Source organism: Rhipicephalus sanguineus, chromosome 3 (assembly GCF_013339695.2).
Source record: "Rhipicephalus sanguineus isolate Rsan-2018 chromosome 3, BIME_Rsan_1.4, whole genome shotgun sequence".
In the NCBI taxonomy this organism is placed as follows: domain Eukaryota; kingdom Metazoa; phylum Arthropoda; class Arachnida; order Ixodida; family Ixodidae; genus Rhipicephalus; species Rhipicephalus sanguineus.
Window position 1 is genome coordinate 89,361,409 of NC_051178.1, and position 72,089 is coordinate 89,433,497.

Here is a 72,089-nt window from a genome sequence, read left to right on the forward strand (position 1 = left end):
GGTCGGCAATGGGAATCGAACCCGGTACCTCCCGCGTTTGGAAGCGGACGCTCACCATGTACCACCGCTGCGGTTTGCGGCCTTGATATATATCCTCTATATATATCTTATATATATCTTATATATATATATAATATATATATATATAATATATATATATATATATATATATATATCTATATATATATATATATATCAAGGAAAGCAGATGATTTTTTCAGGCTAGTTTATCTTGTTAGACACAATATTAATGAGAACTAACATGACAATAACGCCTGTTCTCACCATATATATATATATATATATATATATATATATATATATATATCTATAGATATAAAGGTAGATATAGTTCAATGGGCCGTTCTTCTTGGGTAATAGGTATAATACAACGGAGGCGTTGTCAACAGTGATATAAATATTTAATTTCCAACGTTTCGGGAGGGGTCCCCCTTCTTCGGGGGATGGTATATATATATATATACGATATATAATATATTATATATATATATATTATATATATATATATATATATATATAATATATATAGTTTATTGGGTGTATGTTTTGCAACAGCTTCCATCTATGCAGAGGAGCCCACGAGTATCTCGGTGAACGAGGGCCAGCAGACAGAGCTTCCGTGCATCACCCGGCAGCCGGCTTTCAACGGGACGCACAACGTGCAGCGGGTACGCTGGTTCCACGAGCCCCACTTTCGGCTGGGCCGCGACATCATCTACACCGTGGACGTCGGCGGCCAGAACTCGGCCTACCCAAGTGAGCGAGGCTCCAACCCTAACCAGGTGCGATAACCGTCGCTGCTTTATGTCGCCTCATTCCTGATAAAGGGTGCACGTATATGACTCGCTTAAAAGAGGCGCGTTAACTCTCTTTGGGGACCCAAAAGAGAGTCACCGAGTCTCCTTAAAGACATTCATATACGGGGAAAGTCAGGACTGACCAAACGAGTAACAGATACAAATTATATTCTTAGAGCGTTCATGGTGGTGGGAACACGAAGACACAGTACTTGTTTCCCAAATGTGTCAAAACAGTTCTGAAATATTGCTGCACCAGAGGGTTACAAAGCAGGAATGCTGGCCACCGATCCCCTGATTCAGCGAGTGTTCGCATGCGATTACCTTGGATGCACCGGCTCGAGAGGTGCCAGTCAGAAAGCGATGTAATCGGCGATGGCTAATGCGCAGGCGGTCGCACGCAGGCGGTCGCACACCAACATCATGTAGAGCGTGTCGCCTAGCGCCTTCTCATGTGCACTTCAAGTGGCACGAATCGGTCGAGGTGACACCATAGTACATTGCTGATCCTCGAGTTAGTGGCAGGATGTTCAGAGAGTAAGTGCCTTATTGTCGGAAACTCTGTGGCAGCCATCCGCGGAGCGTCTTCAATCTTGTGTCTAGCCAATGGTCTAGCGTTCGTCAGCGTCCGTAACGGCCCGAATGCATGCATCCCGCGACAAGCAAAACGCGTGTCTGGCATTACATAATTTTCGCCACCGGAATTTTGCTGTAGAGTAAGATGCCCCTATACGGCTTTATATGTTGCCTTAGAGAGGGCTTTTATTTCAAATTATACAGACATTTCAACAACAGCAAAAATCTCACAGGTTTCCCATGCATTCGCCTAAGACAATTCGAAAGCGAATGCCATCTTATTTTTGTTCAGTCATGTACTGATTCTCCCCCGCCACCCTCCGATAGCTTTCTGCAGCTAACTTGGTTTTGCACTGCCATCCAGAATCGGAGCATTGCAAGTTTTCTGCCCACCGATCACGGAGGCAGTGCAAAGCAGCAATGTCATGTGATGATGTCGTCGCTTAAAGATCGTTTAATGATTACGTGCTACGTGTAGCCAGCTGGCAAAAAAAAAACAGTTTTCCACACTCGCCATCAGGGCTGCGAGCGGCGCTGACTAACACTCCTAGGCTTGCATTCAATAAATACCTGATAACGTGGAGGGTAACATGACGGCCTCAGTAGCTCAAATGGTAGAGCATGGAGCGCGTTATCTGAAGATCGCGGGCTCGGTCCCGGCTGGCGGCAAGTGGTCTTTTCGTCCACGCTACTTTCTTCACATTTATATTGTAATTACTACAATACAAGTAAAACAGTCCAGTTAACCTCCATAGTACCTCCCTTGGCTTATTGTTGGTTTTAGTTAACTTTCTTTAGGTGTCACATGCTTGCTTTCTGTGTCATCTGTTGATAGGGTACACCCGATTATTCTCAGGCCATCAGAAGGGAGGAAGCAACACATGCGCTCAGAACTGGAGGCGCTCAATGCAAACTACCTGCACGGTTCTCGTTGCATGATAGCGGGCCTTGTTGGCAATTAACAGCTTTCACTTTTCGCAGTGATACATTCTTCATCGCACTCGCCCTGTGAACTTCGTTTAATCGTGCAAGCGGAATTCGCGCCCAATCGAAGCGGCGCTGATGTAACGGGGGAACGCCCGCAGCCTCGAGCGGCCGCCCCTACGGGTCGTCTACTCAAGTCTGCCAAGCGGATGATCACAAGAGAAAGCCTGCCGAGCTGTGAAACCTGCCTACGCATTTATTGTTATGGAATGGCTGTTTCGTGACTATGTCGCGTACAGTCATATTGAACAAGTTGTATCCGATTTGCGGCACATGTTTAATGGCGCGTCCGCTAGGCTAGGTTGGTCAAATTTAACACATGACTGGTTAGCAACTCGAATGATGAAGCAGCGTGGAGAGTTGGGCGAATTGGTACGTGTTGAAAGAGTTGGTACCAATGATGAAACGTGTTTTTACGCAAAATGGCACACAACGTCATTAGTTTCAATCCGGTACATTTATATAAAAAATACAAATGGCCCATTTGAGAAGGCTATTTGCAAACTTCGGCGTTATTGGTAATTCATTTGGGCGAAGCGCAAGAAACGTAGACGGAAAAGAGAACGACACAAGACAGGCGCTACCGTCTACGTTTCTTGCGCTTCGCCAACAATGAATCCTCACCAACTTGCCCAATTTGCAGTTCTGATATTTGTAAACCACACACGTGTGAGTAGAATTTGGATGTATAACAGTGAGCGCGAGAACAAGAAAAATATATTTTAAAAGAAAGCGCGGATATCAATGTCAATATGTACACAGTTTTACTATCCTCAGTCTGCAGGAAAAAAAAAATGAATTACATGTAAATTTGTGCCATTCACCATGTTTGCGATTTTTTTCCACGTTAGTCTTTGGACAGGAAAGGGAAATAAAATGCTCATAAGATTGAATTTCACTTCTTCTTTAATGGGAATAAATATTGTGATCAAGAAGTGCCCAGTTTTTTCGCTAAGTGGCCTCAACTTTTACAAATTGCGAAATTAGCGCAAAAAGTGTTACGTGCAGCCAAAATTTGTGTTTTTTAAACAACATTTTTTTTCGTAAAACGATCTCCTAAGTCATTCTTCTGGGTGTAAAGCCTGCGCCTAGACTAAATTTCATCAAAACCGGCAATGGTAACCGGAATGTCGTGTTCGTTCGTATATGAAAACACGGGCGCTAAGGCTCAATACATATGAGCTGGTTTTCTACGCAACACTTTTATAAGAAACTTCTGCGCGACTTATCACATAAGGAGGTCCAATATCTAAGGGACCTTCTTCGGCGGGGAGGACTGCACTGCGCTTTTGGTTGTCGACGTGGGAGGCTGCGCCGCGCGAGGCGACTGGCTTCCCTTCGGTGTGGCGGCTCCCGGCGATTTGCCGCCGGCGGGTGTGCCACGGGAGCCGGAGCGACCGCTCTTCGGCGGCGATTGAGCCCCGTTGGCGGTTGGTTTGCCGTGCCACTTCAGTGTCGGTGAGCCACTGGCGTGACCCGTAGCTCCCACTTCCACACCCGACACCTCGGGAGCTTCGACACCCGACACCTTGGGAGCTTCGACAGCCGGCACCTTGAGAGCTTCGACAGCCGGCACCTTGGGAGCATCAAGATCCATCGGCTTCATTGGCACCGCCTGTTCCTCATACACTTTCTCCGTGACCTTTACCACAAACTGTTGGAAGTGTAATGGCGTAAAGCGTGAACACGGAGTACAGGTTGCAGTATGTTGTGGCGTAATGGTATACATGCCTAAACAATTTTCCTAGAATGTTAAGGTCTGTTAGATACAGTAACTTTCTTCCATCTACCTCATTTTTTTGGGAGGAGCTAGAAAAACATAAGATTTCTTAGCATCTGTGAGGTGCATTCAAAGATATGCTTCCAAGAGACATGCCATGTGTCAGCATGCCAAACACATGCCAATACATAGTACGATTATTTGACTGTTTGCACAGTCGTATAAGCTTAATGGGTACCAGAATTCTCCAGTGCCTGCCATGAGAGCTCCATACTTTTCATTTTACTCTGTCAGGCTCGTAGGAGCCACCTGTGGCACCGTTCAGCGCATTCCTCAGACACTGTTGATTCAATTCCATGCTGAGTGGTCCCTAACTTCTATTAGGAGCTTTGTTAATCTTTAGATTTGCGCCCCACTTATTAGTGACAGGAGAACGTAACGACTTGGCAAGTTCATCTTTCAAGTAAAGCGCTCAAATGCCCGTTAGGATATGGAAAATTCCAGTCGCATGGACTCATACACAGTTTTATTCCGTAAACCTCCCTCTTGTTAAAAGGTTCCACTCAAGTTTCGGGCCTCGAAGAAAGTACTTTTGCGAATATTGTCGAGGCTGACGGATAATCAGGAATCCTGGTTCTCTCAATAAACTGATAAAAACTACATTTATTGCTTGCACGTTATCGTTAATCACCAAGCTCGCAGAAATCACGATTAAGATCTTCAATCATATTTTTTTCTTGCAGTTCATTCTCAGCGTTGCTATAGAGGTCATTGTCAACTACAAGCCGCAGGAAGCAGAGATATTGGGCCTTGAATTTCATGTCAGATTTTCTTTTTTCACTCTTGAACGCTTCTTTTGGGGATGCAATAAATAGTATTTGAGAAATGGTGTCTCCTTGCCCAACTCATATTTCCGTAGGCATGTTACCGCGATTGTAACGGAAGATTAATGTAGTTTTGAAGGTTTCAAAGGTATTTGCTAATATATTCGGGTACGCTTTGGTCACATCTTGATCTCGCAATGCGCTCATGAGCGCTGTTGTGTCTACTAGAACGAATACCCGTTTTTCACATATGCGAATTGAGTACAGTAACAATGGTCTCGCACTGCAAGTTTCTCGATGACATGAATGACGACATGGACGAGATGCATTGCGCTATACTTCTTCCAATAATCAGTTTGTTCTCTTGGTTAAATATGTGTTCATTGAAGATTCGCAGGCATTGATCTGTAGATACGCTGTCAACAGACATTGTACCGTAAAAACCCGCGTATAGCCCGGGGTTTTTTTCTAGATTTTAGGGTGCGAAATTTCGGCCCCGTACTATATGCGGGTCCCAAGAATTTTCGGCCCAAATTCAGTTTCGGTTTCGGCATAGCGCGGTGCTATCATCATCATCAGCTGTCTGCGCGCTTCTGCGCTAGGTAGTGTTAGCGGCGTTAGTCTTAACTGGTCAGTTGGTCAGTGGCCTTTGCTTCAACTTGGTGCCCATAACGACGGCCTCGATTTTGCTCCTGTGATTTTACGCCATGTCAGGACCGCGCAGGCAGTACTCTGCTGCTTTTAAAAGAAAAGTTATCGCTGCTGCCGAAACCATCGGCAACTGTGCCGCGGAGCGGCAGTTCGGAGTCAACGAGCGGAGCATTCGCGGTTGGCGGAGCAGAAGGAAGCCCTCTTTGCATGCAGCGGCCAGCGAAAAAGTTTCCGCGGACCAAAAAATGGAGCATTTCCTGACGTGGAACGAGAACTCACAGACTTTGTGCGGGAGCAGCGAGCTGCACATCTCGCTGTCAACATCGAGCTGCTACAAGCGAAGGCAAGGGAGATCGCTCGAGACAAAGGCATTCAGCCGGAGGATTTCAAAGCGAGCAAGCATTGGGTGTCTCGCTTCATGCGCCGCGCTGGGTTCTCCCTACGTCGGCGTACGTCGATCTCCCAGAAGCTACCAGAGAGCTACGAAGAGCACCTCGTCGGCTTTTCAAAGGTACATAATTGCGTTGCGAAAGGCAGTCCCCTTTCAGCTGGGCCAGATCGGCAACGCGGATCAGACGCCGGTCTACCTGGATATGCCCTCGGCGCTGACGGTGCATCAAAAGGCTCCAGGCAAGTTATCGTGCGGTCGACTGGAAACGAAAAACGCGGGTGACTGTAATGTTATCCTGCACGGCTGACGGTCGCAAGCTGCCACCCTACGTGGTGTTCAAACGAAAGACGCTGCCGAAGGGGGAGAAGTTCCCGAAAAATGTCGTCGTCCGCTGCCAGGACAAGGGGTGGATGGACGAATCGTTAGTCCTTGACTGGATAAAGTCCGTGTGGTTGTCGGACGGCCCGGAGCACTGCTGGGGCTCCCTTCGATGCTTGTGCTCGACGCGTTTCGGTGTCACCTGGCCGACTCCGTAAAGCGACTGCTGCGCGACTCCCGCACCGAGCTCGTCGTATCCCGGGAGGATGACATCACAGCTGCAGCCGCTTGATGTGTGCCTTAATGAGCCATTTAAGGACCATGTCAAGCGCCTGTACGTGGAGTGGATGAGGTCCGGAGAACCAGAAGTGACCCCTGCCGGACGGCTGAAACGGGCCTCGCCAGCGATGCTCTGCTCGTGGATAGTCGAGGCTTGGGCCTGCATTCCAGAGGCGCTCGTTTGCCGCGCCTTCAAAAAGTGCTCCATCTCCAACGCGCTTGATGGCACTGAGGATGATGTGCTGTGGGAGAACATTTCCGACAAGGGAGCTTCGGAAGAGAGTGCGTCCGACGACGACGATGAATGAAATGTCAATAAATGCATTTTTTCCATTTTCCTCGGACTATATTCGGGTGAAAACTTTTTTTCTCACGTTTGCTATCCCCGAATTACACCCCGGACTATATGCGGGTCCGAGCTATATGCGGGTTTTTACGGTACTTTGTATTGTTGCAGCCGGCGTCACCTGTGCCACGAATGTATTGAATGCATTCAATAAATTACTGCTTGACGGTTATGCAAAGTTGGGTTTCTTGTATGCGTTCATAGATTGTGCTGGTGTTGCGCGGCTAGGTTATGATCATCGCCAGTTGCATTATGTGATTCAGAGAAAACTGGTCGCAGCCCACCCCCTTTTTCGTATACAATTTTACCCTTAATAGCCGGCCGAAATAATAAAAATGCAATTTTGTTGAATTGTTGGCAAAAATTGCGATCATTCGTAAGTCTGGACGTATAATTAGGCACACAATAATAAAGCCGTAAAGATTGCCACGCATGCGCATTGCCGTATGCGCGATGTATATGTCCTGTGCGCATGCTTTTCAGTTTTGCAGCCTTTTTGATATTCGCTTTTCCGACGGCATTTAACATTCATGATCCAACGGAATTTTTTCTCCAATTTTTGTCTTTATATTTGTTACTGCGTTGGACATAGACTGACAAATCGCAGACATATGGAGGCCGCCTCTTTCGTGGCGGCATTTGCTAAATTGTAAGCACGAATCCGTATCAGCTGCTACTCGTTCAATTGGTCAAAGCAATTTAGCGCTAGTTTCAAGAGAAGTGCGCTAGCGTTACTTTAATTCATCTCTAACGATCTTCAACGCTGGCCAATACCAGATACCAGCAGCCTGTATTAGTCAACACTGATAGTAATAAGGCCACATTAGCCAAAATTAAGCCATCATTTGCCCGTTCTTGTAATTTGCGAGCCAATACAACAGCCGTCACACGGCAAGCTTCAAGCAAACGCCTACAAATTCTTCCGTCTGGTGCCTCCAAAGGCATTTCCAAACCTGTTTCCATTGCACCGGTGATGTCTTGAGTGTCATTAGAGATACAGTTTGCGGGGCAGCTCACCGCTCTGCCATAGCAGAGTGCATAGTATTCTAAATCATGAAAGATTTTTCTGAACACATTTGACAGTGCACATGTCAGGCAAGAAAACTGCGTGGGTCACTTTCACAGTAGAGAACTTAGTACGCTGAATCATCCTTTTTTTTCCTAAGCACTACATCAATGGATACCTTATTTACTTTCGTGTTATGAACGATTTTTGTGAAATGGGGATAAACAATGATTTTTCGGATATTTTCCAAGGAAAGGAATACTATGCTCACGATCCACTGCCGATGGGGACTGAGGACACATTGCACTGAAATGTCCCCCGCCCCCTATTTTTGTGTAAATACGCAATAAAAACTGCACTTTTCTTCACAGCCTACGTAATTTAAAGCACTAATGGCCACCGTCTTTACCAATGTTATCATACTGTTATGTCTGTCGCAGGACAAATGTGCATAGCAGCGCCGTAAATTTTCTCTAGGGTTCCCCGAGATTAAGGCATGAAGCCGCACTCTAGTTTAGAAATACCGGCCGCAAAATTTCCGTTTTATTGCGCCTGCCGTAAACAGGAGAACATATTTCTCAACTGCTTTCTCCAAAACAGCCTAGCCATTGATTTTATCGGCGGAGATGTTTGAGCTTGGGAAATCCCCGTCCGGCGTTAGCAGAAAACTGCCGAGCCATGGCATCTCACGTCGCCTAGCAACACGTTGGAGGAAGGAAAGTAAGAAGAGAAAACAAGAGAAGTGGAGAATAAATAAATAAAAGAAAACAAAAATTCTTGGCCATGTGGAATTCGAACCCGCGTACCCACGGTCCGAATGCGAGCGTCGTAATCACTCGGCAACCGGGCTTTTTTTTTTTTTCTGCTCATTTTGTGACCGGTGCACTGGCTATCTAGGCGCGCTAGCCGAAAAAGCATTTATGGGAACCATATGATTGCGTTGCTATGCCACAGAGAACGAAAAATAAATAGAAACAGAAAGAAAAAGAGAAAAGAGAAAGGGAGAGGAAGAATGAAAGGATGAATATCATAGCCGTGTATAGTATAGTATAGTATAGTATAGTATAGTATAGTACAGTATAGTATAGCATAGCAAGGTGGTGGGAACGGGAAGTGAGGGTGAAGAGGAGGGAAAGGAAGAGGGGAAGGCCACCAGCTCCTCTGTCTCCTGAGTCTTCGCACCGCTCGTACCTGCGTGCCCCAATTATTCTAATAGTATCTTCAAACTGGTGTATTCCTCCTCTACGTGGCAGTAACTCTAGCGTGAAGGAGTACTGCCTCGACAAATATTATTTGGCTGTCCAAATGATTGCATCATAGACCTTCATAATTTCCATACGCGTTCTTTTGTACCCAGGTTGACAGCGAAATTAATCACGTCTCTTTTAGTGCCGCCTCATTTTCCTAATAAAATGAAGTACTATTCGCTAAATAGATGTCTCGCGTAACCTATACATGTCATAGCATCGCAACTAGCGTTTTCCTGTCGTTAATTTGTATTTTTGATCGGCTAACTGAATCGTCACTTCCGTTTTCTTTATCATTTGGTCCATTCTGGACCAGGCGCTTATTGTCGGCAGGGTGAACTCTAGGGCCGTTAACCTGTAATCTTTAACAAACAACGCAGGAGTGGCCAACGGACAATAATAATAATAATAATAATAATAATAATAATAATAATAATAATAATAATAATAATAATAATAATAATAATATCATCTAGGGTTTAGCGTCTCAATACCGGATATGATTATGAGAGAAGCCGTAGTGAAGGGCTCCGGACATTTCGACCACCTGGGATTCTTTAACGTGTAGCTAAATCTAAGTACACGGGCCTCAATCATTTTCGCCTCCATCGAAAATGCGGCCGCCGCGGCCGAGATAAGATACCGCAACCTTCGGACAACGGACATACGAGGGAGCAAAGACAAGCGCCTGTCCCTTCTTGACCCGTTCTCCACTCCGCGCTGTTAGTTGAAGATGGACTACAAACCAGCCTAATCTCATACCTTGTCATCTTGTAACTTTTCCAAAAAGGAAACATTAAAATTGGAATTTTGTTCAGGTTAACAATGGCTCGCAGGGCAGCACTCACGTCAAATAGCTTCTCCCACGCGCGCACGGCAGTCGGCGTCATACGCTCGTCCCTGGCTTGCAGCACCTCGACGATCGTCTTGCCGAGCACGCGGAAGTGCTCGGGCATCACGCCACGGCGATCGGCGTGCGCCACGGCGTTCTTGCGGATCAGTGCCTCGAGGAGCACGGTGTCGTTGGCGTAATCAACCATAGCGGTCAGCTGGAAGCTCACAGATATAGCGTGCGCGCGAAACTGTGGGTCGTCGGGCAACTTGCCGAGAGGCTTCTCGCGGAACCGCGGGAACAGCCTGCAGTAACTCGGGCGACTTGATGAAGAGCGCGACAAAGATGGTGACCGGGTAGTCGCGATTCCCCATGCAATAGTAGTGCCACATCTGACGCAGCAGCCGGGCGTCGCCGCGCTTCAGGCCCGTCCCGGCGTCCTCTTCGTCGGGCTTCGGACTGTAGAGGCCCATGGATTTAGCGCTTTTCTGTCTTCGAGTGTGGACGGCGCCTGCAGGAGACGCGGTCGTGCGAATTGCACGTCGGAAACGAAGGGTTCTGCTTGCTTTCTTCCTCAAGAATATGGCACTTACCCACTCTGGGGGATTGGCCAAGACTGCTGGTTGGTTGGTTAGTTCCTTAGGGGAATAGCTCAACCCAGTAGGGGGATCGGCCACGAAGCCTGTGGCAGTAGACTTCGTGAAAAAATAAAATAAAAGGAATATGCGAAAAAGATAACTTATAGTAAAGAAAAAATGTTGCGGCAATTTTGATTTTTTTTTTTTTTAATGAAATGTTAATTAAACGATTGTTAAATAATATAATTACATTAAATAGGCAATTACAGAAATTTAAGTAAGGGAATGAAATGATATATTTCTACTTATAATACGTGTCGTAACCTCGTTCTTGTTCTTGTTCACCTTCAACTTTGGCTCACACCCACTTTGGGGGATTGGCCAAGAATTGAGTGGTTTTATCAAATGTTAATACATTAGAAAGGCGGTTACGGAATAGAAACATTATAAATTTGATAGGAAATATTGACGCATGATCAAATATAAAACAATAATGTTAACAATAATAACATAAAGCAATGCCCGAATTTTTAAAATATATACATGCTGTTGACACAGAAGGATATTAATGTAGATTATCTAGTCAACCGATTGGTTGACTCCGGGGTTTCACAGGCCTTGCGCTTAAGGCCGGTCTTGTCGCCCTCTTCTTCTAGTTGGCGGTTATGGCAGCGACCCGAAAGGGCAGTGCCACTTGCCCGCTAAGTAAGCAGCATGGCAGGAGTCGGATAATGTTTTAGCATTGAAAGCTCAATACCAAGATATAATTGCAACGCGAATAACAAATATAAAAAACCTAGAGCAAATTTTCCGCGTTTTTAATTGCTTTACGAACTTTTATGCTGCCATCTTCGTCTTCTTCCCTACCTGATTGATGCATACCCGCGTGGTACTGAATCTTCTCACCACGGCGGGTAGGGCTGCGCTACCTTCCGAAGTATTCGAGTGAATGAAGTTCAAACTATGAATACGGAAGAAAAAGCTTTTGTTTTTAAATGCGCTTGTATTTCTATGTTGACTGAACGATAAACCTGTTCGCCTGTCCGTCCCTCCTTGTGTCACGTACGACGAATCGCTATAAACGAGTATGTAGAGTTCTACAATAAATAGTTGCTTAGGTAACTCCGCGAGGAGATTCCGCGCGGAGCTTGTTCTTTTTCCTGATTGGGCATAAACTTCGGGAAGTTGGCTAAGGTAAAGGTGAAACTTCAAATAAAAGGTAATTTTCAAGCGTACTCAATTTTCAGAACAAAAAATCACATCATCTTCCGCTAAAATGAACCATGAGGCGATGCGAAGCAGCGTTTCGGCATGTCGAGCCCGCGTTTCAGACGGGGAGTGGAGAGGGGGAGGGGAGAGGGGCAGTGGAGAAGAGAAAAGGGGAGAGGGAAGTGAGGTGGAGAGGGGATGGGAGAGGGGGATCGGAAAGGGGAGTGGGAAGCGGCGAGGGAGAGGGGAGTGGAGAGGAAGTGTGTGGAGAGGGTTTGCGCATTGCGCACGTAAGGGTGGTCACGCCGCACACCACCGGTTTGAACTCCGCCATAAGATGCTTGGCATCTAAAAGAAACCATCACTGCTGACGATACCAGATCACAGGAAGCATCGAGCCTTACTCCTTCCTGCCTGCCACCGTCCCGGCTGCGGGGGCTGCGAGGACCTTCTCTGTCAACGTCGCCGCCGCTTTGAGGTGGCCCTCAAAAGCTTGGAGCTGAACGACCAGCTGAGCGGTCGGACCGGCCGAGGATGCCGCCCGAGCCCAGGGACTTCGAGCTGTCACCTGACACCACCAAAACAAACCTCCGGCCCATTCTGCTCAATAAAGTCTACTTCATCATCGCTTCGCTTACTTTTCGACAAGCTAACTGAGAGAGAAGAGAGAGAGAAAGAACGAATATAGGAAAGATAGGGAGGTTAACGAGACTATGTCCAGTTTGCTACCCTACACATTGGGAGGGAAACAATGGAGTAAAATAGCCATTTGAACAAGATGGCCGGACTCTCCAGTCTGCCTTGAGGAGACTCGATGATCGGCCCTTTACTGAAGGAAAGATCTTGGAGCCTGGTCTCACAGCACATCAGCCCGGAAAGCCACACGAGCCCTCCTGTAGTACTTGAAGGCAACAGCATTTAGCGACCGCCAGCGAAACCATGCGCTGTGTGCGTGTTGTGAAATGTGTCACTCCTTCTCTCCACAAACAAGTTCGCGGTCTTCTTCCGAGCTGCAGTCTAAGTACTGGTAAAGTAACGAGACATCGTCTTAATTTGCGCATAACCAAGCTGGTTTTCATTTGTCTCCTCGATTTGCAGGTGTCGCGCTGGGTACGCAAGGAGTGGCAGGGTCGCGCCTACTTCTCCTTTATGGGCCACCCGCACTCTCTGAAGATCATCAAGCTTCGCCACGAGGACAAGGGCACCTACGTTTGCTCGGTGACCTTCCGTGACGGGACCACCAGAAACGCCACTGTCTACCTGCAGGTCATTGGTGAGCCGGAAACCGCAAGCAATTAAGACATTTCTTATTTTTGTAGTACCTACGTGATGCTGCCACCGAGACATTCATCATTGCAGTTGGTCGCGTCAGCGAAAAAAATATTTATATGATTTTTTATAGTGGATTCACTTTGGTTTGACTGAGCCATGAAGTTCATAATTGGGCAGGTCTCTGGTTATTGAGTAGGTGATCATTAGTGATTGAGGTAACTAAGAAGGACATGCAGTCGTTGTGTAGGCGGGGATGATATTAGCCCGAGTCCGCTGTGTCGGTATATTGTCACGCGGTCGTGACGTCGACGAAGACAGCAGTCGGCGTGTTCAAGATGAAACTGTGTATTTGGCCGAACATGTGGCCGGGAAATGAATACTCAACTACAGCAATACCCGCTGTACACTGATAGCGGTGAACAGGGCATCGGTCGTCGATAGAACTGTTAATGGCTGGGACGCGCCATCTTTTATATGTCACACATTGAACTTTCCAGTCTTATAACTGGTGGTCGCGCAAGCTCTGGAATAATCTAGACTATGCTCGTCCTTCGCGCTACCTTAACATAGTGATCTACTACAATTGCGAAGCTTCTCGAACACTGCAGCGTGGTCAGCGTCGAGCATTGCTAAGCATCCTTGCTGGTCAAACCCGAATACATCAAAATAAAACAAGGAGCCGGCGTGGCAAATGAATATAAAAGAACCATGTGTCAACACCAAAGTAGGGGGCCTAGAATAGTACTAGTGGATGTTAGAATTGCGCAAATGTGCACGGTTGCACCGTTGTGTAAGGAGCAGTCAAGTCGTTGTACAAAGCCGACGTATCAAGAAAACGCTAGTGTTCTTGGGAAAGGGGCGAGAATGCCATACAGCGAGAAAATACAACCACCATTCTTTATTGTAGTAAAGAAGGTCATGCATGTCTGTTTCACGAGTTAGACTTTACGCGGCTTGGACAATTTATTATTCATCCCTGCTTGTCCCTCGGTCCACAAAACGAGTGAAGTTCATGAGGCTCTAATGTTGCCGGCATAGAGGTCACAAATGTGTAGCCAAAATTAGAACACGTTCGAGGCCTTGCTGCCACCAAGTGCTCATCAATATTGCAGGCGACATTGCTTACACACCATACTGCACAACCTGTTTCAATATTTTAGGAGAATCGCACACACCTGAGAGCGTCCGCACAACATGGCCCAAATATATGCAAGCGAGGAGCACCTTAAAATTCGCGAGTGCTCGTGTGAATCTCCATCTGATGACCATGCACCAAAACACATAATGCGGTACAGCAATCAAAGGCAAAACAGGCCGCGAGGTATGGCACCACGAAGGCATTTTACAAAGATAAGCAAGTTCAAAATGCACGGTGGACAAGCAGGTGGGCCGTACAAAAAATAAAACCTCATATTTCTCAGCAGGCGTAAAATCCTAATACGTTTGAATCTCGTGGTAAATTGAACAAAGACACATATGTTTTACGACATTGTGATTGAGAAAAAGTCTAAGAATTTATTATAGCAATGCTAACTAAAGACGTATCTTCCTATTATTAGAGGTAAAATACCGCATGACCCTCAACCTGTATGGCCAGAGACGCAGTTGTTTTCTACCGGCTTAAAAATTCTAGCTCTTTTACTAGAAAAAATAGACAACACCAAGCTGTACCGTGAAACAAACGCGATTCTAGGCAGAGAACTACTTTCACTTCGAAACAAAAGTACTTCGAACATCGTCCGGAGGAGCTCTAAAGCCCGCAAGAGAGAACAAAATAAAGCGAAACCGACCGGATGTAATATAAAACAAGCCTCACAGGGTTACGAGCGGGGAATCCAATTAACGGCAGAGCAGCTCTTAACACCCTCTTTCCGACCGCCGATTCACTTCACGCATCACCGGGAGAGTGCGCCGGCATCAAGTGGTAATCGTGTCGGCTTGTTTTCCACCTCATTCCTGCGTCGCGCACTGTCGACTCGGGAGACGGCTCCGGAGTCATTTTCTCGTCTGCTTCTTTCTGTTTCGCTCTTTCTGTTGCTTATTTCGTGGGCTCTTTATCGCTTGTGCTACTGCGTAAGGCCTTTGGTCTTCGTAGTTTGTGTTAGCCGCTCTCTGCTTGCACGCAGTGCCTCCGGAGCCACCTGTGATCATGGACACGCAAGGAAGCGTTCTCACCGGAAAAATCGGTCCTTTCAACGAGAGCAGTCGACTGAGCCTCATCTGCGAAGTCAGAGGCGGTAAGTGGTTCGTTTCTGCTTTATCAGTGGAATAGAGATAAGAATATGGAGGAGTGGGAGGGAAACGATGAGGCAGACGGCAGGGAGGTTAACCAGAAAAGCTTACGGTTGGCTACCCTACACTGAGGATTGGGCAAAAAAAAAGATGAGAGAGAGAAGGGAAGGGAATGCCCTGAGTTAATTGAGGGCCCCTAGATGTTACACGATGGCGGGCACCTGAGGCAGACCGAGCAAGAATAACCATTATCAAATAAGGCAAGCCACGGAGGGCTCCGCTAACGCTCAGTTGTACGTGGGCGCTAGCTAGCAGGTATGTCGCCGGTCGACAAACCGGCGGTATCGGCGAGAATAGGGCGCTGGTGTGCTCTGCTAAGATTTGATACCATCAGGTCTTCCCCATCCCGACTGATTTTTACAGCGAATGTGTATATGGCTAGGTGCTGGAGGACCGCGTCCGCGGAAAAAAAGCGACACGTAGAACAGCAACTGCCGCCGCCGAGTGTCGCGACACTCGGCGGCGGCACTTCCGGCCAATAGTTGTGCGCCTTTGTCTCGTGACGTAGAGTTCAGCGGTTGGCCTTTGGACTCCCTACGGGACGGACACGTGTCGTTCGCTCGGAGGAAGAAGCGCGGGAATTAAAGGAGCGCCAACGTGAAGAGAAGCGCGAATGGGTGCGAAAACGACGGGAAGCCGCTGCTGCAAGTTCTGCTGCATGTCGCTCGCGCTGGCCTTGCTGGCTTGCATCTTGGCAGTATTTGAAGGGCTCTGAATTTTTCCAATTTTCTTCTGTGTTTTAAATATCCACCCCTTTTTCTTTTCTAGATCATCGATTATGCGTTTTCGAAAAAGGCTCGGATACTAAAACGCATTGCCCAGTCAAAATTAGCATTAACTCTTCCAAACCCTTTCACGGGTGAGTAGCTATAGTAACTGATACTATGAGACCGTTGATACGTGTACAAATGCAATAAAAAAGAAGCTAAGAAGAGAAAGCGCATGTAAGTTGCCCTGTTCTGAATCGAAGAAACCTAGTCAATTCAGTACAGACGTTCAGGCGGTTTGAAGCAAAGCAGAGAGAAAAAAAGCTGGCAGATCCCACGCATTGTGGGGATCGATGTAATGCGAAGCAGCCAGCAAAGAGCTGCATACATCGCTTTGTTTATTTTTAAGCCATATGAAATCATTCATGCCATGGCATCTAGTTCACCATATATCGCATGTTTGCCATGCACGCGTGCATGTACAATGTGGTATGTACCATGGCAATGAAACGTAGATTCTGGTATATACACTGCATAACGGGTCATTTATGTTCATCACGCACTCCTGTCATGCCATACCAATTTTGGTATATATCGAGTTATCTAAACGGCCGGAAGTGCACCATAACAGTGTCATGTAAATCATACCGTACATGACATGCATAACATAATTCGCATGTTAGGACCTGTCATTTATGTGCGTCATACAGTCACATCGCACAATACCAACTTTGGTGTATATCAAACGAGCCAAATCGCCGCTAGTCCACCATGAGCGTGGCATGTAAATCATGCCATACATGACATGCATGTCATGGTTTTCATGTTACAACCTGTCATTTATGTTCGTCATACACTCGCGTCACGCAATGCCAATTTTGGTGTATATGAAGCTAGAGAAACGGCCGCGATCGGACAATGAGCGTGGCATGTAAATCATGCCGTAAATGATATGCATATCATAATTTTGAAGTTACCACCTGTCATATATGTTTGTCATACAGTCACGTTGCGCAATACCAATTTTGGTGTATATCAAGCGAGCGAAACGGTCGCAAATGCACCATGAGCTTGGCATGTAAATCATGACATGCATGTCATGGTTTTCATGTTACCGCCTGCTATTTATGTTCTTGATACAGTCACATCGCGTAATACCAATTTTGGTGCATATCAATCTAGCGAAACGGCCGCGAGCGCACCATCAGCGTGCCATGTAAATCATGTCGTACATGACACGCATGTCATGATTTTCATGTTATCACCTCTAATTTACGTTCATCATACAGTCGCGTCGCGCAATAGCAATTTTGGTGTATATCAACCCGCGAAACGGCCGCGAATGTGCCATGAGCGTGGTATGTAAATCATGACATACATGACATGCATATCATGGTTTTCGTGTTACCACTTGTTATTCATGTTCTTCATACAGTCACATCGCGCAATACCAATTTTGGTGTATATCAACCTAGCGAAACGGCCGCGAGTGCGTCATGAGCGTGGCATGTAAATCATGACGTGCATGACACGCGTGTCATGATTTTCATGTTACCACGTGTCAGTTATGTTCGTCATGTCGAAATGTCTCCTCATACCAGTTTTGGTATATATGAAATTAACAGAATGGCCGCAAGAGCCCCAAGGCCGTGGAATGTAAATCATGCTGTTCATGACATGGATGTCATGATTTTCATGTTATGACCTGTCATTTAGGTTCGTAATACGGTCATGTTATTCCATACCAATTTTGGTATACATCCGTTTAACGAAACGGCCAGGAGAGCACAAAGTCGTAGGCGGCTAGATAGATAGATAGATAGATAGATAGATAGATAGATAGATAGATAGATAGATAGATAGATAGATAGATAGATAGATAGATAGATAGATAGATAGATAGATAGATAGATAGATAGATACGCTCAAACTCGCAGAAGTTCGCTAAGAAATGCTTCGCATTTAAAAGAAAGCATGTCTCACAGCCAGAACAACGTCAGCTACCATTTTATCGAACAGCATAGAGAACAGAGAGAAGAGCACTGCATTTAAAGGAGACACTAGGCATTACAGCGACTAATTCTTGCTGGGACATGTTCATTTTCGAAAGCAGCAGGAGTGCCAGTAATCTTTTCAGCTGTATCGTTCGAGGTAGTGGGAGGGCTGGTAAGGGTCACTCAAAGGAGAATCTACGTCGCGGCTGGGTAATGCTGTTCGGATAAAAAGGAGATACTAAAGAACATTCTGGATTCAGTGATTCATCGTTACAATGAACAGCCACCAGGCCACAATGTCACCGAAATTATTCGTTCCTCAGGGAACTGGCGCCGGACGTTTCAAATACTGGCCGAACCACCACCACTGTATGCTGTGGCATGACCTTTGGATTATATGTCGAAGTGCTGTGAGCAATTCTAGTTGCTTTGGCTGAAATCAGATAACGGCATAATGAATAAAGAACTACTCCATCGCACATTGAGTGAGTGAATAAAAGTAAAACCTAGCAGAAATTTCAGTGTCATTTATCACAGCGCGTTTCATATCCAACCACTACGCAGTTTTCGGCTTCAAACCACATGGTATTATGTGTTTATCATGTGGGAACTCACAATAGGGCCGTGTGTTCATGTGACGCAGGGTTACATACACTATACCTTAGGAATGTGCTAGAGTCTATCGGTAGATTGGTAAATACCGCACGACAGAATACTGATAAAGAAACGTAAAAGGAGTGCACACTAGTCAACTCGTGGTGCCATATAATAAGAATGAAATGTGTTCGCGCTTCTATAGAGCATGCAGTTAAGCATTATGCTCGTTGTCTCGAGTTAATAAATAAGCCCACTGGCAAAAGAAATGAGTCTTGTATCACGACTGGACGTAGAAATACGACCGTCATGTTTGCGAAATTTTGAGCACCACAAGAGCTACAAAGCTTGCTTGAAGCAGCGATGAAATCCAGTTCCGTGATGAAGTGTGATTCAATGTAGGTATCAGGATCGGACAATGAAAGCGAGATCTCACTTTCTTCTCAGCGTCTTTCGTGATTCCGGGAGATAGGAAAAGGATATTCGCGAAAGCCGCTTTAGTTGAGCAATTCTCTCGGTAAAAATACCGGAAAATAATACTTTTGCAGGAGCAGGTGTCCGTATAGAGGCGCAAACATTTTCTACCAAGTCTCTTGCATCAATCGTCACTTTTTTTCTCACCAAGGCCGAGTGTTATGATCGTGTTTTAATATCGACGTTTGTCAGCGTGTCCGACCTAAAAATGAACACCCATAAATTCCCAGCGTCGTTAGCGAACACTTTTACAGGGATTTCAGTTATTGCTTTCGTCACCTGATTACTTCGATGTCCTTTGGCGCCGTCGAATAAATTATGAAATAATTTGTTTGAGAGCGAAAGAGAGAGAGAACAACTTTATGAAAATACCTGCAGAGACGATGAGGCTCCGTCCACGCAGGAAGGATGAGCTTTCATCGGAATTATTATTTTTGTTTAAAAATAATAATTCCGACTGTCCCACGAACATTACCAGTTATACGTGACGTTGTTGCATTAAACTTCTGCCCAACATATTCGATGCACAGAATTGTATCACACCACCTGCCTGCTTTTGTTTTTCATTGTTGGCCGCTGTAATGTACACGAGCCCAAAATATAGTAAGCTAGTAGAAATTTTCAGCAACCGTGACGTCGTTGCCATACAGTAAACACTGTAAAGAGCTGCCGCTCATATTTCAGTAACGAGCACGCAATATTTATTTGCTGGATAGAGCTGGCGCATGAATTTCATTGTTCTTACAGTTTACCTCCATAGCTGCTCCAATTATTGTAAAAAAGTTATCAAATGTGCAAGGATTCCTATGCCAACTCAACGAGAAAACCGTCCGTCCCTCCATCCCCTTGCCAAGTAACACGATCATCACCACGAGGAAATAAATATATCGATGAAACAGCAGCAATTGTCTTGGTAGGGCTGGGTTTGCACCTAGGCTCCCCAATGATTGGGCTCCCACGCTCCTAAGAGGACTAAACGACTGGATTTACGGATCCATGCATGTGAACGTGAATAGAACGGAATTTGTTGCCCGGAAGTGTGCGTTGATTATCACTCAAAGAATTTATGGAAGCCTGTTCATGAATGTTGATTTGCTGTTATTGTTTTGTTTTCTTTTCCCACTCCTGCAATAGCCTCATTGAGGCTGCAGTATGTAAAAATAAGTAAAAATAAAATATAGCCAAACCATATGAATGCGTTGCGACCGCGGTGCAGAAGAAAACGTGAACATATATTTTTGTACGAATGCGAAGCCGTTATATAGGGTTGTACCGACGAGCAAAAATTAGACTTTGCAAGAATTTAATTCCAAACATGGGTTTTGGCGGTCGCGGTATGCGGGTTTTGAGGGGGACGTTCCAGACGCTGACAAACGCTGGAAAAATGCCGCCCGTAAACAGCGTTACATAGAGTGGCGCAACCTTCTATAAAACACTATGATTCCGCAACGCTACAACGCCCAAAGTAGATCCTCGGTGGATTTCTTTCTTCCAATATGCAAGAAGTGACAATCAATAATGTTGATGATAAGGATGATTGCGGACAGTCAATATAAGGGACGCACTTTAAGCGGGTGGTTAAAGAAATCGGGTTTTGAACGTACTAATAATTGAATTCGTCCCTACTGAATTCGTCAGTTCGGTCTCCATTGGCCTTCTTACTTAAGCGCTCAATTTATTGTCATATTCGTGGCTAGCACGGACACTGCGTAGGGTTCGATGATAGTTCGAGGCCTGTGAGTAATTATATTAAGAAAAAATTCAATAAAAAGGCCGGGTGATTGTAGGAGTACAAAGATAAAGCATTGGTTTACTATAAATACCAATGGATAAGTGCACTTGGGGTAGAGTAACATGATATGCTGTCTGTTCACTTCACCAAGCAGCGCGAATTTTACAAATAGGTGAGAATCAATCAATCAATCAATCAATCAATCAATCAATCAATCAATCAATCAATCAATCAATCAATCAATCAATCAATCAATCAATCAATCAATCAATCAATCAATCAAATGAGCTCTTACTTCCGAAAATGAGCAGTTGTAACCCACTCCTCTGGTTGCTGAATGAGCAAAAACCACAGAAAACAGTTTCTAGTTTACTGGAAATTATGAAATTATACAACTATCACCCCACCGCACCTCGTTAAAGGGCAACTCCGGTGCATTTTCGACCATATTTATAATCGGCGTCTCTCATAATGATATCGTGGTTTTGAGGCGAAAACCCCAGGAATTATTAATTTCAACCTGCTGGCGCGTGAAGCAGCTAACGTGTCCCGCATCGATGGCATCGAACCGCGGCAAAACGAAGAAGAAAGCGCGCGCTGCGTCCGTCTGCTGTGCGAGTCGGGGTAGGAAAGGGGTAGAAACGGTGTGTCACGTACACATGGTGGCTCGCATTTAAAGGCGTGGTTCCGGATTTGGCTACCAATATATAAATTCGTTATTCTAAAAAAAAAACACTATATGACTTACAGTTGTATTATTCGGCAAATATCATCTGGCCGCCGACGAAAACATATGCTGAAAATTGTATAGAAATAGGTGAATATCAAAAAGTTCCCGGAGTTCCTCTTTAAAGGCGAAACACATTCTTCTCGTGCGTGTCTTGTACCATAGGAAATTTAAGTGTTTTTCTCAAAATATCATATACCACTAAGGATAATCAGCATGCTTCCCGTCTGTCCGCCGCTAATAAATAACGAAACATTATTATGAAATAATGGAGTTCTGTCTAGATGCTCGGTACTTGCTTGTACATACTGTGACTGGAGAAGGCGCGTCCGCGCGTCAATAGTTATGTGCGCGCACTAGGCCTCGTGACTGGTTCCCTCCTTGCATTGTTTTTATACTTCGCCGCATAGTAAAGTCGATTGTGGCGAAACTGACCCCAGTAAAGTCTCACGTTCAAAGTCGCGTAGTGTAAGTGGGCTGCTTCTTCGCTCCTTACCGCAATATATAGTGCGTAGCAAGCTCGTACTGCGACACGTGACATTAGGAAACTTGGGACTTAGCTAGGCATAAGGCCTTTGCCTGTTTCAAGAAGGTGGAGAAAGGAAAGAAAGAGGCAGAAAGCTCGGAGGTTAAGTAGGAAAGCATGTGGCTAGCTACCCTACACTAGAGGAATGAAAAGCAGGATTAAAATCGTGAGAGAAAGCGAGAAACAGAGGTAAAGAATGTTTCGTTGAATTTGCGGTTGCATGTGGCACCGTGCTATTCAGACAGGGGCTCCATCCAAAAGTGCACACGGCAGTTATTCCCACGAAACAAAAATACGAGCGTTGGGGCCCGGATAGTGTCCGATGAAAGCGGCCGGTCTTCTAGCCGTCCTAACGCCTGAGAAAGGGTTCGCCTTCTTGAATGAAATCGAAGACAATGCTTTCTTCGATGTCACAGACCTCATAAGCAGCACTGTCGGCCATTTCAATAATCCTAGTATACGCCTTTCTTAAAACAACGCCCACCAAAGACCGACAGAGAACCACTGTTTTCGCGTTGTTTCTATTCCTGACAAGGAAGGAAGGAAGGAAAAAACAAGCGGAATTACAGGAAGGTTAGCCAGTTATTAGACTGGCTGGCTATCGTGTGCTGAGGGAAGGGGTAAGGGGGACAAAAGATCAAAAGGAAGAGCAAGAAAACGAAAAAAAAAACGAAAGGAGAATACGACACAGCTTAAAGTCTGTCTCTAAGACCAGTTGTCCCCAAGAAAGGCAATGGCGTTTTCAATGCTTTCCGCACCGATGACGGACTCGCCAGTGTCCCAGAACCCTTCGTTCTGACAAAGGGCAGTTATCAAGCCGTAGCGAAGAATGTCATTCGGGGCATATGGTGTACCCGGGAGAAGCTTGCCCGAATGCCCACGTTTAACTAGCTAATGAGTATCTTCAAAGTCACACAGCGACCATTAGCGCCTAACGATCGATATATGCATATACACTGGGGGCACTGTGAAGAATTCCCAAAACTTCAGCTTTCGTGCATACACGCAAAGTACAAATAGTATGTCAGCAATCGCAGTCCAAAACAAACCTTACGTGCTCACGTCTGGGGACCAGTCTTTCACTACGTTGCCCGACAGCGGCAGCAAAGCAAACTTTCGTTCGATGCTACAGTATTGTGGTAATAAAGAGGAATGTTTCGCCCCAGCCATTCGCAAGAGTTAAACACATACGGCATGTCGTTCGCACCGAAGCAATGCGAACAGTGGCAGCAATACAGAAAGCGGCACAGACCGTTATGTCCACCCTGTTCTGACCTTCCCCGTCCACTGCCGAAGCGACTGTAAAGCTCTCGATACATTACGCACGTGCGCATAGAACACGCACATACAAACGCTAGAGCGCAACGGATGGACTGGAGCCGCCAATTTACATGCATAGTTCAGCAGAGAGAGCCCCGCTCTCGTAGGTGACAGATTGCACCGTCTCGCAGAAACACGGCCGCGCATAATCAGGCACCGTGTAATCAATGGCCGGCCGATTATGCCGCGGTGGACACCGCCAGCGCTGTCCTCGCCCACGTCGGTCGTGCGTGAAGCGAGCAGCCGATGCCCCAGTTGCCGTCGACGGGGAGCGCGGGATAGCAGGTGTTTCGAAGCCGGCTGCAACCGTAGAGAGTTTCGTACGCAAATTAGAAGGGGGTAAATCTGGCTCTACAATCACAAACCCGCCGGCGCAATCATGAGTCGTGCGCGTATTTTTCTGCGATTTAACGCGGGATTCCATGATTAAGCAGACTGTGGCTTTTTTTGTTCCCAGGTAGCTCAAGTATGCATGCATACAGTCTGACTTGCGTGTAATACACCGTTAATATTAGGCACATGTATCGAAACATAAATAGACATCATCCTGATTACATTCCCGAATTAAAAGCAACGGCCGACATGGGGTATTGTTGTTTCCACTCATGGTTTCATTTAGGTTTCTTCGCGTGAGTGAATGTTCAACCAAGAGCGCAAACGTTATCAAGTTAAGGTCCTGATTGTATTGCGACGTCGCTGACGTTCTAATCTTTGGCAAGGGCTAGCGTTTGGATACCGTATTTCCGGATGTAAGCCGATTACGATGCGCTTAAATATACTCGAGCAGCGTAAAATAGAGTCCATATGCCAAAAACTGATATGTTGGTGCTCCTAATGAACATTCCAAGAAAAAAAAAGTTATTTGAGTCTTTTTTGTGAGTCCTGACTGGCCACGCATATGACTATCTTTAAGGTGACACGTGAACTCTCTTTGGAGATCATTATACTCTCGTCGGAGAGTCGTGGGAAGCAAAAGAGAGTTAGTGTGACGCTTCCTGATATCGACCTGATATCGACCTTGCGCGTTGTCCCGCAGATCGCTTTTATTGCGCCAACACGAAATATTGCAATGAAGCGCCCACAGTAAGTGTACTGCTTCTCAATTTCAACAGCGAAGTTCTTTAAGCTGTCGGTAACATGCGCTCTGTCGTAAAAGAAAAGACCTATCCTCATCATGAACCGGCACGTGCTGCCGATTCATGATGCAGCTGTCGGTAACTTGTGTTCCGTCGTGCAAAACTGCTCAGGTGGGTATATGCCACAAGAATTGGGCAGGCCCCACTGCCGTGTACAACAGGTGCGAGAGTCAAACGTAAACGAACACGTGAGAAAGCGAGAGCGAAAGAAAGAAAGCGACAGAAAGAAAGAGGAAGAGAAAAATAGAGAGAAATAGAGGAAATAAAGGCATAAAAACATAAAAAGGCACATAAACATACAGAGAAAGAGAAAGAAAGAAAGTGATAAAAAGAAAGAGGAAGCGATAAACAGAGGGAGAGGGAGAAAGAAAGGGAAGAAAGAGAAGAAAACCAAGAAAGAGCGATATAGAGAAAGAAATAGAGCGAGAAAGAAAGAAATAGAAACAGATACAAATAAGAGATCCAAGAAAAAGAGCGAAAGAATAAAAAAGAGCAGAAAGAAAGGGAAAAATAAAGAGAAACAAGGAAGGCCGCCTAGCTCCGCCCTTCCTTCGGGCTTGGCAGCGCTAGTGTGAAGCCGCCATATTTTTTTTGTAGAGTTGTTGTTGTTGCATCATTGGTAGAACGCATTCATATCGTTCAGTTTAGTTCACATTGGACAAGCGTGGGCGCGTGGCGTAGTGTTCAAGGCAGTCGCTTTCGCACCGAAAGGACTCAGGTTCAAGAGCCAGCCCCCGGAAAGAAAATTTATTTTGTTTTATTTAGTATTGCCCTGGGGCGCGCGCGCGCCAGCTGTGGGTGAGGAAGGTTTCTTGGAACACCACCAGCTACAGAGAGAGAGAGAGAGAACACAACTTTATTGTCACCAGCATTAGTCAATACAAGCTTTGCTTGAAAATGAAGCGCTGCTGACCAAAACGCGTCGTAGGTGGGTTGTGTTCTGTCTTCATTTTGTAGAAAACTGCCGAAGAAGGTGTAGTGTTACGAGTTCCATGTCGGTGTGTTGATGCGCTCCGTCCAATTAAGAGGTTTTTCTGGGTCCTACATAGCTGCGTAGTAACGTTATAACTAGAAGCTTTGTTGCTTAACTTATTTGTTTATTATTAAAAAAATAAGAGACAGACTTAGAACTTCTTGGTAGGTCCAAATACAAGAACCTAAGTGGGATCCTTCAGTTTACGAGAGTGCAATACGCTTAATATTGTCAAAGAAGATTTGAAACTCGCGAGATGGGGGGGGGGGGCATAATGGATTACTTTATATCGTTTCGTATTCGTTCTTTTAGGGACAGCTGCAGACAGCTCTTCCATGGTAAAGCGCAAAAAAACTATAGTCCATTTCACAAGTTCGTTGCAGCACTGTAGAAGTTACGGGGCTGCTTGGCCAATAGGAAGGGCGAGCGCCCTCACGATGTATTCATCCGCGGAGTGGCGTCTGCTCGGCGTCCCCATAGCGTCTGCGCTCACGCGTTGGGCGAGTAGAGCGAGCACACGGCAGCGACCAACGCTCTTAGCGCTGGGCGGCATGGCGACAACATGGCGGCACCTATCGAAGCTGGTTCCTTGTGCCTCTAAATTATGAAGCCGCCGTTGTCGGCTGTGTGGCCGTAAGTTGTTAAACGACGCTTGTGTTTGCGTTTTACTTGCGTCCTGACGATTCAACAGCGATGTACTCCTGTCTATTTTACACCGTTAACAAGATTAATTCTCCGGTCATAGGGGACAAGGCTTAGCAGGCGCGGCAGAACAAGGAGCTGATCTCGATAATAAGGACAACACTAACCTCATACTTCGTGATCAACGTGAGATGACACATAGCGATAGCCGATTCCACCGTTTATTTATTGCTGTCACGACAGCGGGCAAGTAGGGAAAGCAAGTTCGGATCAAAGCGTGTGACCGTCTGCATGAGCGCTGTCATGTTGGCTCGCCATCACAATTATGGGCAGTTACCGAGACGGTAATTAAATGCTAATGACGTACTTGCGAATCGTAATTAGCGTATCCCGTGTTGCTCGGATGTAGCACGCGCAAACCGACGCAGTTGTCCTAACCTTCTACAATTATAACGCAATTACGAACAGAACTATGCTTTACTGCGTAAGCATGTGTTTTGTTTACACCTCGTAGCTTACACACTGCTGCAACCAGCTTGTGAGATAGAATGTAGGAGAGTGTCGTGTATGGGCACTGGCGTAGCAAAGTGGGGGGGGGGGGGAGGAGTCAAATCCTTCGAAATTTTGCAATTCTGCATGTGTATATATACAGGAACAAATACAAACACACGAACGCACGAATATACATAAAGTATGTTCGAACACGCGTCGAAAAAAATTCAGGCTAACCTACTGTCTGTGGTATTACTAATAACATATCAGCAGGCTGCTTTAGCTTTGATTAACCCGGAACGGTTGTCTAGCGGTTATTGTGCTCGACCGCTGACCCGAAGGTCGCGGGATCGAATCCCGGCCATGGTGGCCGCATTTCGATTGAGGCGAAACCCCTGCGGCCCGTGTACTTAAATTTAGGTGCATGTTAAAGGACACCAGATGGCCGTAATTCCCGGAGCTCTCCACTGCGGCATCCCTTATAATCATATCACAACTTTGGCACGCAAAAGTCCAACAAATATTATTATTAGCTTGGATAAACACACTGAATTGCGTTGTATTGGCGTGATACAGAATCGACAGCGTCAAAAAGAACAACTTGGATATCGTCTTCGTAGCGTTGGAGAGGAACTACCGACACCTGCGTATTAGAATGCAGCTCTTAGGTACCTATCTGTGCTGAGTGTTGGTGTGTCTCGACGTAACCAAGCGCAAGAATACAGGGAAAGATGAGAGCGTACGTGAAAGGGGTGAGTACTTGGAACTTGGAACGTACGTTCGCTCATCGTGTGCACCTTTCGCTACTCACTGTTTTAAAATAGATAAAGCAACATAGAACAATTGCCGGACAATCATTCTTATTGTAGCATTGTGTTTAGTTTTAGAGTACATGTCTTGTGCGGAAAAGCATGAAATGTATGCCGTTGTGATTAATGTCGCGTGATAACCCGAATAACACGCGTAGACCTTGCCTAGAATTTCACAGTCGGGAGTATTGCAGTCCTTACTCATTTCTATTGTCTGATCCACCCATATCTGCGGCCTCTTCACGCTGTTCCTCTGGATCAGAAGTGATTCTGATTCGCGACGTCAATTTTGCTAGTAGACCACGTGTCACAGCCTGTCAAGATCAATCAATCAATCAATCAATCAATCAATCAATCAATCAATCAATCAATCAATCAATCAATCAATCAATCAATCAATCAATCAATCAATCAATCAATCAATCAATCAATCAATCAATCAATCAATCAATCAATGTTGGATCGATTGATGCACTGAATGTTCTCAATTTCTCATTTTCTTAAGGGACGAATCGCTCACATTAACCTGCAAACGCAATGCGCGAGCGAGTTGCGCAATGATAGCCCCCATTTGTACAGCTTTAAGTCATTCAATCCTTTTCGTACTACCAAATTACAAGGTGACCGTGGTCAATCATCATCATGAGTGACTACGCTCACTGCAGGGCAAAGGCTCCTCGCATGTCTCGCGAATTAATCCGGTCTTGGGCTTGCTCCGACCACGATATCCCCGCAAACTTCTCAATCTCATTTACTCGCGTAACTTCCTTTGTGAACCTATCGCGAGCTTGCGCTCTCTTGGAGTCCAGTCTGGTACTCTAAATGACCAGCGCCTATGGCCGGCTTTTCCCAGCCTGTGCTGCTCCACAGTAGCCATTCGAACAATGACCATGAAAGAAGAAACCATATTTACCTTGCTGGTCTTGTCGACAGTCAAAACTTGGTGGCTGTTGTCGCCTTTTCGAAATGTGTAGAAGTGAAGCACTGAAGCACATGTCTAAACAGTCTAGGTCATGTGTATTTGACGTGGTACGGATGTTCATTGCAACGTTAGGAATACCACGGATGATATTGTCGGGCTATGAAGCAGCGTTTGTGTCTTCCGCAATGAATCAATTCTCAACCTTCGATAAAATTAAGCAATATCACCTGCTCTGTATCAGCCACCAACAAAGGGGCAAACAGAATGGACGGTAGCAGAGAGAAAAGAGAAAGAATAGTCTTTGAGGAAACTAAGTGCGTGTTGTGTTTCAGGTGGGCTGTCAAAATTACTCATTTGACAGCATCAACTGCTCAGGCAACCACAAAAAAGAAAAAAAATCATCCGAGAAGCTTTTGTGAAGAGTATTACACAAATACCTCGATGGTGTTTGTCCGCAAGAGCTTGTCAGTAGCGAAGCCAAACACAAGGTGTGTAGGTAAAGGAAGGCTGCACCCCACCAGGTTTAGTATGAATGTCACATGTTGTACAAGTGAAATTTCGTAAGAGATTCTATGGTGCTATGACAGGTCCTGACGGGTGCTCGAACGTCAAGTCAAACATATAAAGGACAAAGACTCAAGCACCAGACATGATAGGAAGGGGTCGTTGAACCCGGCTACAGAATAACAGAGCCCACTTCATACTCTACAAGTCTTGCAGGAACGGAATCTCAGAACAACCGGCCAGTCAGAATGGGACGAGGCGTCAATAGCCGCAGCGTGTAAATTAGGGTCACACTTGCGGCTGACAAGAATATTGCATAAATGTCATCGCAGAGCACTGATCCATAGAAGAACCCTGATAAAAGCATTGTGTCCCGCGTAGTCGTTTCGGTCTTAGACTGAGAGTGCCAAAGAGATTAGAAGTGGCAAGGAAACGACTGTATGTATCGTTGACACTAGACAAGTAGCATGTTTGTGCCAGCACCGCCGCGCCAGATGAACCGGATTTTGAGCAACATCAATGTAGTCTACCCTATCCTACTCTACGTACTGTCCACCGTCGGTCTGGTTATGGAATAAATCAACTTTAACCTAGCTGAATAAACTATACAGGATTGCCAATACACGTACCAGGCCTGATGTGGATTTTAGGTGATCGATAGGGCTACGTTTAGAGTTGTGCATCGGGTGGGCAAACAATATTGTGTACGGTAATGTTTCGATGAAGCTTGATCGGAACTTACTTTCTGATTTTTTTTTTTCGCGGTTGCAGTTGCGGTTGTGACGCCATTTTGTACGGAGTTTCGCCTCCATTGCAAATTCTATAGAAAAGGGGTTCCTGTCCCTGGTATTTTATTCTTTGTCTTTGCGCCTTCTGACGCGCTCCACTAAGTTGTAACTCGCTCGTTTCGCCATTGTTATGCAGCTGATTAAATCACTAATACTTTGGACTGCATTTGTAGCAAAAAAAAAACTAAGTTACGTACGCCCCTCGGGCATAACCACTCGCTTTATGCAGACGCACACAAATGAAGAGTGAAGATTAATGCGTTTTCGAAACGCTAACTTGACGTTGTGCTGAGCGCGGACAAGCGGCAGCTGAGCGGGGTGCACGGACGCGGCCACGCACTCCGCGTTATCGAAGACGGATCGCGATAGCCGGCCACCATTATTGACAGAAACACTTCCCTCGAACGGTCGCCCCCTCCAAATCCACACCGGGACGCGATCTGCTTGCACACGCTGTATCCACACGTGCCGTCAAAGAGCGCCCATGGCAGGAGCCGGCGTACTCGGACGACGCGAAAATTGATGTCTCCCAGGTTTGGAACGCATTATGTATTGACCCTGCTGCTCGCGGACGCAACAAAGAAGTAAGCGGCGCGCAAACAAGGAGGGGGTCGAAGCTAAGGGTGTGCGGTGTGATGGCAGGCGAGGCTGCGCTCGAGGCGGCTACTTTGAAATATATCTACAAAAGGCGGGCACACCGAGCGTCGTCTCGAACAAACACCGTCCGCCGGTTTTCGAATGTTCGCCGAGCTGCGATTGTTGCTGAATGGAAAGGCGATTTTCTGCCGTTTCTGGATTCGTCCCAAGGAATGCTGGGATCTGTGTACTTCTTTTGAGTTGCAGGGTGTGCAGGGTTCGACGTCCGGAGCACTCGGCGAATTTCATCTGCGCGGGAGCTCGCTGACAACGTGGAGATTCGAAAATGTTCTTATTTTGACGTGTGTGCTTAGAAAAGCAGTGCGATTAAGAGTGACTTCATTATGGGCAGATTTTAGAAAAAAAATTCTTGTCACAGGACTGTGCGGAAAAACAAAACAGAAAAAGATGGGTGTGCAGCACTTTGTCCCAGTCGCTTCAAAGCCGCTCTGCACCACTCGACTGTTGCACTGGTCATTCAGTCCTCATAGCCTCTCCGCATAGCCTTTGCACCAACGTGAAACAATTCACATGCAAACAACAGAGTGCACGGAGCATACCCACAGAAGGTAAAGCGTGGAAACGTGTGCTCGTAGCTGTTATTGAGCTTCGTGTATATGTGCTCCCCTTTTTTTTCGTGTCTATGAACACTGGTCTTCAGCTTATCCATAAGATTACTAAGTTCGTCGCTAAGGCATCCACAGTACGTCCCTCTGACCCTCTGACCGTATGTTTTCTACATTACTGCAGCATCGGGTGGTGCAAACCGCGGCGGCACTGCGCACTGTATTTCGAGGTGATTCATTCCATTCGTCAGGGAAACATTATGTGCACAGTCTTTTGCCCCGAGAGAAGCGAGAGTTCACATGGAACGTACTGCTTGATCGACGTACTACTTAAATATGTGACAGTACAGGCGTTCACCTTTTACATAAAGAAACTGAAATCTTCTCTGGCGCGTGTGTGGCTAAAATCAGCACCCCGCTGTTTCCAGAAAATGGTGAGCAGGAAGTGAAGAGAGGCTTCGTCTTTGGCGGTGTCGGTGGTATTCGTCGTTATTCAAATGGTTATTGCATCAGTTTGCGACAAAAGTTATTCGTGTACCTGATGGCTTACGAGATGCGAAACAACGTTGACATGGGGTTAGAACCGCGCATTTTAATAAGTATGTCGGTATTACCTTATTAGTCTAATTCTATGATACCGTTTTTTATTACATATGACACGAATATCAACCTGCACATTTCAAGCGGGTTCATCCCAACTGTTTTTACAAGTTACACCAGTATCGCTTTCATTAGCAGATATGGGTAGCCATCGCTGTAGATTGACACATTTGACATCTCTCCTTGACTTGGGCTGAGTATGTCGGCGCTTCATTTCAGATGGATAGAGAGAGAAAGAGAGGGAGAAGCAAGGGAGGGCAGATACCTTATCCAGCGTTTACTGTAATGTTACCCGGTTCCGCAGCTTGTCCAGTTGGCAGAGGAATTATCGCTATTTGGATCTCAACTGCCGTGATATCAATGAACACAAACTAGTCTGCAAAAGAACTCCTTAGTCTTAGGTCATTTGCTACTGTGAGTCGCAAGAAAACAGTGCGACGAACAATTCCTCAAATATTCGTTACATTCATTTGCTAGTCGCTATTCGGAATGGCCAAAATAACAATAGAATGGTGGATCGATATGAACGTATCTCTGGCACTGGAATTTCTAGCCTTCGATAGTAACATGAATCTTCGAATTTGTTGCAATAATATGACTATCGTCTTCTTCTTCCACAGAGGAAAGCCCCAAATGTCCTTGTCAAAAACTTGTATTTATATTTTTCTTGTTTGTCTCCGTTCTAAATGCGAGTAGTGAAGTTGCTATGGATTGCTTCGTTCGTGCTGTTATCCGTTAATATAGCTGAATTTATTGTGTCTCGTTGCGAAGAGAGATTATATATTATATAATGATGAAGTTTAGTCCATTGTTGTACACATGAATGCCATGAGCCCGTGACAAGGCATGCTTTCTAAGAAGTGCTCACACGATGTTGTATTTATAGATATGTGACGTGAAAAACAACACTGTTTGAATTGTACAGATACGATGACTAACTTGTTCTCTTATAAATATATTTTCTTTTTATATTTCATCGCTTGGGCACTGGTGTGGTTATTCCTGGCGTCATCGTCTTGGTGTGCTTGGCCAACCAGGTAAACCGGCCCCAACGTTGACGTGGAGGCGCAACGATGAGCCCGTCCATGCTAACGCCATGACGACGGCTTCGGGTGACGTCCGGCGCTCGACGTTGACGTTGCACAACCTGCGCCGCCAGGACCTCATGGCGGTCTACTCCTGCGTCTCCTCCAACAACGTCTCAATCCAGGGGGAGGCCACCGTCACGCTCGACATGAACCGTAATATGCCATCTTGCTTAGCGCGTCTCATCAGATTGAATTAGGCAAAGAGTGGAGCTAATTGATGTGTATCTGCGTTTTGCAAACGTAGCTGCAGAATGCGGTAGCGAGGTCGTTTTCTGGTTCTGTGTTTACGCATGTTCTGCTGCTTTTTTCTTATTTTAAACAGCCTTACAACCTTCTGCAGACTTGAATACTGATCTTTGAGCTTGGTCGCTACCTTTAATATGTTTCTTCTTCGACATTGCACCATCGCTGTCCAGCCAGTCATTTGACAGCTGTCTGGAACACAATTATATTTCCGTTGGTGATGGTGTCAGCAGTAGCAACATCAACAGTAGCAACAGTTTCTACGTGCTAACACACAGCTTAAAACTCACAGTTCTTAATCGGTCTCACCATATTAAGACCTCTCTTCCCAATCGTTGTCGTGTACAGTTGACCTCCCCATGGCTTACGGAACAATGACTTTATTAAAAGCCCGAATTCCTGCAGTGTCAGAAACGTCACTTCAAGTGCCCCCAGTCCACCTGTGTCACACGGTGCACTGCTGCTGGTGACTGAGGCCGATCTCGATCGAATTTCTCAAGAGTGATTGGCTCCCTTCTGCAGCTTGCGCATAGGAGCTAATCATGATCGAGAAATTCGGCCAATATCAAGCCCGATTGTGATCAAGAGTGCCTGTGACACCGCTGTAACAGATCGCTGTATGTTCGCAAATACGACTTTACATTTATGCATTTAATTTTGGGGTATATAACCGGACTTCATGTTAGTTGAGCGTTTCCGCGTATTTTGTGCCCCGTAAACGTCTGAAAGTGACTTGTGCATTCAAGTAGGGGATCTAAAAGGTGCTAAAAATCTTGCTATATTCAAAGACCTGACACGGAAACGTCGGTGGAGCTGGTAGGGGTTCCTGTTTTCGTCAAAATACACCAAAGCTAAACGATAGGTGTCCTATGGGCAGTGTGGGCTCAGAGGTGTAATCATACTTGTTTTCTCTTCCATTTCGCCACAGTGTCGCCGACGGTGGTGCAAATACGGCGTACGGAAACGCCCATTTCAGCTGGCCTTCCGGCCGAGATCCTGTGCGAGGTTTGGGGATCTCGGCCACCGCCGGATATCAGCTGGTGGAAGAACAGCGCCCAGCTCGAGCAGGCCTTCATGCACGTCTCGCAGGACGGCAACCTTACTACAAGCGTGGTCGAGTTCACGCCCAGGCACAGCGACAACGGCGAGACGCTTGTGTGCCGCGCCGAGAACAAGAAGATGCCGGGATCGGTGAGGGAGGATCAGTGGGACCTCAACGTGCACTGTAAGTAGCTCTGAAATTTAGCCTCCTCCTGATTATTGCATCAATTTTTTGTTGCAGTGCTCCACAGATTTCATAAAACTTAAGACGCATCGACATTTGTGGCACGCTTCCCCCGCAGCCATAGGTATACATGAGTGCACTCAATGCACGCGTAGCAACTTAATTATAATATTCAATCTCTTAATGTTCCTATTATCTGTCTTACTGAAGTATAGCGCCAATGTAACGCAGTTATTCATCGAGAAACATATAATTCCCAAGACAGTTTCTTTCTGAAGGAAATAAACAGCGCGAAAAACGACGGCCAGCGAAGGAATGACAAACATGGGGACAAACACATCCCTTTGCTCGTCCTCGCTGGTCGCGCCATTCATGGCTGTAAGAAAGACATCATGAGACACAACAACAATGGGGCTGCCTTTAGACCTAGCATGTTTTTCTATGCTCGATCGTATTACCGAAATTAATGCGATTGAAATCATTGTTCGTGATTCCAAGTTGAGACAGTTTTTGTATTCGCCATCACCGAATACTGCAGACCGTCCCAAGCTACGGCTCCAGATGGACCCGAATCTCGGACCCGATCGACTACAGGAAGGCATGGACATAAACCTCGGCTGCAGCGTGGACGCCAACCCAGGCATAAGGGAACTTCTCTGGCAACGAGACGGCCGACCTCTCGTGCCGGCGAGAGATGGCGTCACGGTGCATCGCGAAGCGCTGACCATACAGAAGGCGACGCTCATGCATGTCGGCAACTACACCTGCTCCGCTGCCAACAGGGAGGGCAGGGGCGTCAGCAACGTTATACAGCTGCGACTGAAGCGTAAGTTGCGCGGTGCGATCCTCTTCGACCGCTCGTAAACTCTTTTTCGTTATATGTACACTGCTCCTTTTGGAAGTGAACGTCAACAGAAAGAATGTAGTCTGCATTTTACACTACAATAACCCAGCGTTCTCGTCACAACGTTCAATTCAATGGCGCTGAAATTAAGCCATGACACAATTCACGACATCTACCGAGTCCGCCTACGAGCCGTGTAATCCAGACTTAAGCTTTGCGATTTTTAACTGCGGAGCTCTTTAAGCTCGTAGTAAAGCCGGCGTTGCAGAAAACTCGGCTGGGTATGTGCCACAAATATTGGACAAGCCCCACTACCGAGTATAGCAGGTACAAGGCAAAACGAAGACAGTGGAGGGAGAGAACGCAGCGAAGGAGAGTGAGGGAATGCAGTAGGCAGAAATGGCGGAGTCTGGGGTGGCGGAGGGTAAAGCCTAGTAACACGAGGAGTGCTGAGGCGAGGAGGCGGGAAGGAGATGGTAGGCGAGCGTTAAGCGAAAACTATGCTCGGCGAAGTGGAGAAGAGGTAGGAAACGAGGAAGGAAATGAGGAAAAGGGAACAGAAGTAGAGGAGGAGAAGAAATAAATAAAGCGAAATAAAATTTTTTGGTGAGGTAGGATATGAACCCGCGTACCCATGGTCCGAAGGCGAGCTTCAAGATCACTTGGCTAGCCAGGCACGCCAGCATAACAAATATTTATGGGAACAGTATGATTGAGTTACTACGGACGAGTGAACGAGAAAAAGACACAGAGAAAAAAAGTAAAGAGAAAGAAATAGATATATAAAGGAAGGATGAGACAGAAAGATAGATAAATAGAGACAGAGCCTCCACTTGGCTTTCCCAGGCTTAACTCCCCCTATTTATGCTCGTGGCTATATCTAGACTTAACTGGGCGTCTCTAGGCTAGGCTTGGCTAGTATGCTAAGGAAGGCCGCCCAGCTCTGCTATTCCTTCAGGCTTGGTGCAACCAGTGCTAAGTTTATTTAATTTAGTTTATTTAGTTTATTTTAGTGATATTTAATACTCAGGGTATGCATTAGAACCTGCAGTAGGACGGTACAGCAAAACAAGGGTAGCCAGACGAACAAGCACGCTGTCACGATGGAGGAGGCCAAAACTGATTGACTGGAGACGATGAGGAAGGAAGTTGTCTGGTTGCCAGCGCTCTAACTGTCACATGCTTATCTGGTGCTTCGTTTTTTTGTGCGTGTACTCATAAACACCTTTAGTGCAATTCTCCAACCCGCTACCCTGCAACAACATTCCAAAAAGATAGAAAAGGAAACACAAATAGTTTGCTAGAGTTGACAACATCAATAACGGAAACATAACTGCACGAACGGCATAAATACGAACCGCTGGCAATACCACGAGTGCAAGCATCAGAAAACACGGCGTGCATGGTAATTCTGTTGTGTGTCTGAGTCGCTTCAAACGGCAAAGATCTGGGGAAATCAGGGTCTTGAAACGATGTAGAATTGTACAACAGGGAATGTGACTGGCGCCAAAGTTTCGAGACTGGGTCTATCTTGGTCACGAGGCAATTTTTTTTCTAAGCAGCGCCTTCGATCACCTTCAGTGGTGGAGGATGGGGAGGAGAATAAGCTTATATACTGAGAAAGGTAATTGAAGAGTAATAAAACATAACAAAAAATAATAATTGACAACGGAAATAGAAAGGGGCTTTCCAGGACAGTTATCAAATAGAGTAAAACATAAAGTATACGCATTGACTGGGCTATCTGAATAAAATGATGATTGACGAGTTCGAACACTTACTTTCTAGGGTGCTAGTTATTTTCTTGTTTTCTTTTCATATGGCTTGGACGTGCACGTTTTTGCTGCGGTTTTGACCTTGTACTCAATTGACATTTCCTTGTGTAGTTGACAGTTTAGCGGAATGCATTACGAAGATGGTATGCATCGTTGAGAAAGACACAGGCCACTAACCATAGTTAAAGAAAAGTCATGTTTCGAGATTTCAACGGTTCTCAATGGTGAGTGCGTTACGGTGGAAGTTCTAGAAGACTACTAGGAGGAGGGTGCAGTCTTCTGGAGTATAGACGTTTGGGAATACCTAGATTTTCATTTTCTAGTACTATTTGTTTAGTGTTTATTCTGTTACTAGCCATCGAGCTCACTACTTATTCAACATGGTGTCATTCTTGACGTTAGTATGACTTTTCAACTTCAATTCGTACCTTATCGCAGTTTCACGGTTTTTTTTTTATTTCTGTAAATGTATTGGCCGATCCGCACCCTTTGCGGACAATATTCAGCTTGCTCCACCTCTAGAAACTTACATTTTCATTTATATATAGCTTTTAGCGATCAGCGCACAGAATATTGAAGATTTCGGCTAAGGTATTCAAAGGGCCGCTTATTCTTCACATTCATATGGTCATTATCCGCTTTCTTGTCGGCGTACCAGCAATCTACGCCCCGCGTCTCCTCAAAATGTAAGCTAATACTTTGCTCACACCTCATGTATACTGGCCAGCCGCTTGCTTTCGTTTAGAAGCTGAACCATCCTTCATTTGCTTGGTCATCTACTTATTGTTCGTCATAATTGGACTACGCTGAAAAAAAGAGACGCTTCCCTATGGAAAATTCTCATGACACGTATGCCTCGTACCCAATAATCTCGTATGAACACATGCGAATCATATGTGTTCTTGTATGATCATACGAGATTATTGAATATGTGTCATACGTGTCATATGACATTTTTCGATAGAGGTGTCTACCTATTTCTTGTCACGAATGCGTCACTGACGTTAAGCGCATCTTAAAAGTGAAGCTTCTTGTGGCAGGGAACGAGGCGACGAGAACCCGAAGAACCCAGCACGCAACGTTTCCTAGTCGTAGCAATAGGAAGACAGCAGTGTCAAGCTCCCCGGTCATATAAAATTGCGTAGGGCACGACACAAGCGGCCGTAAAGACACGCCGCATCCACCGCCATGCTCATCAGTGACACTGACGGGCATGACGCGTGTCAGGTAGGGCAGAAAACCCGACACGCCCCTCGTTGACTTCCCTGCTTTTTAGCGCTTTCCTCTTCTTCCTTTAATTTTTACTTACTGTGCCTACCACTGACTGGGCAGTCTGCACAGCCCAAGAGCTCGCCGCAATTTTATGATGCACAGATGCACTAGGGAAGGAAAAGTCACACGGTCTGTTATGCATGTGCCTAAGACGACGGGAAGGCAAAAGCCATGCTCTTCTTCTGTTTCTTCTGTGTAGCTTCTGAGTCGTCCAGGATCGGAGGCACTGGAAGCATTCTGCACCTCACGTGGTTTTGCAGGGACTCCTGGATCGGCCCATTTTTGACCAAGCGACAATGTCCCGTGATGTGGTCATCATGGGACGTCACAGTAGCTGATGCCATGATGACGTCACAAATTTTTGCGACATGTGATGTCATGATGACGTCATCATGATTGTTAATCACTATCATGCGATGGCAATTTTTCGCAATACTCATGTTGACGTCGACACCGCCGACGCCGACGGTTTCTTTTCGCGTTAGATGAGGCTTCTGAGGTTTATGCCTTCATAACTGGGCGACAAGAAAAATATATGAAGGTTACACACAGCGCTTTCTTGCCTCATGCTGATACGGTCTGATTCATATAAATCAGGAGCAACAAGACTTAACACGTTCTGAAGGCTGTGAGCGCCACCTCTTACTCAATATAGAACAAACGTGTCCAAGACTATCACACACGTGTGAACGATTGTTTCTATTGCTATACATGCAGCGGCTCAATTTTGCGGGATCTTTACGTTTGCAACTTAGTAAACTCTGGCACGGAGCTACACCACCTATTACCTAAGCTTACCATTATCAATGTAATGGACGTGTGAATTTAGATAACACGTTTGTGACCTCACCTTCACTACTGCTCTATGTAGATGCTCCAGTGTGCAACTCAGGCCAGCGGCTGGTGTACGCGACGCGGCTATCAAAGATGCTGCAAGTGTCCTGCGACGTACAGGCACAGCCACCGTCCGTCACCTTCCGCTGGCGATTCAACAACTCGATGCACCAGAGCTCCAGAGTGGACACGTACAGCTGGGAGGGCACACGAAGCGTGGCCCGCTACGTCGTCCGGTCGCACCAAGACTACGGCACCCTGCTGTGTTGGGCGCGAAACCAGGTCGGCGACCAGAGGCAGCCCTGCGTGTTTGTCGTCGTGCCCGCAGGTACGATCACTAGATAAGTGCTTGTGATGAACAGCTATGCGCAGCTATATACGAACTGAAGGAAAGGAAGGAGAAATTTTGAAGGCTCGTGTTATTGTTTCACACAACCTTAATGGAAACCAGCAGATAATGAATTCAAGGAAGCTATAGGGGACGTTAATTTTGCTGCTTTAAGTCTATTGTAGTATTTGTGATACAGACGTGAAGAAAGAAAAGTGGACAAGAGAGAGAGAAATAGATGAAAAGGAAACGCAGGGAGGTTAACCTGGCGCAAGTGACCGGTTTGCTACCCTGCACAGGGGTGGGGATATAGGTGTAAGAAAGAGTACAGAGAGAGAAATAAAACGAAAACGAAAGAAAATACACACAGACACATGCACACGCACACAAGACGCTCCAATCAGAGCCGTTCTGAGAGACTGGTTGAACGCAGAAAGCGCAGTAGCACTTGCACATCCTTTTTCTGTGACGTTTGGTCCGGCCGATGCCGCAGGATTCTTTCTTCCGACAGAGTGCGGTCGTCCAACTTATCGAGCGCGTTACAAGGTGACTGCCTCTGTGAATAGTAAAAGTGGACGAAAAGACAGCTTGCAGCCAGTAGGAACCGAACCTACTTGGATAACGCGCCCGATGCCCTACTGATTTGGCTACGGCGGCGGTCGTCCTCTTGTCCACTTTATCTGGTACACATGTTCATGCAATCCTGGGAATGTTAGTCAGCGCCACTCGTAGGCATGACGGCGACTGTGGAACACTCTTTCTTTGCCAGCTGGCATCACGTAGCACGTGATCCTTTAACGAGCGGACAGCTAAGCAGCTGACCATGGACTTATTGGCCAGCTGGTCATGCAATTTATGTTCTCCTACTTAGCAAAAAAAGGCATTGTAGCAATAGGGAACATTAGAATGCAGCAACAGTTAAATGCGAATATCCAAAAATGCTAAGTGTATAACACCAGAATATAACAAGAAGCGTGCTGCAAACCAAGTGAATAAATTTTGCACCAAGCCCAATGAGGTTTATAAAAGAGCTCTTGCTGATATCGCGCACTATAATAATCTGTAGTCTGCGAAGCAGTCATCAATGATCTGCACACTCTGTCCGGTCTGTCGTGATGCACGCTCAAGCGCGCTGACGTGACTATTATAAACAGCCTTATAGACAGGCGCCAGAATCGTGATACATAAAAAAATATTTATTGCGTAGTCTGAAGAGCTAATAGCCAACACAATACTACTGTAACCAACATAAGACATTACTATATAGCCGGAAGTACTACCCAAAGTTAGCCTAAACTACCCGACACTTAAACAATGTTTTCCATTGTTAAGACAGCAGTTATCAAACACTAGGCGACAACTAGGCAGCATAAGCAACGCTAGCCAGCACACTGGTGCCAACACTGGACAAGCTTAGCCCGCACCAGCCAACAGTAACAGTAAGCCAGCATTATCCACGGTTGTCAACATGTTCAATGCTAGCCAAGATAAGCCGCAAATTAGCCACCACCAGCCAAAGTTCGCCAACCCAAGCCAACACTAGCTGACATGAGCAGGCACTGGCCAACATTACCGAGCAGTAGCCAGTACTTAGCCAGCATTAGCCAGCAGTAAACCAGCACTAGCTGACACTAAGCGAGTAAATACGGTACATGCATATCATGTCATTCACGGCCATGCATACGAGACATTCCCGTCAAATAAATCACTCGAATGACATCTACTTATGTATGCCACGCATGCCATGCCACGTATCAGATGCATGTCGTGATATTTATGATAGTTCAATCATTACTGAATGCCTGTCAGAGACGCATGCACAGTCTGGTGCATACTATGTTAATGAAGCGACCACGACGGCTTCAAGTCAGGTGCATCGTGTGACTTGTTTATTTAATGTCATATCTGTGCCATCGCATAGGCGACATATATGTCATGTCGTTAGTGTCGCATTCTCTTTTTCACGTTTCTCATGCACGCACGTCAACTGATCCACATTCTGCTGTGCCAAGGCAATGAAGCGATTACCGTATTATCACTGACACTTTTGCCATTTATGTTATGCCACACATCGCAAGCGCGTAATGCTTGGATGTCACTCATGCTTGTCATGCATTATTGTTATGGCACGCAAATTCTAGTACATACCGAGCTCATGTTGGTGACGCTAACGGGACACCATGATGACGTCAAAGGATTATGTCATTGACGAAATTGTGACACTGAGGTCACATGACTTGTGGTGCGCCGACGGAACACATACGTTCACTTGAGTATCTAGTGACTTTTGACCGCCATTTGCAGCTAAGCTTTTTTATCTTTCGGTAAAGTCCAGCCAGGTATTGTAATGTCTCGCCAAATATCCAAAATTGCCTTGACATATGGGACTTATAATGCTTCCGCCTTAATACTGTCACGGGCAGCGTCCCAAGAGACTTCGGCTCAATTCCACAGATTTTAATGTATTGTTTTCCAACGCTAGAATCGTTTTCTTCTTGATTGCCGGTCAACCATATGCACTGCTTACAGTCTCTGATTTAATATCATTGTGTACAGCAGGGGTCCCAAAGTCTCTTAAGCTAGCCGGCCGCCGTCACGAAATTTAATCACGCAAGGGCCGGAGGAGTGAAGTTTGCAGCAGGGGGAGGGTGATGGTGGTGAAAAATATGCTAGGTAACGTTGCCATTTGAAAGAAAGCCTTTTTTACACCGATCACCAGAATGACTAAAATCTGGACGCCGATTCTGAAATATGAAGCTTTTGTTCCACGGTTATGTTTCAACACATGGTGACTGCATGGGCTGCCTCACGTAAAAAATCCTTGACATCAGTCAAGTCTGTGCAGCTTACCCAAACAAAGCTTTATTAATCGCAATAGACGACAAAAATAATGCGGGTACCATTTACCAAAGTTGAACGCTCATGAAAGCACTTATTCAGAATATGGAGAAAATATTGGACGAATACAGTCATGCGCGGGCCGGGCTGCTATAGACAAAAGTCTGCGAGCCGCGTGTTTGATACCCCTGATGTAGAGAGATTTGACGGTATTCCACTCTCTGATAATATCACTCGATGCGATAGACAGCTGAGGTCAAGTAGGGTGCTTAAAGGGGCCATGAAACGGTTTTGACAATTTTCTATGAATTCATTGAGCCAGTAATGGAAGTCTTAAGAATCATTTGCAGACCGATTTAGGCTCTCTGCGTCAGCTGTGGAATTCATTGCAAGAATTTAAACATGCGAATCGCTACAGATCATAGTGGCTCAGCCGAACGAGTTTTCAGCTTCCCGCGTCCTTCCGACATAGCATTTTCCCATGTTACTTAGCACAGGCGACCGATCTGATTCGATATGTTCAGTCTACGTCACTGAACCCCCGGTGGAGAGGGAACGCCATCTGCCTGTGTAGCAACATACTTCGTGTTGACATGAGCTGCGCGACAGTGTTTATCTCGAGGTTTCTTTTCTCGGACACCATGAGTTGCCTTAGCTGCGTTGTGGGTCGCAAATCTAGGGACTGGTGACAAAAACGGGGACAAGCAAGGCACACGCACAAGAGCAGACTGGCAGCTGATAGTTTATCGGGAGAAACTTACATAAATAAGCAACATAGTACAAAGAAACACGTGAACAACTACAGGTCAGCGGTTAGATAGGCAATCTCAAGTTTGTGCAACATAACCCATGGCCTAGCAACGCACATGCCACCATTCTAGTGAATAAAAAAACGCCTCTGATACTTCTCGCACTCTCCTATCTTCATGCCCAGGCAGCATCTAGGTCTGACGCAGCAACGGGCGGCATTTGCAATCTTTGCAGTGTAGGCGCAAATTAGACGACATTTCAGCCTTCAGTGATGCCCTGTGATCCAATAATCGGTGGTTCAAACCCTCCCAGTTGTTCAGTCTGCGCTTGTGCGTGTGCCTTCCTTGTTCCCGTTTTTTTTTTGTTTTCGCGCAGTTTCATCGTAATTGATTAGTAACTCGCCCAGCGCTCAGTTCTTTTAAGTCTCTTGTAAAGCTGCAACATCGTGTAAGGCATGTAAGGCATCTGGTGAGCGGAGTCGATTCAGCTCGTCGCTGCAATGAGCGTCGGGCCCTCGCTATCCGATGAATGCCAGGTACCACGCGTCTACGGCTGTAAGTTCATCCCTGAAGAGACAACCACACCGCCCGAGTTCGCGCTTATCGGTGCTTGTTCTCAAATACTTTTTGTTTGTCCGCATACTTCTTGGCCTTTGCGCCCCGCCACGGTGGTCTAGTGGTTATGGCGCTCGACTGCTGACCCGAAGGTCCCGGGATCGAATCCCGGCCGCGGCGGCTGCATTTTCGATGAAGGCGAAAATGTTTGAGGCCCGTGTGCTTAGATTTAGGTGCACGTTAAAGAACCCCAGGTGGTCGAAAATTCCGGAGCCCTCTACTACGGCGTCTCTCATAATCATGTCGTGGTTTTGGGACGTTAAACCCCAGATATTATTATTATTATTATTCTTGGCCTTTGCAGATAGTCGCCGTAGAGGAGAATAAGATAAGAACGGCTGGAAGTGTTGCGGCACCTCGCGGACCAGATCTCAACCACTCCGAGCGCTTCGTCTCTATTGCCCGTAGCGAGAGAGGGTACTAGGGTGCATGCTGTCGGGCAACTAGGGAGCCTACACGGCCGTCCGAACGGCAAGCGGTCATATCGGCTCCCTAGTTGCCTGACTGCACCCGCCGGACGATCGAGATGGTAGAGCAGCTGAACCCGTCGAGTGCGCTGCCATCGCCAGCGATGACTGTACCTTCCGTGAGTTGAGGGGGGCAGGCAGTGCTTAGAAGGAGGGCATATATTAATTGTCCGTACCTGCTTCGATACACTATGGTGCGAATGACTTGGTGATGATGTTGCATAAACGCTGAGAATATTTCGAAAACCATTTGAGGGGCTCCCTTTAAGGAGACTTTACGGGAAGCACGTAGTCCACGGGAAGGACATCAGTTTAATATGCAAACGTGAATGACGCAAGGCTATGGAGAGTTAAATAGCGCAGACGGTGCCTTCTCCTTCAGGACGCAGTTCGTATCGAATCTCTCTGACTCATTGAAGGCTTAGATGGGGGCCAAATTAGGAGTGCAGAAGTTTCTCAGGCAAACAACGTTGGTTAATGAGGGTCCACGCCCCTACATCGCCGCCACATTGATGTGCTATAATAGGCCGAAAGTGTAATAATAATAATATCTGGGGTTTAACGTCCCAAAACCACGATATGATTATGAGAGACGCCGTAGTGGAGGGCTCCGGAAATTTAGACCACCTGGGGTTCTTTAACGTGCACCTAAAGCTAAGTACACGGGCCTCAAACATTTTCGCCTCCATCGAAAATGCAGCCGCCGCGGCCGGGATTCGATCCCGCGACCTTCGGGTCAGCAGTCGAGTGCCATAACCACTAGACCACCGTGGCGGGGCTAGGCCGAAAGTGTCTAAAAGACAATTTCCATAATGTTTCACACGGAAAGGCACCGGAGGAGTACGTGCCCGAGGATTATTCTTTGATAATTAGATAGGTGAATAAAACTTCGTTGCCCCTGTAAAGTCAGTGGAATGATTGCTGCTGCTAACGAATTTCAGTACCTTGCCTATTGGTGGTGCCATCAGACCCATCGTATGGGTCAGTAAGGAGCTAAGTCATCATTCTGGTTTCGAGCTTGTTTGTTTCGTTATTGATTTATCCCTGCCGGTCGATATTTCAGCATCCCTAAATATTGCATCCCTAAATATCACGCACTTCAGAGCTTTTATGGTACCGTGACTCTAATGGAGCGATGGTGGCATACCTACTCATTAGCTTCTGAATATTGCATATGACACATTTATTTTCAGAATGAAATTACTCAACAGTCGCACTTTCGTTATATTTGAGCGCTAAAGAAGAAACAGACAATGTTGTTAAATACCGTCGAATCGCTGGCGACTAGTGGCAGCACCATTAATGTATGAGCGCCAATCGGAGCCATTAATTACAAGTTCTTCGAGCCTTTCTGTGCATAGCACTGAAGGTTACGCAGTTGTGACAATGTATAAAGATCATGATTAAACAGAGACGTTCTTACGTTTTACTGGTTCGCTCTGGTTATACTGTGGCATATGATATGTTGTGTAGATCTGTATATATCTGTATGATATGGCAGCATCATCATCCTCAGCACACTCTGTGTCCATTGCACAGCGAAGCCACTTCGCAACGATCTCAAAATTAATCTATCATTTGTGAGCTCGCTCCATTCCATTCCTACAAACTTCCTGATTTCATAGCCCCCCTTCCCCACCCCTGTGTCATGCTTTAGTGCCTTTCGCGCATTGTTAGCTGACCGCCGGCTGTCTATCCTGCATATTACGCACCCATTTCTTTGCCTATTATGACCTAGAATATCTGCAACATTTTTTTGTTCTCTGACTCATTCAGAAGTCCTCCGATCTCTTAATGTTACTCCTATCACTTTAGGAAAGAAGATGGCTTTTAAGGGCTGGTTTTTTTTGTTAGACACAATAATATTAAGAACTAGCAAACAATAATGCCAAGGAAAGTGTAGGAGATGTTACTTGTCATAACTGGGATATTATTGTGAAGAAAGTAATAAGGACCAAAAGATAACTTGCCGCCGGCAGAGACCAAACCTGCTACTTTCGAATAACGTGTCCGATGCTCTACCACTGAGCTACGGCGACGGTCGTCCCCCCCGTCCACTTTGTAGGGTATATGTGCGCATTTAAACCTAGGTGTGATAATCAGCGCCGACCGCAGGTTCGGTCCCTGCCTGCGGCAAGTTATCTTTTCGTCCACTCTACTTGCTTCACATTTATATCCCAATTATTACAATAACATTCGTATACTTTCCCTGGCATTACTGTCTAATAGTTCTCATTAATACTGTGTCTAACAAAGAAAAACGAGCCCTTAAAAGCCATCTCTTTCCTTCATTCACAGCAAGCGTCTCATTCTGGCAGAGTTGATGCCTTCAGGTAGTATGCGAGGGATTTTGGTCAGCTGCCATCTCAAAAAAGATCCCATGCTACGTGACGCCAAGAGGCAGAAAAAAGTGTTCCACACTCGCCACCATGGCTGCGATCGGCGCTGACTAACACTCCTAGGTTTAAATGCACACGTATACCCTATAAAGTGGACGGGGGGACGACCGTCGCCGTAGCTCAGTGGTAGAGCATCGGACGCATTATTCGAAGCTCGCAGGTTTGGTCCCTGCCGGCGGCAAGTTATCTTTTCGTCCACTTTACTTGCTTCACAATTATTTCCCAATTATTACATATAACATCTCGCATACTTTCCTTGGCATTATTGTCTGCTAGTTCTCATTAACATCGTATCACTTTATGTTTTATTTAACTCTGCGTGGCGTTTCCCTTTTTCTCGAGTTCATTAGTTAACCTTAAAATTTAAGCTCCATATGTTATAACTTCCAGTAAAGAATAATTGGGCAATTTTCGCTTTAGTTACCGCGGCAGGCTACTGGTCATATTTGAGAATACGAGCAGTATGCGATCCTTCTCATCTCTATTCTTAAGACAATTTCATTTTCATGGGAAGGCCCCCTACAAAGCAAGCATCTCTTCCAAGCATGCATCGAGCAAAACTGGCGAGATCGTATCTCGTTACCTGAGTCCTCAGCTGGCCTCAGAGGCTTCGCTTTACTTGAGGAGAAGCAAGGTTGCTGTGGAATGAATGCAGGCGTCGGCTCAAGCACTTACATGCGTTTTCAGTATTCCTTGGTGACCCAATGCTTCAAAGACCGCTGGTACTTGCACAGAGTCGAATGCTTTTTTCGTAGTCTGCGAAAGCTCCATAAAGTGGTTCGTTGGTCTCAGCAGACTTGCCATTCACCTGATTTATCACGCGGTTGTGAGTCATTCTATCCCTTTCATGAGCTGCTCGCTCTCTAGGTTGGTTTGAATCAGGAGATTCTCCCATCGTCTTTGAAATTACGTTCGTCATGGCTTTCAACAAAAATCAAGGTAGCTGGTAGGTTAATAATTGTCGTGTGTTTGGTGCCTTTGTTGCGCTGTAATAGCGTTGATGTCTTTCCTGCTCAGTTGCACAGTTGCGGCCACAAGACAATGCATGTAGGTTGTCACAAGTTATTTAATGTCCCTTCCATCTTTGAGTAAATCGGCTGTTATGCCGTTTTCTTTGGCCACTTTTCAGTGAGGAATTTTTGTACGGCCTTTGTAGGAGAGGAGAAAGAGGGGGAAGCGTAGGAGAGGAGTGGGCGATACATAGGGCGTAGGAGAGGAGAGGGCGAAACCTGGCTTAATGAATCTATCTCTGAAAATGAATTTCTGCCCCCTGGTTACTCGGTTATTCGAAACGACAGGTCGTGTGGTCGCGGTGGTGGCGTGGCGCTCTTTATCAAAAATGGCATTGAGTACGCGACACTGCCTGACCTCCTTGAAACGGAGTCTGTCTGGTGTAAGGTTAGGGTATGCAGTGTGTTTGTGGCGATCGGCGCTGTATACCGGCCGCCAAATGAAGATGGCAATTGCATATTGGCAATCACTGACTATATCGTAAAGCACAGACTTCACGACCGCAAATTGATCATATGCGGGGATTTCAATGCGCCCCACATTAACTGGAAGTCCTTCACCACAACCGGCCGTGACAAATTTCTCTGTAATTCTTTGATTGACTTCGCTGTATCCCATGATTTTACTCAAGTTGTTCACAGCGCCACTAGAGGTTGTTCAATCTTGGACCTTGTTTTCGTTACGGCTGACCTATTGAATGATGACTTTGAGTGTGCAGTTGTAGAAGGTCTTTCTGATCACAATGCAGTCTTTGTTAATTTTTCTGTTACCTGCGAACTTAAGAAGCCAGAATGCAAAGTTGTTACTGATTTCTCACGTGCCTACGATGAAGGTGTACTTTCCCTGTTAGCAGATTCCTATGACAATTTTCTGTTTTCCAGCAACACATGTGGTGTGAACGCGTTAGTGGAACACTTTGGTGCAATTGTGTCCGAATGTATATCTAAATTTGTGCCAAAGAAATGTGTCAAGCGCAATTCTAAACACCCATGGTACAACAGAGAAATAATACAGCTTATTCGCCGCATAAAGCGACTACGTCGCCGATGCCGCTCCAAGCCAAACCATGATTCTCTCCTGGGTACGTTAAAAACAACACTAAAAAATAAAATGCATGAAGCCAGAGACTTCTATTACAATAACACATTGTCAGCGTTCATCAGGGAAAATCCGACTAAGTTTTGGAAGACAATTAGTCCATCTCCCACCAGCCCTTGCTCATTCATTATTGAAAACGAAACCTGCTCGGACGCTCAGAGGATCTCAGAAGCCTTCAATAGTTATTTTAAGTCTTTGTTTACCGTTGATAACGGCACTGTTCCTTCTTTTGTCCTCCCCTCTGTATCGGTAGCTATTCCGGATATTGAGTTAAGTTGCTCTGGAATTCACAATCTCTTACTAAACATAGATATTACTAAAAGTGCCGGTCCAGATGATATCCCCAACGCTTTTTTGAAAAGGTACTCTGAATGGTGTGCACGGTACCTCATAATTATATTTAAGAAATCACTTGACTCCGAACGGGTTCCGCGAGTTTGGAAGATCGCCAATGTTGTTCCTATCTTCAAATCGGGTAAGAAGGAAATCATTTCTAACTACAGACCAATTTCATTATTATCTACATGCTGCAAGCTACTGGAGCACATCATTCATAAGCACATTATTCAGTTCCTAACTGACAACGATATCCTTTCACAGCATCAGCATGGATTTCGCAGCGGTTTTTCCACGGTTACACAGCTGATCGAATTCACGCATGACATCGTCTCATCACTTAACAACCATGAACAGATCGACGCCATCTTTATTGATTACTCCAAAGCTTTCGACAAGGTATGCCATAAAAAACTTCTCCTCAAACTTCGCTACTTTCTCACAGGCCCATATGCTGACAAATTACTTGGCTGGATTACGGATTATTTGCACCTGAGGAGTCAGTTCGTTCGCTACAACCACGAACAGTCATCATCAGCTCATATTTCCTCAGGTGTCCCCACAAGGCTCTGTCTTGGGACCCCTTTTATTCATAATTTACATTAATGATGTCGTTCAAGTTGTCACTAACACTCCAGTTAGGCTACGTCTATACGCCGATGACTGTGTTCTGTATTCCAATGTGAGTAGTGTCACTGACCAGGTTTTGTTAAATGATGTGTTTTTCTTCTTTTTGCGACTGGAGCATAACGTGGCAGATGGAGCTTAATTTTCAGAAAACTGTGTCAATGACTTTTACCAATAAAAAGGAACCATTGCAATTTAGGTACGGCAATCCCGATCATACACTAGTAAACGTTCAGGAATTTAAGTACCTTGGTGTTGTATTCTCTCCAAACTTAAAGTGGCACAAACACGTTGACCTTATTTCTGCAAAATCGCTTAAGAAATTGGGTTACCTAAGAAGAACGTTAAAAGGCGCCACAAAAGAGTGCAAGCTTATAGCCTATAAGTCCCTCGTCAGGCCTCTTCTTGAATACGCGTCAGTTGTATGGTCACCACATCTTGCAAATGACAAAGATAAACTTGAGTCCGTCCAGCGAAAAGCAATCAGATTTATTTTTAATCGCTACGACCGTAACTTCTCCCCTTCAGAGCACTACCACGTTTTATCGCTGAATAGTTTAGAACACCGACGCATGTGCGATCGGCTTATCATGTTACATAACATCGTGCACAAATCTGTCCGCATAGCTACACCCATTTCTTTCACCGGTCATACTACCCATGTGACCCGCCGATTCAATCCGCTGAACATAGTGCCGTTCAGATGTTATATCGATTGTTATAAATACTCTTTTTTCCCGTGCACAGTTGACACTTGGAATAACCTTGACAGTTCTTTGAGACGACTACCACATGTACAGTTTGTAAAACAAGTGTCCAATTATGTATTTTGATGTTTTAATAGTTTCTTGTTGTTCTTTTTGTGTTTCCTGTAACCACTCCTGCAATGTCTCAGACATGAGACAGCAGTATCTGTAAATAAATAAATAAATAAATATCACGTACTGTCGCAGCGCATGGTCTTTAGGGAGCCTTCATATGTGCACGCCCCTTCCGTTTTTAAGACTGGTTACACACTACTACGGGACGAACGGGTGCCGCTATAAGGAGCTTCGCCCCTAAAATTAGGATCCCAGCAGGAATCGAACCCAAGCATCCTGCGTGGCAGTCAAGTATTCTACCACAGAGCCACGGCAGGTCTTTAAAATGGTTTGGAAAAACAGCCTGTGCAGGCGTAATTTCGGTGCAACTTCGATTGTGGTCGCGGTGCTGGCCATCTAAATTTACAAGAAAGCAATAAACATTACATATGCACTCCTACGATACAGGCGTCATATAAGATTAACGTCGGTGGTTCCAGTGTTGACTCCACTTTTATAGCAGTCTAACAAACATTACATTTGTATTGCTATGATTCAGCAAGCTTTATTGAAGCATTGCTCAACCCCGGAGGAATATATTAGCGAAAGTTACGTATGATATTCACATCATTGCACCATAAAGTGCACTTACTTTCGATAATACTGAGGTATGTACTCTAACGTGAGCGCTGACGTGACGTCGCACCATAAGTTACCCTTTAAATGCAAGTATTGTCGTTGTCGACGTGCCTGGTAAGCCCACGATGTGCACAGAGCTGCTACACTTACAAAAACACGTTGATCCACCTAGTAACGCTTGGCCCATAGCCACAAAATACAACACAGGTGTACTCGCTGAGTGCTTCGCACGAAACCGACGAGGTCGATCCAAATAGGTCGCGAACCTTCGGGCGAAAAACGGTTCATAACCTATCGCCAATGACACCAGCAAGGGGATTATGGGTGCTGTGAAGTTTTATTCAAGGGCGAAGCAATCGTTATGTTTTACAAGTGACATTTATTTCCCGAACAATATCATGTAGGTTCAATGTGCCAAGAATGCATGACAGTGTTTAATAATTAGGAAAAACGGTTTTCTTAGCGCCCCCTGAAGAGAGGGCCGCCTCATTATTATTCAGTGCAGCGCTTGGGGTGCATGGAAAGGCGCGCTCGTAAAGTTCGTCTGCGACGACACGCCCCCTCACGTGTTCTGGTGTTTCGCACTTCCATGCGTTCTCTGAATTGTTGTGGTGAGAATTTGATTTTTTTCTGTTCGCGGAGTTGCGAGGTGCGTTTCATCGTTGGTCAACGTGTTGATTACGGTGTTCAACGGGCAACGGGACGACGCAGCTAGCATTTAACGCCGAACGCTTTCCTCGGTACCCGCGGAAATAATGTGGCGTGCAAGGATGCAATATCAACACGCGTACGCCTGGCAAACCTATCTCTTCTAGATAGTACAACGGTTCAGAGCAGTGTGCTTGCTGTATTTTATGCATCAATATTCCTACTGCCCAGTTGCTTTCGTGAACACGCAGTGCCAACTGTATTTCCTGCTATCGGTGAGCAGATCGCTAAGTTATCTGTCGCGCTAATATTCCGAGCGTGTGTACGTTATACGCAAGGTTAATTTATGGGAACATAAGGCAGGACATAGTGTACGTAGTGTACGCACTTTTTGTACATATTACAACACTTGTTGCTCATTGTGTAGGGTGTGGTAAAACTGCGCTATTGTGACCACTGAATAAAACTGAAACATCATCATTTTGGCGTGGCCAGGCGTAATTCTTTCTCGTTAGAACTCAAGCACACTAGCAATGCACTCTTTAAGGCCCCTGCGCATGTGCAAAGCAAATAAGCAATGCTGTAAACATCAGAGGGACGCTGCTGCTTACTTTAATCCCGCTGTAGAAGATGACATGAACGCAGAATAAAAGCTCCAAGAATAAGGTTTCCACGTAGAACCAAAGCGAATTAAACGGTGGTACACTTAAACACCGCTGTTTAGCCATGAGTCGATATTAGCTTAGCTAGCGTGGCTTCAACTGCACTCGCCAAGGAGTTGCCGGCTCACCTTAGCGCTTGTCCTTAGCGATCAGAGGCCCAAGTAAACTATTTTGAGGTCAAATTTCGCGCGAGTTCCAATACGTCCCTTGTTTACCGGTCATTGCGTCATATCCGTTTTATTTTTTCCCACCGGAAGTCATTCCCTCCTCACACAGATGGCGCTAAGCCCCATGAGCAGCTGATGAGCCGCCATTTTCTGAACGTATGGGCTTCTATGAAAGTTTCCATACCAGTTACACTTACCTTGAAACCGATTGCCACAACGCGTGGGATCTGCCGAATTTTTCTTTGTTTTTCACACGTGTCACTGGACCTATGTTTTAGCTTATGAATTTATTTAGAGAAGCTGTGGCTCATCTATAATTACGTGTGGATAACTATTAAGGACGAGTCCTTGAGTGCTTTTGTACGGATTTTTTTTTTTTTCGTTGTGGTGCATCTTTTTTTCACTGCAGCTCGTGGCAGACGCCGGTTAAGAGATACCTAGTTCGTATAAAAGAAAGCGACATATTATCGCATTTTTTTAGGCAGCAGCGCATGTCCAAAAAATAACGTACATTGTAAAAGCTGCGCTCACCCTTCCCTTTCACATTAAGGGTGATCTCGTTTAAGACGGCTTCGATATATTAAAAATAACGCCACTGCCGGTCAACTTAGTCGAGCTGAAAAATATTACATTTGAGGCTGCACGAAAAAAAAAAGTGTGCAGAGTGAGTTCCAGTGTATGTTTGCTACCACTTAAGTGTAAAATCTTTCACTTTGCAAGCACGAGATGCGTTAACCACAGTGCAGTGTATTTTTGCTGCTGCTGTTCTTTAAGCTGGTTCTTGCGAGCGTATACTTCGAATGTTAACAATCTTTCTTATGCGCCTCTGTAATAAAGTATTCATGTCGTATGAAGCGACCGCGATTTATTTTTCTAGCTGTATACGCGTATGTAGCTACATAAATCGGAATAGGTTTTCACGAACATCCCGCTATCTGCCTTCAGTCGAATTATTGGATTCGGTATGCAACTATGATTGGTTGATCTTGTGGCGTTTAACGTCCCAAAACTACTCAGTCTATGAGAGAGGCCGTGGTAGAGAGCACTGGATAAATTAGAACACCTCGGGTTCTCTAACGTTCACTGACATTGCGCAGTACACGGGGTTTTATATCGTCGCCGCCATCCAAATGAGACAGGCGCAGCGGGTATCGAACCCCCGTATTTCGGATCAACAGCCGACCGCCGTTAACACAGAGCCAGTACAGCGGCGCAACGAGGGTCCTGTCCTTTGGCACAGAATAATGCGATCAGTCGTCGGGAATTAAAAATGTTTGTAATCCGAGCACTCTTACGTATGAAAACCTAAGAAAAGCCGGAGTCATGTTCCGCGGCCATTAAGATAATCTAGTATGCTACTCTAGTACAGTAACAAAGTCTTCGGGATAACATCTGCTAACAATTCCATTTCCCTTTGTTTTCAGTCTAACATTTTCTAAAGTTTGGGAGGACATTGAAGAACACCACTGTGATCTGCCCTCACGCTGACAGGACGTTGTTGACGCGATAGAGTGCATAAATTCTTACGTATCCTCTTTCGCTTTGATATGTTTGACGGAGTGTTTCCAATGCTTAAGAAAGAACCCAAAATTTCTCTGCTTAAGGTGTGAACATTCATACTGGAGCCAATTCTCATTTATATATCTTAGCAGTGCACATTGGAGCCAGGATTGTTGTTTTGCGCGCATGTCACAAACTGTTTCCTGTAAAAGTTTTTTCTTCTTGTCTTTCAGGTTCCGAGTTCCTAGTCTCCAACGAAGGTCTCATAGCTATGCTCATCTGCCTCCTCTTCGTGCTCATTTTATTAGTTGTCTTCATATACTTCCTAATAAAATGGAGAAGACGGAAACTGAGCAAAGATGGTGAGTGGTACTTGCGGTAACCACATGAATGCTCAGGAAATTAGTGACATAGCAGTACTCTTGGCTTGTCTTCATTACTGTTATTCCAGTAAATGAAAGTTCTGAGGATTCTAATTATTAATCATGCCAGTGATAATGTTGTTGCAAGACCGTTGCAGGTCAGCCATCCGCCGAAGCCCTGATACAAAGAGGTTAGTGGCAAGAGAATTGCGAAAGAAATATCGGGCATGAGGATTTGTTATCACATATCTCGGTTTAGTTCTGAAAGTGTTTGGAATTTGTTAGACACAGTAATAATGAGAACTAACAGACAATAATGCCAAGGAAAGTATAGGGGGTGTTATTTGTAGCAATTAGGATATAAATGTCAAGAAAGGAAAGTGGACGAAAAGATAACTTGCCGCCGGCAGGGACCGAACGTGCGATCTTCGAATAACGCGCCCGGTGCTCTACCACTGAGCAACGGCGGCGGTCATCCTCTCGTCCCCTTTATGTGGTATATATGTGCATGTAAACCTAGGAGTGTTAGCGCCGATCGCAGCCATGGCGGCGGGTGTGGAACACTTTTTCTGTCTGTTGGCGTCACGTAGCACGTGATCTTTTTACGAGCCGGCAGCTGACCAATAATCCCTCGCATACTACCTGAAGGCATCAAGTCTGCCAGAAAGAGACCCTCGCTATTATTTGTGGTAAGAAATGCAATACGTAGAATGCTAATACATTGGAGCCCGATATTGTTGACGTATACAGTGTGTAGGAGATGACGTCGATGGCGACGTCAAATGTGGGACATGAAAGTTTGGGCAAGGAGCATGGACAAGTAATTACCCGAGGTTCAGTAAATAAAGATATATTTGCATTTTTTAAAAAGTAAAATGTTGATTACTGGAATGAAGTATCACCTGCGAGAAATCTGACTACGTACGTTTAATTGTTTTAGTTCTAAACATTTGTGGGAAAAACTAGTCCAGTGAAACGCCCCTATAACGAAGCGCGTGGGACTACAATAATTATTCGTCACAAACGTCACTTCGTTACATGCATCGCACACTTTAATGACCCCAATAAGGTGGATAAACATACTCAGATGTAAAAATGTTTATTCACAGCAGATTGAAATGGCCCTTGGCGAAAAAAGGGGATATTTTTCTTCTGCAGAATAATACAGCTCACTCAATGCTCCAGCAACGCCGACCTGACGCTGTCAAGGTTCACGGCGTGCTGCCGTGCGTGGTCAGAGAGTGAGGACAGAGATATCTACAGCGCGTCAAATGCCGCTTCCTCTTCGCGACTAGTCATAGCGTCGTTCTTCTGTACCTGGACGCCGCCGCCGCAAGGCTAGGCCGGAAGCTCGAATTCGCATGCGCCTTGCGGCGTGCCCCCGCGCTTGCCTGCCGACCCGGTTTGGCCCAGGCAGGAGAGCAGCCGGCTGCAATATCGCCCTTAGTTTTGTAGTTCTTTGAAAGTTATCGTGTGATGACATTGCAGCCCCATTGATCCGGTTCGTTTGGTTGCCGCTTGCTACGTGTGCTGCTAAGCATATTCGTTGTAAAGCAACAATTCAATGACTGGGAGTATATAAATCGCTTCGTTAAACCGGCAAATTCGCTGTAGTGGTCTTCGTTCTAGTGGCGTTCACAATACATAGGAAAGGTAGGAATCCGGCCATGTCATATGGCATGCTTCGTTTTACAGGTTGTTTCGTAGTAGAAACGTTCGTTGTAGTGGCGTTTGACTGTATATTGCATATGCGTAAACAGTCGTGTCCTTGAACAGTCAATCTCATAACTACCGATGGGCTGCTTTGCATTCCGCCTCTCCGCTAGAACGTCTCTCCATAATTGGTGCCGGGAAACATACTGTGAACCCTTTCAACATATCGAAACCCTTTCAGCTTTTGTCCCATTTCTCTCCAATTTTCAGAGCAGAGGTTGAGAACTGATTCGCAAGCAAGTTGCGGTACCGGCTCGGCGCCGCCGGCCAGCAGCAACAGCCACATGGCCGCGAGCAACATGCACTCGATGGGATATTCCAGGAGCAGCAACGGCAACATCGCGCCCGGTGGTTTCGCGAACGGCAGCAGATACACGGCGCCACGCTGCACGTAGCCATCAGGTCAAAAGAAATGAGGCGAACACGTGCTGCGAGAGGAACTGCGAAGAGACAGCGTGACTTTGTGAAGCGTTCCCATCCCGGCGTTGAGGAAAAGTGTGGTTCAACTAAGCCTACTCACTGTGCTTCAGAGATCTGAACTCCACAGGTCTCTGTGTGTGTCGCTATAACGTGAACGCTGAGGACTTCCGTGCGACAGCGTTTAAGTGAGCGCCGAGAGGCCGAGAAAAACTTGACCTTTCTCAGGGAGTCGACATGACGGCTCGAGTTGATGGAAACCCGTGAACGATATGCAGTGATCTTCCGACTGGTTTGTGCTAGTGCGCGCGTAGAGATGTTGTTAGGTTGCAGTGTCCCTCTGTAACTTCGAAACTTCCGAATGATTCTGAGTTACAGGGAAATGAAGGCATGTCGTGTTTAGGAGGCATGGAAGAATTTGGGGACCGGACGTTCAGCATCATTACCAACAAAAAAAGTATAACGAGAAGCGATGCACCCTAGCATGTCGACAGTCCACGGGTGATGTACGAGGAGGACATGAGGAGTACGATACATTCAGAATAGTGAAATGGCGTCGCAAAAAAGTGTGACCTTGAACAGAAAAAAACGAAAAAAAAACACCGTTATGTAATATCATTCTTCTCCTCTGCGGTTGACAAAACATAATTTTGATCTCTTTTTGCAGATATTAAAGTAGCAAGAACATCAGGTTACAAAACAGGCCTATACGAGATCATAACAAAATATGTATAAAAAATTGTATGGCGTGCAACTCTCAATGAGAATTGCTGCATCTACGCTGGTACAGCTTAAAAATTAAAAATAATCTAATTTCTATGTATGTCAGTGCAGCAATTTTCAAGCAAATACCTTGTGATCACAATATGAAAAAAGCAAATTTTAGGAGGTACTGTGCAACCTCAGCATGCAAAGTACCGGTATGTGTGATCCACATATGTAATGGGAGCTTAAATACAGTAACAATTCAGTCCAAATTATACGTCGTCAAGCATTGTCGAAAGCTCCTCTACAGTAAATATTTTTTTTTCCTGATGGTGTAAACATTGCAGTCAAACGCAGAGCTGCAATAGGGGCACGTTAACCAGTTTGCAGCAATTCGCAGCAATTGTCCTCGTATTAAAATAATTTGAATACGAACAAAAACAAAACAACACCTTTTGTGTCATTGTCACAGCAAATGAAATCAAATGTGTGAAAAGCTACGAAAACGATACGCTGCCGATACAAACTGAAATTTTCTGGTTTATATGACGATAAATAAATCACATGCGTTTTCTGAACCATGTCACAAGTCAGGTCTTCCGGGACGTGAGGTTATACGACGGCAAGGAGCTTTCCAAAACAGATGAAACGATACATTCTTTACGGCTGTGGCTACAGTTTCTACTGAGAGAATATGTTTGATGTAGGATTCCAGTGGAAATGGTCACCGTGGCATAAAACGAATAGAATCAAAACAAGCTGTATGGCTGTTAAATAAATCTATGACGTCTAATGGGGGCGGGTTGCTGCTGTCTTTTATCCCTGATTTCCTTCTAGGTTGACTGCAGAAGAATAATCCAGTGATTGATAATGCTGGCTCAGGTTTGTGCTTATCATTGCATGTATCTACATCTTTTTTGTTTCTATGACAGAGCTTCTTGCTTGTATTCATTTTCTTCGTTAACTGTGTGCCTGATACAATCGTAACAGAATCAGCTGTAGCCATACGTAACTTTGCAACCACGCTTCTACAAAAGGAATGATGTGTTACTCAGTGTTCAGCTCTAACCGAAACACGCGATGTCGAATACTTAAACTACCAGGATGTTTAACCTGGCCGTTTGTCCGTGACGAGAAAACATAAATGATCACCATCATGAAACGACACGCGCTCTCTTCGTCCTCTTCTTCACCACTGTCGTCGTCTTCAACTTCCGCTTCGATTCCACCACATGTGCGGCGATTTTTCCCGCGCCGGATGCAATAACCTAACGGGCGAGAGAACTAGTACAGTGATAGAGAAAAAAAGAGAGCAGTAGACAGAGAGAGAGAAAAAAATTCTTCGCGAAAATAATTTCTTGGCGAGGCGGGATTCGAACATGCGATCCCACGATCCGAAGGCGAGCATCACAACCTCTCGGCTATCCAGGCACGCCAGCAGTGCATAGCATAGCCTTTTATAGTATACAGTGAAACCTCGGTGATACGAATCTCACGGGACCACCAAAAATATTCGTATCATCCGAAATTCGTATCACCAGAAAGCACGGAAAATTAGCATGCGACAAAAGAAAGCTGGCGTACATTTTCATTTATTGTTTTTCAGGGCCGCAGCAACGTCAGGAAGAACCCTGAATGATTGTCAGTTAAGTGTTTGGATGTCTGCAATCATACCAGCAATCGTAAATATACGGCCCGTACGCGCGTATTTCATTAATGAACCAGGTGCGTTGTGACCCGTGACAGCAGTAGCCCCTTCCAAATTTTAGTAAGCTTTTTTGCATGACGCCGGAGTACTGCAGCGAAAGTAACAAAAGAAGCGCTTTGACGCGATGGATCAAGGCCAGAAAATTACAGAACCACGGTCCTGTGTTATGATTTTGTTATCGCGGAGGTGTTGGGAATGTTTTTGGGAGATTTACGGCCGTGCCCGCGCAAGTGCGACCTCGACGGCCGCGCATGTTGACGTTGTGAGGCCTGACTCCTTCGCCAAGACCGTCCTCGCCTTCTTTCGGTCCTCGTTAAGCTTTCGTAGGATGTCTGATGCACGAGGCAGGCACGTGTAAACACAGTACAACGACAGCAGCCCGCGTCGACGCGTTAGAAAGAAAAAACATGGCGGTAATGTCATCTGTAATCTAAACGCGAAGGCACACGGAGGCACATAAGAGCCTCAAAGATTCGCGCACACTATCTCGGAGGCCGTGACGCGTCTCTGAAGGTTTATTCTGACCGTAAGAAAAAGTGTTTTTCTTACACCGGGATTGTGACGATTTGGCGGTGCGGCGCGCATGCCCACGCTTGCGTTTCCGCGCTCGCACGTGCTTGGCGCGTCTTCCGCAACAGCGCGGACAGCACCTCTTCGTACCTGGGCGGTAGCGTACGTTCGTATCAAACGTCGCTGGGTGAAAATCTGTTCGCAACAACCGTATTTCATTATACTGCAGGCCAATGGGCCTTGGCCGGGACCAACGAAAAATTCGTATCACCCCGAAATTCGTATGAGCTGTGATCGTATCACCGAGGTTTCAGTGTAGCATAACAAGGATGTGGGAAGGGAAGTGATGGTGAGGAGAAGAGATGTGAGGGTGAAGAAGATGGAAAGAAGGAGGGAAAACAGTCGAGCATAGCATAGAAGGAATGAGAAAAACGGAAATATAGAGAAAGCCAGAAAAAGAAAAGGTCAAATAAATAGAGAGAAAGAAAACGAAGACAGAAAGAGAAAGCAACAGGGAGAGAAAACAAGGGTGGGAAACAAAGGAGACAATGAGAAAGGGAAGTGTGGGTGAGGAGCAGGAAACGGAGGACGGGAGAGAGTAACGCATAGCATAGACAGAATGAGCAAAAGAGAAATAGAGAGAAACAAATGTAGAAAGTGAAAGAAAGAGTGAAAGAGAGAGAATCAAAGGAAGTGAGAGAAAGAAATGAAAAGAAAGAATTAGTGAGAGAATGAAAACGATAGTAAGAAAGAGGAAGCAAAGGAGAAATAGAGAGTGAGAGAGAGGGAAGAAATATGAAGAAAGGTAGAAAGAGCAAGAAAGAGAAATCGGCAGAGAAATAAATAAACAAATTAAACAGAGAAAGATACAGAAAAAAACGGGAAGAGAAGAAGAAATAAAGAGAGGAAGGAATAAAGAGACAACTAGAGAGGAACAAAGAAGTCTGCCCAGCTCCGCAGTTCGTTCGGGCCTGTCTCCACTAGTGCAAAGCTGCGTTAATTTTCATTTTTTTTAAAAGTATTTCAATCAGAGGCGTCCGTATATACCAACATTCCTAGTTGTAGATGGCATTCGCCAAACCTATTAAGCAATAGTACGTGTTGATTTTCGACGTGCCTCTAATTTCCGGAGGTAGTCTCTGTTTTCCGTGCACAGTCCCTGAAGAGGTCGTGAGTTAACCTTCAGGCTAGGTCAGAAATAGTATATCGCAGATACCGCAATACCCATGCTGTGTACGTCTCCGCCACTTTTTACAGCTGTAGTCTACGCGTGGAGCGGTCATGCGGAGCGGAACGTTTTGTTTGCACGAAGCACACAAGTGCGCCCACCACTGCAGAAATGCTGCTTTCGACGCACTCATTATTGGCGTGGTAGCCGCCTGGCATCGCCAAATCATGTCAGTGTTTTGACATCGATGGTAGATCATAACTTTTGTAGCCGATGAAGCGGGACCACGCTCTGTAGTGCGGTTCACGAGTCAAGAAGCGCTGCCAGAATTACAACTTGCTTTTTAATTATCCCAGCTCGATCACGACAGCAAGCGTATCTTCACTGGGCAGGTTGAGGAAAATCTAGAAGTAAATAAACATAATTAACTTGAGGACTGCCCTTGGATCTCTACGCGATTTAGGAATGGCAGAATTTCTTGAGAAAGCGAAACTGTGACCCATTGGCGTAACAAAGGGGGGGGGGAGATGGAGGAGTCAACCCCTCCCCTCTCCCCCGCCCCCTTCTCCTCCAAATTTCAATTTTGCATGCGGATATATACACGCCAACATGGAAATGCGTGCAGGAATAAACGCAAAACAACCAACAGGATAGCAAGTTGGGCTAGTTGGTACAATTGCATCGTCGAACACACACTACGAGCGCTATCCTTAAGCAGCGCTCTTCCTGTGTCTGCGTCTTTTCGCTCTGCTTCAATGACAGAAAGTACGGTTGAAGCACACTTGCTCCTCCGCCCTTCCCCGAAGTATGCCGACTTCACGCCCGCTTGAACAAATGAACGTTGACCGTATGTAATGCAAATATCGCGAATCTCAAAAAGTAACCGTTACCGTAACGAAAGGAGAGCTGCCTGCTCCGGATTCTATCATTCAGCCACGCCAAGTGACGCATGGGCTGTGCAATAGACCCCGCAGTAGCTCGCATTCGCTCACAAATTCAACAACTTCGTCATGCCTCGCATGTGCGGTGTATTAACGTCTTTACGGCAAGAAGACGTGTACGTGATTTGATGTGGGGGCGCCTTTGTGTATTGTGGGGGATGTATGAGCGAGATGAAATTATGAAGGACTGAATAACAGCACCATTCCGCAATGGTGACACCACGGACTGGCGGGAAGAAACGAAGGGAGAAGAAATGACGACAAAAACGTAGACACATAGGCTGGCTTACACTTATTGAAACCCACAGTAAATTGAGCCTTGCAATTATGATGGTGCATGCTCAGAGCGGTGAAGCGTATCTTCTGGCCATATACTGTAAACGTGGTAGGCGAAAAGTGTGATTTTGTGCACCTATAAGGCAAGGGTTACATTAGCTTTGAGTGCATTAATTCTAAACTTGGTAACCCTTACTATCGGTGCACAAAATCGTATATATCGGTTACTGCGTTTAGAGTGTAGTATGTTCCCTTTTGAGCGTAAAGCTGACTTCGATCACAGGAAAGTCGAAAACGATAGCTGCAATACGTTTAAAAAGTCCCTATACTACAAGGTTTTCCTGCTGATTCTGAAACATGAAACGCGCGTTCATAGTTTGCGCGGGAGCCAACTGAAAATAACACTTTGTAATTGACAGCGCGCACTCATCAATTTAAAACCATTACTTATGACAATGCGCAGAGAACAGACCTGGCGGTCGTAGTTCGCTATATAAAATTCTCAGGGATGCGTAAAACATCGGTGTCAGTGAACGAGCATCCGCCTCGTACAGAAAATCAGTTCTGTAGAAGTCCGCAAGATGGAGGAAGTTCACCAAAGTGAAAGATTGCCATGCATTTATTTGTAGGCTGAAGCGGAAGTGCTCTTCCATACGTTTATAGTGGTTAACATTCCTGCCCTTTCCCGATTTCTATTCTCTCACTGACATGGTTTTCGCAGAAAGAAAGCATCCCAGTTTTATTATAAAGGTTCCCGCTGCGAGTTTCATTTACGGGATCAAATAATTTCCGAAGAGGTCGCTGTACCATCTTAGCCAGAGAATGGCCTAGCAGCATGCCGCGCGAGAACGAAGACCAGCCTGAAGCTGGTTCTCATATTTTCATAGACTTTCTCAGATACAGTTTGGTTGGGCATAGAGGCCCACAATATCCAGAAAGTTCGAGTGGCAGGCAAAAGAAGGGAAATAACTAAAAAAAGAAACGGCCTTCACTATGTTTTTTTTTTCAGAAAATTCCTGATTCTTTCCCGAAAAACCATCAACGACGGAAAGTCATACGTGTTATTCAGGCATATTTCTCAATAGATTACTTGCACAATGCCTAGTTTGTTGCTTGCACCTGACTTTTCGCACAGAAAAAAAAATGATGCCGAATTTTAAGGGGACACAAAAGGTAAAGACAATTTTTCTCGTATCGCTAAATTGCCCTATCACAATACCACAAGCACACCTCTTGCTGAGAGAGAATGCTTGGTAAGCGAGAAAACGCGGATGCAGAAAATGCAGGCGTCGACGCCACCTTGACGTTGCCGCACCAACCCTCTGTGGCGATTTGAACGGCGTCTACTGTATGGTCCCCACAGTTCTTAATCCACCAAAATGAAGTGCACTCTTCTTAAAGAAGCATAGATATCTTAGACACCAAGTTTCAGCAAATTTTCTGCAGCCATAGTGGCTATAACTCAAATTAACTCCTTGAAATCCGTGACGTAAAGCTGACATCCACGGGCGGACATTTCGGCGCGAAATTTAAAAATGATATTGACCTTCACTTTGCCTTGTGTTAACAAGACTATGATGGCGAAATTAAGAATATAATTATCAAAGCTTTACAATATATAATTTTAATTGACTCATTGTTTCTCTTTAGTAGTCCGTTGAAAGAGAGTGTGAACCATCTTATGAGTCCCTGCGAGTTAGATCAATGACCAACGACATGACGAAACCTGCAGCGAATGCTGCTCAAATTAATTGAGGAGCATTTATTCCCATAGTCTTAGCAAGGCGAACTGTAGCTGCTTTTATTTCAACAAGTAACTTAATTTTTTGACATTTGCTATGCGCTGTTTGAACACGAAGAGAAAAAATACAACAGGAAGTACACACACGAGCGCAAACTAACAACTGTTTAATTGATGGAAACATCACACATATATACTGGGTGAAAGAAAGAAAGAAAGAAAGAAAGGAAGAAAGAAGGAAAGAAAGAAAGAAAAGAAAGAAAGAAAGAAAGAAAGAAAGAAAGAAAGAAAGAAAGAAAGAAAGAAAGAAAGAAAGAAAGAAAGAAAGAAAGAAAGAAAGAAAGAAAGAAAGAACTTGGTCGCGCTCGAGTGTGTACTTCCTGTTGTTTTTCGTGTGTCTTCGTGTTCAAACAGCGAATCGCAAGTGTCACATATGCACAACCAACTAGCCCCTGCCATGGCACTTCAACGTAACTTAAAGCGTGTAAAGCGACGTATATATTGTCACTTGGTCGTGACGTCGACGAAGGCAGCAGTCAGCGTGTCCGAATTTAAACTCTTTATTTTGCTGAACTTCTGGCCGGGAAACTGAAAGTCAAACTACAGCAATACACTGATACACAGCGTACACTGATAGCGGCGAATAGAGCGTCGGCCGTCGAAAAACTGATCATCGCAGGAAAGCGGCGTCTTTTATACTGCACGCATCGAACTTTGCAGCCCTATCACTGGAGCTCGCGCAAGCGCTAAAATAATCTTGACTATTCGCGTCACGTGCGCAATCTTAACAAAACGATCTACTACAATCGCGAAGCTTCTCGGACACTGCGGCGCGGTCAGCGTCGAGCGTTGCTAACCGTCCTTGCGGGTCAATCCCGAATACATTAAAATAAAACAAGAAGCGGGCGTAGCAATATGTATAGTTCGGGCCGCCCGGCAACATCTGAAAAATATTTTATGCTTGCCACTGTTTTACGTTCCATCGCCTAGAGCAACGACACGTGCTTCTTTCGGATTATTCATATAAAAATATGTAGCACGGCCTTGCGAAACGTCGCCATAACTTATGACAACGAATCTCAAGCTTATGCAAATAAGTAGACTGAAAATAACTTGCAAAATCGTTATCAACATTTAGGAAGGCACGTTTCTTACAATTAAATCGCGAATGAATGTATTCTGCAGAACCTCACCTGCCGTTGCACGAAAATCGGTCGTCATTAGTGTGCCGAATATTTCTACCGGATAACTATTTCGCCAATAACGGTTCATAAGTCCTAGGTTGTGTCATAATTGATGTAGAGTATGAGCAATCTCTCGAACGTTCGACAGTCGTTGTTCAAAGATTGCTTCGTATTAACAAAGTTTTGGCTATAGTTCAGGAAATTTTTTTTCCGTGGTACATTGTAGAGTGGGAGGCTTCACGCTAGCAAAACTCGTCCGAATGAACGAAGATGTCGGTCTTCAGGACAAAGAGTTTAGAGCACTGAATCAGGAGTGTTGTGATTGTCTCCTATAAGGTTCATAGTGTTTGATGTTAAAGTGGCCTGAGGAAATTCTGCTACTATAATTGTTCACTAATACTGTTACTGACAGCTAATACGTAATTTTACATGCATGCACTCAACAGCTTGAAGCATTCCGCATGGTTTACTGTATCGTTGAATACTGGAACTCCAAATGATTACGCATATAGTGCACCTGCAAACTTCGTGTTTGCATTCTGTACAGCCAATCAATGCGACGTTTAAAGCAGTGCAGATTAAGTGCGTAGTGATAGTTTACAAGACAGCTCGTGAAAGTAATCGAAAATGCACGGCAGGTGCCTTTGCGACTGCGCGTTAACGCTATAGGGAAAACACTTCATTGCACAGGTGTCCATTGAACGCGTTGACCGTTTTGCACTTGTTTGATTTACATGACCGTACGCCTTGTATTTTATTGGAGAGCCGCTTGTATATCATAATTTCTGCTCAGCCAGGGGTCAGCTCGTTTACTTCATCAACATACAACAAGGCAGATGAATGTATTAATCCTATTTTCATGTGTATCCCTCTGCACAGCAGAACGAAAATTTCGAGGCTAAGAGTTCCGCACCATTTGACAATTGGTTGTATACTAAGGAACTTAGAATGCCTTGTTCTGATAGACGAAAATGAACAAACAATGTTACAGGGCAAACGTCTGTATAGTGTTATTACAAGAGGGCAATTACGACTTTCAAGATTTCTGCTAGTTTATTTGAAGGTGTGACTACTGTACCAAAGTATTTCGCCCCGTATTACATAGGCTACAGCGCCTTTCATGCTCAATAAATTTTGTCTGCGAAAAATTATCAACGCCAATGTTACACATACTTATCTCATACAAGGAAAGTACGCGAAACACTTGTAATAAACTAGGTTGATTGTAGCACGAATAATGAAAACTGCTGTACATCGTTCATTATTCACAGCGTAGAAACACATGGTATGATTTCTTAAATGATGGTGTGACTATAAGTCAGGTATACTGGCATAATGCAGACTGGGAATTCAATTTCGTACAAAGAAGGCAGAAATATTCACTATAATGAAAAAAAAAAAACGTTAGCTGTTACTGTTTTTGGTGTGTCCTCTATTGTCGCATACATAATTCTCCTCAAGATACACATCTTTACTCTCTTTTGGAGTAATTTCCTTTTACTCTCTTGGAAGAGCCTCTTTTGGGAGGCTCGAGTCTCCAAAACCCAGTTCATGTTTATCTTTAAAGAAAGTCATGAAATGAGGGAACTGATGATTGACCAAGAAGAATAACTGGGAACATATTTTTTACTAAAGTGCAGATACAGATGCACGCTTACAGCCGGAGGTGGAAAATGCAGAATTCATAATAATTTCGCTCAAAGCGAGGAACATGTCGAAAAACCGTTAAAAATGGCTAATTAACTACGTCTCGTGTATTCAAACGTAAGACTGCGCCAATATTTTTTGTAATAACAAAGCAGTGGGTACGCTTTCTGCAAGCCGGAGGCGATGCTGCCTTTCAGTCGTGTATCACTGTGATGTAATTTCGGCGCTGTCAATATTTAGCGCAATGATTGCGATCGTAGCACACAATCATATCTATTCGTGCGACTAGAGTTCTTCCAATTTCCGTTATCATAACACTTCACGTAGTCTTCCCTTGCTGCCGCTCCCGGGGGTTTCCTTCGTCCGTTCGCATTTAATTGCTAGCACATTTGAATAAAGGAGCAAGGCTAAAATGTTATTCTGGCGTGTGACTTGTTTACTTTCGTTTTAGGATCATGCGCAAGTACTTCTGTGATCTTTGTTTTTTATATCGGGTAATTATTACATTACTGCTGCAAAATATTCGATAACTCGCATGTCGGCTTCACGCAAGGATTTTTTTGTCACCTTCTACGCATCTCTTAAAAGGACACTAAAGAGAAACAATGAATCGGTTTAGATCGATAAATTGTGCTCTGAAAACTGGAATGTCGTTAATTTCGCCATCATAGGTTTAATAATAGAGGAGAAAATCAAGTTCAAAGTTTCATTTTTATTATTCGCGCCGAAATCTCCCCGCGTGACGTCACGAATTTCAAATTGTATTTATCGTATTTTGGCACCATTGGCTCAACCAAATTGCCCCAAACTTAGTATGTTAAGTCTATGGCCCGCTCAGAGGACAACGAACTTCATTTTTACCGATTAGGAACTACGTAGTCCCTAGTAGGTGCCGTCAAGACATGTGGACGTCACGGCGAAGAGTGCGGAAACTCTAATGTGGCGTCGCCACCAACATATTTTGATTTTGCGCGTTTTCTCGCTTACTAAGCGTCTTCTCACAGCAAGCGTGGTGTTTTTGGTATCGTGAAAAAGTACTTTACTAATATGAGAAAAATCGTTTTGCTGTTTAGTGTCCCTTTAATGTACTTACTCGTTTCAAAGACTCGTTTAGCAAACTGCAGTTCCTCTTTGTCTTCTGAAGTTGCAGAAAGGAAAACTGCAATTCTGTGTAAATTGGCCCATCGGTGTTTAAGCACTTTAAAAAACATACTGTAACATCTCGGAATTTCACAATTCGAAATCCGAATTCAGAGAGCTTGTCTTTCTTATAAGTGCGTTTTTTCATTGGTCAGCCGGCTTCGCTAATGATATGTCCCGTATCGCGATTGGCTTAAATAATCTTTTACAAATTTTTTAGCGTGAAACATTTTTTTAATACAGGCCACGTATTAAAAAAATCATTTTTGTCAATGCAAAGGAGTCGAAAAATCCGCCTTCCGGCGTTGTCAGGCGTTGACAACGTGAACGGCACCAAAATTACTTCTCATGACTTCATATTGTGACGTCATCAATGGCACTATTTCATGACGGTGTCATGACATCATCGGTGACGTCCCGTCACGAAGTAATCTTATTACGTCATCACGCGACATCACCGCTTCGGCATAGGTGGACTGAGTATTAGGGAGGTAGTACCATGCGAGTTGTATGATGTTTTTTTTTATAAAGGGGTGGGCGGCGGGTGGTGGGGGGGTGTGGTTGTGCTTCAGGGGTGACGATCTGTACCATCGACCGAGAATCGGAAATTACTTTACTGAGTGTCTCGTTTGAGTATGGCATTAAACTGCGCTCTCCTTAGCGTTGCCTAGAAGGACTGTAACTTTTTCGCACGGTGTTTTAAAAAAAGCCACTGTTCCCGTGAAGAGTTCACTGCGACAGGCGAATTGCTTGAGATTGGCTTCGCCTTGCGTTACCGTCGCGTTTTTTTGTCCACTGTGTTACGCTGATCCTCATCGACCAAACGCAGGCATCATTTTTGTCGTCGTCAGGACGCCTTGTCAGCACTAAATTATGCACTGGAGGAGTTCTTGATAGATGAATTCATTCGTTCAATGGCTTAGTCGGGGACTTGAATCCACGCCGATAAAGCAATGTGCAGTTGGCGTGCGAGCGTGCTCAATGGTTGCGAAACCTTCGTACATGGTTTTTGGTGAGAACCTAAGCTCGGGACACAAAGCCTGAGAGGAGAGACGCCCGTCCACGCTTTTCGGAGGCCAGAACAAGGAATACTGCAGAGACCAAGGATTGCAGTTTGTGTATCGCATGGCATTCACGAGTGGATGGCGGCGATTCTGCAGTTAGTTATTTATTAAGATGGCCTGGATAACAGACTATTAAAACCGCATCACCGTCATAAAGAAGTCGCACATGACAACGTTGATGATAACGGCCTTCAAAGTAGCACTTAATGAAAACGTAAACAGTAGGTGCGAACAAAAATGCTTAGCCGTGGTTGCTTGCGCATATTTTTCTGAGTGCGTAACACTTTAGGGGCTGGCTGGTCGTCCATTCACAGTCTCATCTCCCATGGTCACGCAGTGGCCACTATAGGCCTAAAACAAAGCTAAACCTGCTCAACACCAGATAAAAATAAATTTACAACGTCTAAAATGATATATACTACAGCGATAACGAAAAATTATTCGCAATATTTTACCCAAAATTAGAAAAAAAAGCGTTTCACACATCCGGCTGATACCCGCGCCACGCAAGAGAGGGCACCGCCGCCTCGGCAAGCGCGTGATCGACAAGCGAATCGCTGGGCTGTCCGTGCCACACACTTCCTCAGGTTTCAAGGTAGTGAAGCTGCATTAAGCGCAGGATTGCGAACTACACCAAGCCCTACACAAGAACGACGTTACCGCTGGATTTGTGTCCGTGTGTCCGTGCATGCATTCTCGCTTATTTCCGTGTATTCACGCCCAATCTTTTTATTCATACGATTTAAGGAGTTGTTGAAGCACTAATGAGACGCCGGCTATTACTTAGCTCTTGAAGCGGACGTACCTAACAATGTTGCCACAGTAACATCAGAAAATTAACAAAAAAGTACGTGCCACATATGGTATTACACTATACATGACGCCATGATACTGCAAAACGTCTCACAATTACAAATAACATTGTCTCCCAATAAGAAGGTATCTATTCAGCGGGTAGCACGTGTCGTTAAATGTCGCCCGACGCTTATTAGTGCATAATGCGATATATGCAAACCGGATCTATACAGAAAAATCATTTTATTTCGCCATATCATGTAGACGGCGCTAACATATTGTGCACGTGACATCCCCGTAGTAAAAGGTATGATTTTCAGCATGGATAATCCCCAACCTGGACAATCAAAACTCCTAACCTAAGGTAAAAGGCGGGCACTATAATTAAGACAGGAATTCATTGTCCAATTTTGCGCTCATTGTAAAACCTGTCGTAAGGCAGACTATTCTTGAAATTATATGAGGAATTTACTTCTAGGTGGGCAGGCAGGGTAGGAGGATAGATTCCTGTGTTGCCTTTTTTTCTGGTTGCGTAAATAAGAAGAAATACTGGACGAATGGTGATATGAAACCTCTGTCTGTGGCAATACACTGAGATATCCTTTGCATTTCAATGCAATTTAATGCTACAAAATGGTGATTGGCGTTTCTCCCTTGCATAAGCTTCTGTCCGCCGCTACAGCAGCCGTGCACTCTTATTACTAGACCGCGATATCATCTTATTACTAGTCCGCGATAGCATGTAGAGTTTTCTCGACTCAAAGTCAGCTAGCCTTCCAATATGTGGCGCAAGCGTGCGATAATGCCTGCTTCGGGCCTTCTTCATTGGAGGCAGCGAAAGCTTTTGCACGCTGCGTGTGCTTACGTACCGCCTTCAGGATTGCCTTGGATTTTCCAGTACTGTCGTCGCAGGAAGGATGACAGATCTAACAGGTTTGACATTATGTTTCAGCCGATGAAGAAGTTGCCATTGCAAAATGAACACACACACACACACACACACACACACACACACACACACACACACACACACACACACACACACACACACACACACACACACACACACACACACACACACACACACACACACACACACACACACACACACACACACACACACACGTACAATTGCTCGCTTTACAAAAAAGTTATTCGGAGAAGATCTATTGTTACATCTCGTGTGACTTGCCTCCAACTACGTTTCAAGACAATACGCTCTTCTATTGCTTATTATATGCTGTATAACAAGTACCTCCACCAGCAAAACAACCCCGCCCCCTATCCCTCGCCTGGAAAAATGCACCGACGAAACACTGTGCTGCAGGATTTGGGACCTGACTGGCCCAAGATGGTTACTGTGTGTAAGCGCTAATCTGCTGCAGATAATAACGTTCGTTGTTGAAATAGATGGAATGCCTTACTTACTCGTTGATATCCGCGATAATGCGCTTGCATTACAGTGGAAAAAGACGGCCACGAAAAGACAATAAAAGAGAGCCGGTCCTTAATGCAAAGCAAACGAAAATAAAGGCATGAAAAAAGCACGAGCAGGAATTGAGTTCGCTGACTCATCATCTTTCGGAGCAAGCACTTACATTGTCATGCGCAGATGTCCATAACGAGGATCCAGTTAATAAGCTATAGAAAGCTCATACTTCGCTTTCATAGCAGACGCATGGATATTTGGAATGTAAAACGAAGAATGACTTTTTTTTAGTTTTATTCAGGTTCAGAGGTCAGTTGCATAAGAGCTGTGAGATGAGGAGCCACCTTGCAAAAAAATTAAAAACACGAACGAGACAGATGAGGGCGCTGCTGAAAGTAATCGGACCAGCGTTATATACACCCAGGGCGTTATGAAAATGAGGCGGCGCGCCGACATGAAATGAAGTGTTCTTTTGTTTTCCCAACGCCGTGGTCTTTCTTGCTCGTGTGCGAGTACTCGTGGAGTGCAGTCACCCTGACTCTCACCCATGCGAAGCCAGTCGCCGAGAGCGAATCAGACGAATAAAATAATGCGGGCTAGAGCTTTGAATGCGTCCATGTATGTTTGATTCGTGGAGCTCCCTGTCTTGACGAGGTGCGCTATTTCAATGCAAATCCCAGCGGATTTCTGTTCTGGACAGCCACTCGGCCCGTGGATGTACGTGGGGGCGACGCGGATTAAGGTTCAGTGTTATTATGAGCACGCCGGGCCTTTATTAGGTTTTGCGGCGGGAGGCTAATACTTCAGTTGTGGTACTCGCATGCTGATTCTCAATTAGGTTGCGCATATTGGCTGAAGCGTTTCTCGTATTTTTCTTGGATGTTTTTGCAGTTGTGTTTAATATTCTACGTTCATTCTTCATTGCGTGATTGCGGAGTAGGATGTGGCGTTCTAGCCGTCAGTGAACATTTTTTGCAATTCCTTCTCTTTGGTTTCATTGGCATGTTTTTGTGCAAATGGTCTGTATAAAATGTGACCTTATCATCTCCATTTTTAAATCTGATACGCTTAAACGCGAACTCAATTATACTGATAAGATTGCGCATGAAATGCGCTCCGAGGTGGGCACCCCGTTAAGCAACCTTTGGGAAGGAATAAAGCTCTAGAGGGTGCGTGTTAACTTTTGCTTTAGCTTAACAATAGTGATGAAGACTTCATTAATGATTATCCAACAGAAGACGCGCTCACAGGCAAATACTGACAAGCTTTTAAGGCGATGTTCTGTTCTGATGTTAAACCTATGTTGGTGGGACATACATACATACATACATACATACATACATACATACATACATACATACATACATACATACATACATACATACATACATACCTACCATACATACATACATACATACATACATACATACATACATACATACATACATATATAAATGGGTCATTCCACGGCAACTGTCTCAGTCGGGGCACTCGTCAAATATCAATTTCTCTAAAAAGATCTGAGAAAATTACACACATATAGACATTAGCAATACAGTATTCTCCCAAAATAATTTGAGCGGCAAAAAACTTTTGGGCACGTGAGCGCCATTTGGACTTCACGAAATATTGGAAAACC

The 72,089-nt window shown here is 45.2% G+C and overlaps 1 protein-coding gene across 1 annotated transcript; it reads left to right on the forward strand.

Annotated features, from left to right (window-relative positions):
* The first annotated feature begins 595 nt into the window (after window positions 1–595).
* LOC119385664 (hemicentin-2) lies at window positions 596–57,035 on the forward strand. Its single transcript, XM_049414054.1, has 9 exons — window positions 596–803; window positions 12,878–13,052; window positions 15,178–15,288; window positions 32,454–32,726; window positions 33,745–34,041; window positions 34,580–34,867; window positions 38,804–39,094; window positions 53,884–54,012; window positions 55,936–57,035. The coding sequence occupies exons 2-9, from the start codon at window positions 12,929–12,931 to the stop codon at window positions 56,118–56,120; spliced, it is 1,698 nt and encodes a 565-aa protein (XP_049270011.1). The 5' UTR covers window positions 596–803; window positions 12,878–12,928; the 3' UTR covers window positions 56,121–57,035.
* The last annotated feature ends 15,054 nt before the right edge of the window (window positions 57,036–72,089 follow it).

Bases quoted from the DNA above. Each gene is read 5' to 3' on its own strand.
- LOC119385664 (XM_049414054.1), top strand. From the start codon at position 12,929: ATGGGCCACCCGCACTCTCTGAAGATCATCAAGCTTCGCCACGAGGAC. The intron at 15,289-32,453 runs GTAAGTGGTTCG...TATTTTCTTTTT, and splicing joins CATCTGCGAAGTCAGAGGCG to ATATTTCATCGCTTGGGCAC. The intron at 54,013-55,935 runs GTGAGTGGTACT...TCCAATTTTCAG, and splicing joins ACGGAAACTGAGCAAAGATG to AGCAGAGGTTGAGAACTGAT.